General features: G+C 38.0%; 1 pseudogene; it reads right to left on the bottom strand.

Moving 5' to 3' along the window:
- Positions 1-25,154: 25,154 nt before the first annotated feature.
- Positions 25,155-53,312, bottom strand: LOC149232774 (ACT domain-containing protein ACR4-like; annotated as a pseudogene).
- Between the last annotated feature and the right edge of the window lie 18,777 nt (positions 53,313-72,089).

Below are 72,089 nucleotides of genomic sequence, written 5' to 3'. Positions count from 1 at the left end.
AAGAAGAGGTCTGAGTCTATTGGCCACAACCTTGGATATTATCTTGTAAACCACATTGCACAATGCTATGGGTCGAAACTTATCTGGAGTTAGGGCATTGTCCTGTTTAGGGATCAGAGAGATGAAGGAGGTGTTGAGTGCCTTCATAATAGTTCTATTCCTCCTGGAGTCTCCTACTAAATTCAAAATATCCTGTTTAACAATATTCTAGCAAGCTTTAAAGAAATCGACATTGAAACCATCAGGGCCTGGTGCTTTACCATTCTGCATTTCCTTGAGGACCTCATTGATTTCCTCTTCAGTTACTGGCCTATTGAGGTTGAAATTGTCCTCTCTGGACACTAGTCTTGGTATATGTCTTGTTAAATCCTTGATAAAAGGCTCTCTGTCTGAAATGGTTTCCTTTGCTATCCCACGAAAGTGTTGAACTAACACAGCTTCTATTTCTTCGTGGGAGCTAAGAAGTTGCCCTCCCTCATCCTTGATCGAAGAGATTCTATTATGAGCTTTGTTTGCCAAGGTGGATCTGTGGAAAAATCTGGTATTCCGTTCTCCTTCTTTTAGCCATTGCACTCTAGATTTTTGTCTCCAAAATATTTCTTCTTGTTTACATAAGTTCTCCCAATCTTGTTGGAATTTGGTGGCTTTATCATTTCTGACTTTGTCAAAGCCATCCTTGATAAGGGATTGGTTGAGTTCCTGCAATTTGTTTTCAACAGCTTTTTTTTCCTTCAAAAATATTACCAAATTCATTCTTGTTCCAATCTTTTAGCTTGAGCTTGATATGTTTTAGTCTTTTGTGAAGAAGAAACATACTTGTACCCTGAATATGCAAATCTTCAGCCCACCAACTTGAAATGTTGCTGGTGAAATCTGGATGGGTGAGCCAGATATTCTCAAATCTAAAAGGTCTATTCCTGGGGGTACCAATGCCCTTGACCTCCAGTTGAACCGGCCAGTGATCTGATCCTCCAAAGGGGAGAATTCTCGCTCCCATTTCCTTATCATTGAGCATAAGGTCCTCTGAGATGATGAATCTGTCTAACTTTGAGGCAACTAGAGACTCTCCTCCTCTTCTATTGTTCCAAGTAAAGAGACCATTACTTGAATCAATGTCAACTAGCTTCATAGTATCCATAAAAGTTTGAAAAGCTAAGGAATCTTTGTTTAGAGTTCTGGTGCCCCCCTTTTTCTCCGATAGTGACTTGATCATGTTGAAGTCCCCACCCATAATCCATGGTATCTCTACATATCTCTCTCTGAGATCCATAAGAGAGTCTAGAAACCTGAGTTTGTCATCCATTCTCTGAGGGCCATAAACATTCGTGACCAGATAGGTCTCCCTATCCCCCACAGGTTGAATAACCACTGATAAATAATTTCTAGAAGCCTCAACATCTATTATACCAATCTTTAGGGGGTTCCAAAGAGTAAGAATGCCTCCTGCTGTGTTTTCTGCCTTGACTTCTAGAAACTCAAATCGATTGAGCCATTTGCTATATATTTCTTTGATCTTGTTATCACTCAGGTTGTCCCTAAAGCTCCTTAAAGGGATACGACTGAGGTAACCACAAACCAATCTTTGGACTGCAGGTCCTAGCCTAACTGCAGGCAGAGAGGGCTCTCTCTTTATGATTTAGCTTTGTTGAAGATGACATTAGGCTAGTTATTGAGTTCAAGGGGTTTTGTTTATGTTTGGTGGGAAGGAGGATGTTTTCAAGTAGAGAGGTAATGCATAGTGTGGTAAGTTTCAAACCATTGGGCATGGAGTCATGGAGTAGGACTGCTGGTGCGTTTTCTTGGTCACAAGAGGAATGAGGAGCAAGGTAGCTGCTCGTGAAACAACACTTAAGTTTAAAAGGATGGAATGAGGGCTAAGGAATGAGAGGCAACAAAGAATCTCTCACTCAGCTTAACAGAGGGAAGATGAATGAGCTCTATCTAGGAGCAGCTAAGAATTCTTAAACAACAGTCATTCATATGTGAAATAGATCAAACATGAGCCATAAAGGAATTCATATTTATGCCTAAATCAAGAGGAAAACATTAAGAAACCACAGAAACTGAGCATAGAGAGCAGTTGAGCAAATTCTAAACCAATCTTTTGTTCTGTGACTTGAGCATGTATGAAATTGAAATAACAGAGGTGAGAAACACTTATTGATCCATATAGCAGCACATGAATTCCATCATTCACTCTTCAACCATTAAAAACACTTCAAACAGTCCATCCTCCAAGCTTTTAGCAGTCTTTGATTAAAGAAATCATATCAGATACAGAGCGAGTCTCTAGAGGAGTCATACAACCAACCCACCTCTTCAAACAGTCCAGAGGGTGGTATATAAAGAAAAATAGCTACAGACTTCCCTTGAACAGGTGTCAAGGGGGAAAATATCCAAAAAATATCTCTGAAACCAGATCAAAAGAGATCTCTGCAATCACTGTTTTTGAACCTAATCTATGCTGGAAATAAATGCATAAAATATCTGAAACAGCTGCGCTGGGGCAGCTGGCATCTCAAGTCATGTAAACAAGGGTTGCGCATGAGGCAGCAGCCTCAAAAATGAGTGGAGAGAGGTCTTTGAGTAGTGTGCTGGCCTCATGGCCATAACTGTAAGTTGGGGAGCCATAACGGCTTGATGATGCTTTGCCGAATCTGCTGGGGCCCTTCTGTTTTCATCTGCTTCGGAAGATCTTGACTGATACTCTCTGCCGCTTCCCTGATACTCTTTGCCGCTTCCTGATCTTTCTTGGCTTTAAAAATGCTCTAAACTGTCACATCATCTCATTAGGGGCCATTATTTGGCCCAAGTATCTGCTGCGAGGCGCTTTGTTGCTTCTGGGTGTTTGTCGGCCCTTGGCCGACTCAAAATGCTTTAGCAACACTTAACATCATGAACTGGATGGGTAAAGGGTCACTGAAGGCCTGCCGAGATGAAAGGCTGCTATTTGGGGCAATTTGGGCTTGGAGCGATCCAAGAATGGCCTGAAAAAACCATTATTTCTTTAAACCTGGGCGGGCGCGGGTGCCGCATACAAAACCTTTGAAAACGGCCCATTTCCGAATAACATAGAAATGTGTCACAAACATGAAATTTTAATGGAAAATTGGCTTTTGGCGGGCACTGTAGCAGCCTTTAAATCCTGGCCGTTGGATCCGGCGCGGGCCGATCCAACGGCCAGCGCTAAATCGCATCGGGGCGGACCATTGGTCCCAAAACATAGTGCTTCCGAAATGCTGCGGACCCGAAATGCTTATAGGCCCTTTCTTTATTGAGATCGGGTCCGGCCCATCGGCGAACTCTTATTGGTGGATTTAAATGAAAATGGGCATCGGACCCGAAATCCCTTTCAACTGCTCTTTATAAATTATCGGATCCGGATATGGGGCGCACAGTACCAATCTTTGCGGACCCGATATGCCTTTATGCTGCGCTTTATTACTTTTCGGGTCCGGCCCATCGGCACTGTTACACAGTAATTTGTCACCATTGGTCACCGTCCCTGTTACCCCTGTTTCCGCACGTTGGAGGACGCATTCCGGGACCTGTGAGCAGTGACATAACCTAAAAACACTTGCATTATGTTCCCCTGAGTATGTAATTCATGTTCCCTGAAGACACTTTCTGCAAAATATCCCTGAAAAGTGCCCTTTTTCCATTAGCGCGGGTCCACAATGTCTTACCCGCGCCAATAAATGAGATCCTCAAAAGAGGGTGCGACCATTGGCGCTCTGTCTTAGAACAACACTCGCGCCAACCAAATTTGGGAAAGATTTTTGACAAACGCGCGCCGGATGTTTTTTTCCTTTTATTGTCATCAGTCTTTTTGGAATAAAGCTGGCTTTAAAGATGTCGAGACTCATCATCTATCCTCATCATCTATCCACAACAGCTTTTTGGGGATAATGTCAATCCACAATGAGTGTCTGGATGCATTGTATCTTCTTCCCTTCTCCATCTATAAAAGCCCATCCTCATGCACTTGATAAGCTAGTTCCAAAGTGATGGAGTTCTTGAGTTCTGATATATTGGTGCTAGTATTGATTATAGTGAGGTTATGCTGCCGGAAGTCTGAACTATGTATCCACAAGTAAAGAGAGAGAGAAGGATCTATTGCAAGGCATATGTAGCTGCTTGCCCAACCAGAGGAGAGATTCAACGTCAGAACATTGGTTGTAATTTTCTCTGTTTGTTCATTAATAAACGACTATTATTATGGTTCCAATCTTACTGTTCATGATGATGATGTTTGATTTATGTCCTTTCTGACTGATATATAGTTGTATATCGTGGATTTTATGCTTGTATTCGCTTCGTTCTTTGCATGTGCAGGTGTCCATACGTAGAGATCGCTAGGATTGTGACCTGCCGGAGCTGGAGAACGGAGATATCGACTCATCTACGACAATAGCGTTGGATTCCAGGTTGGTTCTTCTTATCCACTTTCGATTTACAACTAGGAACTTGCATAATAGCGTGATTGATTGTTGCTAGACCCATTTTGGGCTAGTGGGATCGCCTTTGTCCGCAGAGGGGATTTACCTCTCCAACAGGCACTATGCCCCATGCCTTGAGACTTAGCCATTTTCGCTCATATATGCCACTGCCCCCTCCCGATAGCGATATCGCATCGGGGGGGGGGGGGGGGGGGGCGCAAATGAAACTTTATTATATCGGACCCATGTTTTTGTGAACTTGCCAAGCCTTTTGGGAAATCGGAAGGGTTCCTTTATAGTTTGGCATGGATTCTAAGGCATCGGAAGGGGTCCGATAGCCCAAAAAGGGAGGATTTTATCCTTTTTTGAAGGTTTTTCATGGTTTTTGCATGATTTTTGTATTCTTATGCCTTGGAAGGAGTCCAAAGGCATTTAGGAGGAAAGTGATGTGGTTTTGAGAGGGGTTTAGTGGCCAAAGAGGGTTTCATGCCTTATAAAGGCAAACCAAGGTAAAAGGGGTGATTTTTAAACATGTGAAGGAGAATTATGCAAAGGAATGAGTCCTTATGCATTTGGAAGATAGTTAGGGGGGTGATGAAGGGTTCTATGCATCGGAAAGGGTCCAAAATGCATGAGAAGATGGTTTGAGGGGGGCAGTGTGGGTTCTTGTTGAGTTTCTGATAAACTTAGCAATTCCCAAGGATGTATATGGTTATTTTTCAACCAGGGGGAGGGATAAGTATATAGGGGAGCTATTAACATAGTTTTAGTAGGGGGAAGGGAAATAGATAGGGAATTACATAATAGAGTTAGTAGTTAATATGATAATGATGAGAAAAGCGCTAAGAATGATGTCTTAGGCTATCAATGGGGGAAAATGACTGATAGAAGAGAGGTGAACATTCCTTGAGTGAAGTAGATCTCCACCAAGGCAAATGATATGGAGAATGATGAATCTAAGAGGTATCAAGTAGATCTTGACCTCTTTAGGGGAAGTTAGTGAGTGATTTGGGGAAAAAGGAAGAAGGGGAAGTTAGTCATGCCTCGCTTGAAGTCCTCCAACTGTAAAACTGCCTCACACTTGTGATATGAATAGATATAACACTTGACAAGATGAAATGGATCACAAGCCATGATTCTGCAACCAAAAAGCTACCTACCCGACCTACTTGCCTAGCATTTTCTCTTCTTTTTGGTTTGGGTGCACTTGAACTAGCATACCCAGCTTTTTGTTCTTTTCTTCTTGCTGTCCTCCTATCTACAACTACACTTATTTCAGCCAGGGGCTCAGATTAAGCTGTTGAGCACCCTTGTTTCTCTACCTAACTACAAATCTGCCAAGATTAAGCTATTTGGACAGATGTTCATTCTCTATATTCTACAACATGAAATTGAAACCTAGGGAGGCCAAGATTAAGCTGTTTGGCCTACCCTTAACTGAAAACTGATCAAAATGGATTACTTATCAAAACTGGAACAAAGCAGTAGCATTAAAACTGGCACACCTTCATGGATACTTCTCTGGTCATCTGTAGCAAATATGGAGCATTGCAACAAGCAAAGTATGACATATTTGGCATGTAAAAATGTCGATCATGCAAGATGATTAACCTGCCGCAACAGGAGGCTAACAGATCTTCTAAATGGAACATTTAGTTTCCTGGATAAAAATCATATCCGGAGCTTCTTGTTTCATTATGTTACTAAGTAATCTTTGTTTCCTTTTACTACCTAGACCCCTGATATTCCAAGAAGTAAACTTCATCATTAAAGATTTGTGAAGGAGTAACTAGTAAGGTCTTTCATCTTACCTGAATCTATCATTATCTTTCCACATTCCATCAACAGCTCATTCTACTTTTTTCCGCGTCTTTTCTTTCCTGGGCATCTAGGTGCTAATCCTGGTGTATTTTTTATAGTTTTCACACCTTCGCTACCCTGTCTTGCAGTGTTACTTTTCTTGCCCATCCCTTTAGCCTAGGTTTTCCATAAGTATAGCTGATGTACTCTAGTGAACTCTTCTTGAGGTAATGAGTCTAACCCTCCCATGGTTCCCTATTTCAAGAACACTTCCAAATCTAGGTGTTCTCTATCAAGAATCTCCTGTAGTTCATGGTCCTCCATTTCCATCTTGCTCTGGGTCATTTCCTGGTCCATATCCAGTTCTACTTCACTCATCATAGTCTCCTTTTGTTTATTATTATCCTTTGTTAGATCTTTGTCTTCCTCTTTCTCCTTCTCCTCTGGACTTCCCTCCATACCCTGATCTACTTTTGTTATCTCTTCTTCTTCCTCGAGAACTTGGTACTTGTTCAGATTGGCTAGAGGTCCTTCTGCTTGATGTTGCTTAAGTCCCCTTTTCCCCCTTTTCCTCTATGGCTCACTTTATGAAAGCTTTCAACATCTTTCATTGTGGAAGCTTTGCTCTTGTTCTCTATTTTACTGAGAGGGCAATCCCTGAAAAGGTGTCCATGCTCATGGCATCTGCGACACTTAAAGGGAATATGTTCATAATCTATTGTTTGTACCCATTTTTCATCAAAAACTTCCAAGATCACCTCATCCGATAGAGCTCCAGAGAGATCCATTTCCACACAAATTTGTGCAAAGGAAGTGTATTTTCCTCTTCTGGTGGCTTCAGAAGCTTTGACAAAACATCCTAATTTATTTCCTATGGCTGTTAATGATTCTGTTTGCCAATAATCAAGAGGAAGGGAGTAAAGTCTTACCCATACCAGAACTAAAGTGAAAGTCTCCTGCTCTGGGACAAAGTTCATCATCCACGGCCTCATGTAGAGGCCAGCAGATGTGTAGAAGTAGGGCCCTCCTTCAAACACTCTGTCTTTATCCTCAATATTTGTGAAGACTACAATAAAGAATCCCTTTGACCCCCAGATGTAGGTCAATGCTCCCTTTTGGTTTCCAGTGGTATTTAATTCATGTCTATAACACTTTTTCGGTGGGCCATACTCCCATAAATTTACAAATGATAGCATATGTCCACATGTGGTCCCTGTGTGCCTACAGAGCAGGATCATTCAGAACTACTCTGGGTGTAACTTTAGTTTTGGGTTTACATGGTCCCTTCTATGCCTTGGTTTTTGCTCCTTGTTCCTTGTCGTCTTCCTCCTTTTCTTTTGTGCTTTTATTCTCCCTTGCTTTGAATCCTTCTTGCTCTTCTTCCATGCTCTCTTTCCCTTCTTTAGCAAGACCTCTTACCTCTTCTATTGGCTTCTTACCTCAATTGGCTACAGCCTGCTTGTAGGAGGGAATAGAGCTCCCTCCTTTGCGCCCTTCCATGGAGTTCAACACCTGCTAGAGACTGTAAACCCTAGTTGTTCGTCCTCAATCGCTCAAAAAATTGACCTCTCTCCAACTATATCCATTAGCTCAAATTTCTCTTCTACCATAAGAATCGTAATCACAAATTTATCATTTACAATAGTCATTTATATATTTTTTCGTAGTTTTATATTTATTATATAAATGAATGATTTAGTAGTTTATATTCATTTCATTTACTTTCATAAATAATAATTATAAATGACTAATTTAGTTGTTGTATATTCATTTTATTTGTGTTCATCCTTAATCAATATAAACTAATAATTTAGTAGTTTTAAATTGACTTTATGTGTTTATTATTAATCAACATAAATTAATTAGTATGATTTTGCGACTAAATTGAAAAAAATGTTATACAATATGCATGTTCATCTAATATGAAAAGACAAAGTTACATATGTTAATTATAATGCTAAAAAAGATCAAATACAACTATAAATAATTTCAACCACAAATTATATTATATGAAATGTCAAATATTACAATATGAGTTTCCAACTTAATATTGATTGGACTACAATTTACACATGAAACCTTGTTTCATCACTTCAAATTAACATTATCGTTGTGTTGCCAAGGCATTGCAAGTGAATTCACCAACTCTAAAAACTTGACCATCAGTTTGTATGTGTGTGTCTCATGTAGGATATTGGCTTTATGAGTATCACTAGAACGGTTCTCTTCTCTCTCTTTGCATTTGTCGCTCCAGTGTTATTGTTCTCCTCTTTCTTCAATTCTTGCTTCCTACCATCAATATTGAGTTCCTCTTCTGAAAATGAAAGAAGATACAATGCAGATTATAAGACATGAAAGACGATGAACACTAGAATATAAACAAAAATAGACTATAAAGGATTTATACAACATATACCTCAACATTAACAATGTCAATGCCATTTTTCGCCAAAAAAGTAAGAAACTTGAACAAGTTTTCTTCAGTTGGACAATGGTGGTTGCTATGTGTCTAGATGACTTGTATAAATAAAGCAAATAAAACGTCACAATAGAAAAGAAAACTTAAATAACTTAGTATTCAACCTTCAAGAAAAGCTTAGGCACAATCTTGCCAACTAAGTTACATGCTAAAAAGTTCAGGCTATAGATAACTTGTGAAAACAAATGGAAATAAAAGGACAACATATAATAAATAATGTATGTTAACTGGTTGCAAATTACATCATAAAAGAAACAATTTCTCTTCTCTTATGGCTACTCATACATTTGGGTGGGTAACATGCCCCAATATGCCATGATCCTTAGGGTCCATAGGAAATAAACCTCCTACTAACATAATGATTGATTGGTTGCATCTTGGCCTTGCCTCTCCTTTGTGAGTCCAAAAAGTAAAAATAAGTCCATCCTGAACTAATTGTACTACATAGTATCATTTTCACATGCTATCTCCACATACCCACCAAATTTTTTAGATATGCCAAACAAATGGCATTTTGGAATTGTTTCTATAACTATGTCATTTACTTCCAATGTATCTGACTTAGAACTCAAACATATAGTTCCCAATTTCCCAATTCACTTGCCATGAAATTCACCATTTTCCGTCGTGTTAATTCAATGAGGTATCCTTTGGGTCAAGTAGATGGTTAGGTTATTGGTCAACTTCTAACTTATTAGGTCACGTGAAATCAATATTATGTACTTGAGTGCAACAATTAGACAACTAACAATTAGACTAGTAGCCTAGGCACTAGGTCCTAAAGATGGTTAGATTATGGTGTAAGTTTTAACTTAGTAGGGGATGTGAACACAATTAGACAATTATGTAGAAATTCTGATTGTAGATTAACTTGATAATGCAAAATACTAAAGAAAAATACTTAATCTACTTCTACAATCAAACTTGCGGACGCTTAATCGATTTGAGCAAGATCAAACAGAACACATATAACAGAGAAGAATCAATACACATGAAACACAGAAGAATACTCTGGGGAAAGCCTCAATTAAAAACCCCACTATCTGTATTGTCATACAAGTGGAAATATCTCAGGATTACACAAAGCTTTAGCTTTCACAACTATCCAAATCTCAGTACAATCCCTCATTGCTGCTCATAGACAGAATAGACAGCTCACATGCCTTTCCTCTGCCCTCCAAGTCTCCTATTTCCTTGCGCAGTTTTCCCTGAGTGTTCCTGTTGTAACCTTGTGTGACACTAATCTCACACACTGCTCCAACACACTGTAAAACTGCACAAATCTCAAGGAATGAATTCCTTCTACATGCAAGAGATTTTCTTATAGGAAAATTATTGCAATTGATAGTACACTGTCCCTGCCTTTAATCATAACTGGGTCTTTGTCTGAACTGACTTGCATGAGTTATTTATGAGAGAATATTCAGTTATCCTAAGTACACTAGTTTCATGCATGCATGCATTAATTGGCTGAACTCACAATTAGTTTCTCCAACAATTTGGAACTAATTTAACTGGACTTAACTCAGTTAACTGAGCTAACTAATTACAACTCAAATAAAAATCATCCTTATCTCCTTAATTAAGGGATAATCTCCTTAATCAAAGGGATAACTGTTGAATGACTTCAAAAAGACTTCATGTTTGAATTTCTCCAACTAATTAACTCAAGATGAATTAATTAATTATTTTTCAAACAACTGGTGAGACTAAATTCGAATTTTAATTCTCAATTTTAATTCAAAGACAAATTAAAATTGGAATATTCTTGTTGCCACATTTCAACACTCCCTATCAACAAGAAAGAGATTATCTGCCACCCCGATCCTGTCTCTATGGAACTCAAATTTACACTTTGACAATGCCTTAGTCAAAATGTCAACATCTTGCTCCTCGGTCGAAATATACTACAACAACATGATCCTCCTCGCCACACAGTCCTTGAGATGATGATACCAAATGTCGATATGCTTGGACCTGTCATGAAATACTGGATTCTCAGAGAGTTTAATACAACTCTGATTATCACAATAGATCACAGTTGGATCCATCCTATGATCAAACAAACCAACTAGAATTTTCTGCATCTAGATGGTCTCACATGCTTCCTGACTTGTATCCATGTATTCAGCCTTAGTCGAGCTGAGTGCAACTGACGTTTATTTTCTGATGTACCAAGAAACTGCTGTTGACCCAAGGTTGAAAATTCCTCCTGATGCGCTCTTCCGATCTGATGGACTCCCTGCCCAATCTGCATTAGTGAAGCCCTATAGCTTCACTCCCTCTGTCCGTTTGTACCATAATCCATATTGAGATGTGCCTCTGAGGAATCTCAAAACATGCTTTGCCCCCTTCCAAAACAGCTTGGTAGGCCGAACCATAGCTTGACTCTGCTAGTTCACTGCATAGCACAAATCTGGTCGTGTGTTCACTAAGTACATCAGTGAACCCACAAGCTACTTGTACACAGTAGCTTCTACTACTTCTCCTGAAGTAGCATCCTCCTTCCTCCAGTTATCTGCTAGAGGAGTCTGCATGGGCTTGCACTTATCCATGATGAATTTCCTGACTATCTCATTGACATACTTGCCCTGAGACACAAACAACTACCCATCCTTCTGCCACACTTCCATGCCAAGGAAGTAGTGCATAAGACCCATGTCTTTCATCTCGAATTCTCTTGCAAGGTCCTCCTTACCATACATGATCAACTGATCATCACTTGTCAATATAAGATCATCAACATAAAGAACAATGATCAAATGCTTACCTTCCACCATGATGTGGTATAAGTTTGCATCTTCTTCACTCTTTATGAAGCCCAACCCGGTGAAGTAGTTGTCGATCCTGGTGTACTAAGCACAAGGTGCTTGCTTCATCCCGTACAAAGCTCTCTTGAGTCGGCGCACATGCGACTCACGATCGAAGGTCTCAAATCCTTCTGGCTGCTCTATGTACACCTCCTCCTCAATCTTGCCATTGAGGAATGTAGTCTTCACATCCATCTGATGGATCTTCCAACCCATTTGTCCTGATAGTGCCAACATCAATCTGATAGATGAGTACCTTGTGCCAGGAGCAAAAGTCTCATCATAATCAATCCCCTCGACCTATGAGAAACCACGGGCAACAAACCCTGCGTTATGTTTCTCCACACTACCATCAACAACTTTCTTTACCTTGTAAAGCCAACGGGAACTCACAACTGACATGTTCTCTGGTCTTGTAACCACATCCCAAACACTATTCCAAACTATGGAGTCATACTCCCCCACCATAGCATCAACCCAAATCAGCTGCTGCATTGCTTCCTCAAAGGAAGATGGCTCAGTCTCAATACATTCCCCAACAAGGGCCATGTATCCAGTGTACCTATCAGGTGACCTCCTTTGTCTGCGTTGAGAAGATGATTCTCCCACATTCTCTCTCGCATCCGACAACAATCTGTCAGCTTCTCTTGAGCGCTTCCGTCCATCTCTAGAAAAATTTGCTTGAGTTGATGCCTCCACTTCTGGAACCTCTACACGTGGCTGCTCCACATTAGTATGAAGCTCCTCCTCCTTAGGAACCAAAATTTCCTCCACAACTTGTAGTTGGAGCTCCCTCTCAAGGGAAACTCGCATGGCCCTCTGCTCATCAAAATTTAGATCTCTGCATACCAATGTCCTCCAATTAGTAGGCAAGTACAATCGATAGTTGTGAGGTGTATGAGTGTACCCCACAAGTATTCCCAACTCAGCTGTCGGCTCAAGTTTCTTCCGGGCATCTTTGGTCACATGACAAAATACCGATGAGCCAAAGAGCCTGAAGTGACTCACATCTGCTCTTCATCCCAAGTATGCGACGTGGGATTCTATTTTGCAAATAGACCGCTGTGTTGCATGCCTCAACCCACAAATGAAGTGGTAGGCCTTGGTCATGCAGCATCGCCCGAGCTGCCCCCACAATCGTTTTGTTCTTCCTCTCGGCCACCCCATTCTACTGTGGGTTATGAGGTGCCGTCAATTCCCGTTTAATTCCTTACGTTGCACAAAAGGCTTTAAACTCTTGAGAGACATACTCTCCACCATTGTTGCTCCTCAAGGCCTTGATCTTCTTCCCTGATTCTTTCTCAACCAAAGCTTTGAACTCACAAAACTTTGAGAAGGTTTGATCCTTCTTCTGCATGAAATAGATCCAACATTTACGAGAAAAATCATCAATGAAAATCACATAATACTTTTGTTTCGCGGTGGATGCTATCGAGAATGGCCCACACACATCCGTATGAACTCGCTCTAAGATCACCTCAGCTCGACTGTCTCGATCATGAAAGGAAGACTTGGCGTAATTTCCCAAGGTACAACTTTTGCATGTGTCGACTTGCTCGAGTTTACCTTTGGGAAGTCCGATAGAGATCTACTGCATTATCTTCAAGGCCCTATGATGCAAGTGGCCTAATTGTCTATGCCATAACTCACCAATGTCTTAGCTTTGCACCAATTATGCTTTCAAACTCAATGCAACACAATCATCTACCTCTAGTTTGTAGAGATTCTTCACTCGAATCCCAATCCTCTTGGTTTGACCCGTGGCTATGTGTCTCAGGAACGCCTTTCCTTTACTAAAGACAACATCGTAGCCTTTGTCTTCCAACATCGCGACCGATACCAAGTTCTTCTTCAGTCCAAGCACATACTTCACATCTGTCAAGGTGAGAGGAGCTCCATATTTCCTCTGAAAAGTAGCCGTGCCCACTCCTAAAACACTCTACTTCCCATCGCCACCCATCTCTATGCACATCTTGAGGTCTTTCTCCTCCAAGGTACTGAACAAACTCTTATTGCCGATCATGTGGAATGAGGCTCCACTATCAAGGTACCAAACACAACCCACCATCGATGAAACCATACATGCGATGAGGGTAAAATCCAATTCGAACTGAGAGGCCAGTGCCTCACCTTCTGATCCTTTCGAGGATCCCTTCTTGGATTTCTTCAATGGACAATTAGTTGCATAATGGCCCACCTCATGACAATTAAAGAATCTCACTTTAGATTTGTCAATCTTCTTCCCACCATGAGAAGAACTAGATTTGGAATGGGAAGCCTTCCCTTTCCCTTTCCCTTTCCTTGTCTTATTGGCTAAGGCTAGATTTTCTTCATCATCATGCTTAGATGAAGAACCATCTTTGGTGCTTCTCCTGATCTCCTCCTGCATCAGATCCGACCACAGTCGTTCCCAATCCGACAGTTTATCTCTTCCATTCACAAAGTCTTGGTAGCTATGCCAACTTTTAGGAAGACCGAGGAGAGCAAGACTCACCATATCATCGTCGGTTGTAGTTATTCCTACACTACCAAGCTCATCTCTGCAGGTGGTGAGCTTGTTCAGATATGTAGAAATAGTGTTCCCCTTTTCACACTTGATTTTCCGAAGCTTGTCCTTGAGCGCCAGTTTCCTTTGGTCGCTGTTGTTCTGATAGAGATCCTTCATTGTCTTCCACATTGAAAATAGAGTCTCCTTCCCATGGAGACTCGAGACAATATGGTCTCGAACTCCCTCTAGATGAATCCGCCTCGCCTTCGCCACACACTTCTTCCATTCAACCAATTCTTGGGCATTAGCTGCAGCTGGCTTGGGGATTTCTTAATCAATGAAATCCGCAAACCATTGTCTTCTAATACCGCTTCCATGCAATCCTTCCATGCTATATAATTTGCGCTGCCATCCAGTGGATACTCGAGTCTCAAGCCATTGAACACCATTGGTGAACTTAGAGGTATGATAAGAATTCGATTTAACTTATCCAACCAAGAACTTCAAACTTCGAATTTTCCCTACTTCAGTATACTGTTTACTGCTTCGATCACCTTTGCTCTGATACCCTATAGAAATTCTAACTCTAGATTAACCTGATAATGCAATATACCAATGCCTGGGAAGAATCGGACCTCCTCAACACAACAGTCATCCCTCGTCCAAATTACCTACTGCCCGACGGGCAAAATAAAACTGATCTGACGGAGAACAAAGCAAAGTCGACTGAGGCCAGAGATCTGCAGACATTTTTTGTCCTGGGGCCCAGAATCTATCCAAGGGACTGGAAATAGTTAGAGATCGGCCTGTTTTTCAAGAGATCGGCCAGTCTATTGTGCGTCAGGCGAATATCTATTCAGGCGCTTACTGCATGCAAACACAGGGGATGGCATAAGGCAGATTCGCCTCTTCACTCATTGGCATGGCCCCATCCCCGCAGATCCAGGCCGGATCTACATGATACGAGCAGAGGACATGCGCATCGTTTTAACAGAGGGTCCGCAGACTACGTCGTGCAAATAAGAGATCGCCTCAACAGGAGCCCTGATCTGGGAAACGGCTCATCAGATCGGGCCAAACATTGTAGATCCGGGGTGGATCTATCAGATCTGGCCAGATCCAGGCAGAAGATAGATGGAAGTCCGCCAGATCCAGAACTCAAATCCGTAAAACGGGACTTGATCAAGGCAGACACAGCGGATCTGAAGCAAATCTTTATCAGATCAACAGAAGGCAGACACGTTTGTGTGCAGATCTGGGAACGGATGAGTGTATTGGAGTTAAAAAAAGAGATCCAGGACAAACTGGGAATTCCAGTTGCATTACAAAATCTATTATTTTCAGGGCTCTGCTTGCAGGATCAACACACACTCCAGCATTACAGGGTTGCAAAGGACTCAACTATTATCCTCAATCACCGATTGCGAGGTGGATCTAAGGGAGCTACCTCAAAACCTACAGGTACCTATCGCGATGCAGCCAAAGGGAAAGAACCTCCAAAGGGGAAAGAATCTACAGCTGCTAATGTACCTCCAGGGCAGTATATCGTGGATCAATCGCCAGAGAGTCCCTCCATCTCTCTGGATTTACCAGAGGTAAAGTACATATTCTCAGATCTACAAAAAAATGCTGTTATTTGTAGATTTAACGGCTTTTGGCCTAGAACCGATGCATTATACCAATGGATCCACACGGTCTGGACAAAAAACTGCCAAATTCACCTATGCTCTAAGGGTTTCTTCATAGTAACTTTCCTCGTAGAAGAAGAAAAGGAAAAAATTCTCAATGAAGGGCCATGGTTCTGGGGCAGTGCGGGACTTTTTGTTACCCCATGGTTCCCGGAGTTTGATGCCAATACTATGGTGGTATCAAGGATGCCAGTATGGGTAAGGCTGCATAATCTCCCGATACATTTTTGGCACTCCAAGGCCTTATTAGTTATAGGGAATACCCTTGGAAGAACGTTAAAGATTGATACAGAGAGACACATAAAGGGAATCTTTACTTTTGCTAGAATATGTGTCGAGGTAGATCTTAGCCAAGGATTACCTGAAAGCATCATTCTGAACTTCAACAATTCACAGTGGAAACAATCTTTGGACTATGAGAATACAACTTTCAGATGCAGGGGATGTCAACAAACAGGTCATCTGTACAATGCATGCAAAAGCCTCAACAAGAGCAAGCCACAACAAAGGAAGCCCAAAGGATGGCAGAATATAGATGATGTCGTAAAGAAGAGAGTCTCGGAAAAGAAAGCCTCTTCGATATCAGAAGACGAAGAATCAGAAGCAGAAGAGGATGATACCATCATAGAGGAAGCTGAAACAGGGAATCAGAAGGAAAACATATCAGACAACAAGGCTCCACAGTTTCATCCAAATCAGGCAAAGAAGATAAACGATGACCAGAATATGGGAGGGATAAAACGGCACCACCATTCAGACACATCAGATTCAGACAAGGAATCAGGCTTGCAGAAAGCTGAAACACAGTTAGTCATAGCCTCGATTGAGCCCACCCAAGGAGAGTGGCGCAAGGTCGAAAAGAAAAAAGGAAGAAAAACCTGAAGCGTCCTTAAGTATATTCAGTTTTTCTTGCTTTCATTTCTCTTCCTCTCTCTCTCTCTAATTTCTTCTCATCATTCTTTGCACGTTAGTCATATAACGTGGCGTCGGGTGCCATGGCACTGGAGCCCATTGGGTAGCTTATGGAAATGCATCATGCATATGCAATTGTAACTTTTCATTCTTTAATAAAAAGTTACAGATTTTTCCACTGGAAAAAAAGATAATGCAATATACTAAAGCAAAATACTTAATCTACTTCTACAACCAAACTTGCGGAAGCTTAATCGATTTGAGAAAGATCAAACAGAATACATATAACAGAGAAGAAGAATCAATACACATGAAACACAGAAGAATAATCTGGGGAAAGCCTTAGCTAAAAACCCCACTATCTATATTATCATACAAGTGGAAATATCTCAGGATTACACAAAGCTTTAGCTCTCAGTACAATCCCTCACTGTTGCCCATAGACATAATAGATAGCTCATATGCCTTTCCTCTGCCCTCCAAGCCTCCTATTTCCTTGCGCAGTTTTCCCTAGGTGTTCCTGCTGTAACCTTGTGTGACACTGATCTCACACACTGCTCCAATACACAATAAAACTACACAAATCTCAAGGAATGAATTCCTTTTGCATGCAAGAGATTTTCTTATAGGAAAGGTCTTGCAGCTGATAGTACATTGTCCCTGCCTTTAATCTCAACTGGGTCTTTGTATGAACTGACATGCATGAGTTATTTATGAGAGAATATTTAGTTATCTGGAGTACACTAGTTTCATGCATGCATGCATTAACTGACTGAACTCACAATTGGTTCCTCCAACAGTTTGGAACTAATTTAACTAAAATTAATTCAGTTAACTGAGCTAACTAATTACAACTCAAATACAACTCACCCTTATCTCCTTAATTAAGGGATAATCTCTTTAATCAAAGGGATAACTGTTGCATGACTTCACAAAGACTTCATGTTTGAATTTCTCCAACTAATTAACTCAAGATGAATTAATTAATTATTTTCAGACAACTGGTGAGACTAAATTCGAATTTTAATTTTCAATTTTAATTCAAGGACAAATTAAAATTGGAATATTAGTGTTGCCACATTTCAATAGATGGTTAGGTTATTGGTAAACTTCTAACTTATTAGGTCACATCAAATCAATATTATGTACCCGAGTGCAACAATTAGACAACTAACAATTAGACTAGTAACCTAGGCACTAGGCCCTAAAGATGGTTAGATTATGGTCTAAGTTTTAACTTAGTAGGGGATGTGAACTCAATTATTATGTACCGAAGTGCAACAATTAGACAAATAAGGAACTCTAGCTGCATCTTACACCCTAGGCCCTAAAGAGATATAAGAAATGAGAATTCTCTCAACTTGAAGTCTGATATTTTGTTCCTTGCATTATATTTTGGCACTTGCATATTCATTAAATTGAACATAAAATCTATATGTATTGGATATTGGCTTTAGTTTGGCACCTTTAAGGGAAGTTGATCGCCCCTTAGGCATTCCAACACAATAATAATGTTAATGTTTTCCTATGGTTCTCCACCAAACTTGCACATACCTGCAATATCTATTTGTTTCCTGGCTCCACGTTGTTGGGTGTTGAGCCTGATTATCTTATTTATTCAAAGGTATCGCTGCATTGGACCCTAGTTCATAATGTGGCGGCAATGCCATCCGTAAAATGTTCGCCGCTAGGGGGTCCAGGGGGGCGACGACGATTATTTGGAGCCTCCCTTGGCGGGAGATCGGGGGCAGCACCCTCGAAGCTAAAAATAGATGCAAAATTGCCTTGTAAAATGTTGTAATTTCGTAGTCAATCTGGGCTGTTCATTAGGCAGAGATATGATGGTAGAAGTTATGTTTAATTTAGGGTTTTTTGCCCTAGAAGGCAATCCCTTGCTATATATGAGGGAATTGTATTGTGTCTATGTAGATCTGTATTCTGAGTGAGAAAGAGAAAGGATATTATGTGAGAGCGAAGAGTGAAGTACAACGGATCTGCTATTGGTTGTATCTCTTCATTTTGCTGGATAATATAAAAGGAAGGACTGACTGTTTCTCCGTGGACATAGCCCAAATTGGGTGAACCACGTATATCTGTGTCTCTCTTGTTTTATGTGTTTTCTATGTTTATATTTCTGCAATATATTTTATGTGTTCCATTGCTCTGTAATATATAATTTTCTAACAAATGGTATGAGAGCCGAAGGTCTATTTGGCTGATAAACTCATAGGAGAAGGGTTTCTGGTTCGAGTGGGAGCAATGGCAGAAGATGGTAGGTTTAGGGTCGAAAAATTTAACGGCCAAAACTACCAGCCGTGGAAGATGCAGATGGAAGATTATCTATATCAGAAAGATCTGTACCTACCATTGAGTGAAAAGACAAAGAAGCCGATGAGTATGACAGACACAGAATGAGATATTCTCGACAAAAAGACACTTGGAACAATACGGCTGTGCCTAGCAACGTCAGTAGCCTTTAATATTTCAAAGGAAATGGCAACAGAGGGTTTAATGTTGGCATTGGCGAAACTATATGAAAAACTCTCTACCTCAAATAAGGTATTTCTTATGAAGTGTTTATTTAACATGAAGATGTTAGAAGGTGGATATGTTGCTGATCATTTAAATGAATTTAATATAGTTACCAGTCAGTTAAGTTCTGTAGGGGTAACTTTTGATGATGAAGTTAGGGCTTTGTTATTTCTATGCTTATTGCCAGAAAGTTGAAATGGTTTATTTATGGCCATTAGTAACTCTGTCTCTGGATCTAGTACTTTAAAGTTTGATGATGTTGTCAGTGCAATCCTTAGTGAGGAAATGTGACGGAAAAGCTTCGATGCGACATCAGGTAATGCTTTGACTGCAGAGACTAGGGGAAGAAAAATGGAAAGAGGAAAGAGCCCAAGATATCGAAGTAAGTCAAGAAAATGTAGATCCAAATCTAGATTGGGGATAGTGCGCAAGAAGAAATGACACCTGAAGAAAGATTGCAAGTCTTGGAAGGGAAAAGAAGGAGATGCACAACAAGAAAACAATCATGAAGCGAATGTGAGAGGTGATATGTTGTAAGATGCTTTGATTCTTTCATTAGAAAATATTATTGATGCCTAGGTGGTAGATTCAGGGGCCTCATTCCATGCCACACCTGATAGGAAACATTTTCATGATTATGTTCAAGGAGATTTTGGACAGGTTCAATTGGGTGATGATAAACCCTGTAAAATCATTGGAACGAGTACAGTTTTCATAAAACAACAGAATGGAAATCAATGGTTGTTGAAAGAGGTAAGGCATGTTCTAGATCTAAAGAAAAAATTGATTTCAACAGGGAAGTTGGGAGGTGAAGGTTGTGTAACTAATTTTACAGATAAAACTTGAAAGGTCACTAAAGGAGCCCTGGTAATAGCAAAAGGAGAAAAGGTTGGTACATTGTATTTATGCAATGGTATTTCTAATTCTGTTAATGCTTTAACCTCTACAGGAGAAGATACATCATTGTGACATCATAGGCTTGGGCACATGAGTGAGAAGGGGATGTAGATTCTTCACTCAAGAAATTTGTTGCTAGGTTTGAAGCATGTTGATTTAAAATTCTGTGAGAATTGTGTTTATGGAAAACAGAAGAGAGTCAGATTCCTCAGAGTTGGGAAAGAAAAGACAAGCGAAAAATTGAGCTTGTGCATACAGATGTATGGGGACCTTCTTAGGGATCATCTCTCGGTGGCTCTCGTTATTATGTTACTTTTATTGATGATGCAACCAGAAAAACCTGGATTTATTGTATTCCAAATAAATCTGATGTATTTGATACTTTCAAGAAATGGAAAGCTTTGGTTGAAAATGAGACAGGAAAAAAGTTGAAGTATCTCAGATCAGACAATGGAGGTGAATATTGTAGCAAAGAGTTTGATAGGTACTGTTTAGAGAATGGAATTCGCAAAGGGAAGATAGTTCTAGGAACACCACAAGAAAATGGTTTGTTATAAAGGATGAAAAGGAAAATCATGGAGCGTGCAAGGTGCATGAGATTGCATGCAGGATTGCCTTTACAATTTTGGGAAGATGCTATAGATACTGCTGTTTATCTAATAAACAGAGGGTCTTCAAGTTCCTTGGATGGTGGTATTCCAGAGGAGGCATGGATAGGTAAAAGGGTAAACAACTCATTTTTAAATACTTTTGGTTGTGAAGCCTTTGTCCACATTAATAAAGAAAATAAAACAAAGCTTCAGGAAAAATCAAAGAAATACCTTTATTGGATATGGTGTTAATGATTTTAGTTATCGCTTTTATGATTATGAAAAACACAAAATCATTAGGAGTAGAGATGTCATATTCAGTGAAAATGTTTGTATAAGGATCTGCAGGAAAAGAAATAGAAAAAAGAAAAGAGAGAATACACAATGCTTGATGAGATCACAGAAAAAGTGAAGGTTCTTGAAAATCATAATGATCAACAGCCAGAACAACAACAACAACAACCACAACAGTAAAAAGCACTTCAAACACCTGAAAGTGGTGTTAGAAGATCTACCAGGATAAATAGACCCCTTGAACAATACTCTCCTCATTATATTATGTACTGCTGACTGACGCTGGTGAACCAGAATGTTATCATGAAGCAATGCAGGTAGAAACTAGGAATAAGTGGGAGCAAGCCATGAAAGAAGAGATGGACTCCTTAGCACATAACTAGACTTGGGACTTAGTTAGGTTTCTTGCAGGTAAAACAAAATTGCAAAATAAATGGGTTTACAGATTGAAGGAAGAATATGGAGGTAGAAAAAGGTATAAAGCTAGACTTGTGGTGAAGGGGTTTGCATAGAAAAAGGGTATAGACTTTGATGAGATATTTTCTCCTATTGTTAAATTGACTTCAATTAGAACTATTTTAAGTCTTGTAGTAGCTGAAGATTTGCATCTTGAGCAGTTAGATGTAAAGACAACCTTTCTCCATGGGGATTTGAAGGAAGAAATATATATGCAATAGCCACAAGGATATGAGGTAAAAGAGAAGGAGAAACTAGTGTGTAGGTTGAAGAAGAGCTTGTATGGCTTAAAACATGGTCCAATGCAGTGGTATCTAAAATTTGACAAGTTTATGTCTGAACAAGGTTATACTAGATGTCAATCTGATCATTGTGTTTATCTCAAGAGGCAAAATGATGACAACTATATTATATTGTTATTGTATGTAGATGACATGCTTGTTGCAGGTTCTAACATGCAAGAAATAAATGTGCTTAAAAGAAAATTGGCGAACTCATTTGCAATGAAGGATTTGGGTGCTACAAAACAAATCCTTGGTATGAGAATAACTAGAGATAGGAAGAATCGAAAATTAACATTGTCTCAGAGTGAGTACATAGAAAAGGTGTTGAAAAGATTTAATATGCAGAATGAAAATCCAATTAGCATACCTTTAGTTATTCATTTCAAACTAAATAAGGAGGTGTGACCCAAGACTTAGGAAGAAATGGCTTATATGTCTAAAGTTCCATATGCATCAACAGTTGGAAGCTTAATGTATGCAATGATTTGCACAAGGCCTAATATTGTACATGCAATGGGAGTTGTAAGTAGGTACATAAAAAATCCAGGAAAAGAACATTGGATGGCGGTGAGGTGGATTCTCAGGTATTTGAGAGGTACCACAAATCAAGCATTATGCTTTGGTGGTTCAAACATTGCTCTACAGGGATATGTTGATGTAGATATGGCGGGTGATAGAGATAACATAGGGAGTACAACAAGGTATATGTTTACTGTAGTTGGAACAACTATCAGTTGGGTTTCAAAACTGCAAAGTGTTGTTATACTCTCAACAACGGAAGCAGAGTATGTTGCTACTACAGAGGCTAGTAAAGAAATGATTTGGTTACAAAGGTTTTTGGATGAATTGGGTAAGAAGCAGGAGTTGGGCAAGTTATATAGTAACAATGCCATACATCTTACAAAGAACTCTGCATTTCATTCCAAGACTAAACATATACAACTCAAATACCATTTCATACGGTCAGTGTTGGAAGATGGGCAGTTGAAGCTGGAAAAGATACACACTAGCTTGAATCCTACAGATATGTTAACAAAAGTTGTAACCAAGGAGAGATTGAGATTCTGCTAAGTTTCAATTGGTTTTCAAGTATGATGAAGAAGATGCGAAACAACCAGGTCCAAATTGGACTCATTGTCCAACAAATGAAGCAACGATGGAGTTGCTATAATTAGCCTCCAAGTGGGAGATTGTTGGGTGTGGAGCCTGATTATCTTCTTTATTTAGAGGTATCACCACATTGGACCCTAGTTCGTAATGTGGTGGCAACGCCGCTTGTAAAATATTCGCCGCCATGGGGGGGGGGGGGGGGGGGGGGGGGTGATGACAATTATTTGGAGCCCCGCCTTGGCGAGGGATTGGGGTAGTGCCCCCGAAGCTAAAAATAGATGTAAAATTGCCTTGTAAAATGTCGTAATTTCGTAGTCAATCTGGGACATTCATTAGGAAAAGATCTGACGGTAGAAGTTATGTTTAATTTAGGGTTTTCTGCCCTCGAAGGCAACCCCTTGCTATATATGAGGGAATTGTATTGTGTCTATGTAGATCTGTATTCTGAGCGAGAAAGAGAGAGGAGATTGTGTGAGAGAAAAGAGTGAAGTACATCAGATCTGTTGTACATTGTATCTCTTCATTTTGCTGGATAATATAAAAGGAAGGATTGGTCGTTTCTTCGTGGACGCAGCCCAAATTGGGTGAACCACGTATATCTGTGTCTCTCTTGTTTTATGTGTTTTATGTGTTTATATTTTTGCAATATATTTTATGTGTTCCATTGCTCTGTAATATATAATTTTCCAACACATGCTTTGAAGCTGTATAATTCAGGCTTTTTATATAATAAACTAGTTTTGTTTATATCATGTTTTCCTAGAAGTGGCATTTGTGCTCTAACTTTGTATCACATTGACCTATTTATGAGCTTGTATAATTTAGGGTTTTTTTACAATATAAACTAGTTTTGATTATGTTATGTTTTTCTAGAAGTGGCCTTTGTGCTCTAAATTTGTATCACATTGACCTATATATGGTCACTTGTTGGACATTGATAAAATTATATTATCTTTAGTATGTATTTCCATATACATTTGAAATTTGGTCATTGTTTCAAGTCATTTTGTAAAGAACCAAACTAAATCATATACTGAATGTTATCAACTAGAAATTCCCACCCTGTAAAATTTGGGGGAGTCCAGATAACACTAGGAAATAAGGCACTCTAACCTTGCTTACCTCCTCTCGATTCAAAGCTAGTTCTTGTTAACTTTTGGGAGGTTTTCCAAAGTGTTATGAGGCATTAAATTCAAGTCAATGAATGATTAGAACTTAGAGGTACCTTAAATCCAACAAAATATTATTGTTTTGTTCATAATATGCAATTAAATAGCAAAAACATCAAGTTGGAATTGCCTAAAAACTAAAATAATGTATGGAAAACAATGCAAAATTTCACAATGTTTTGGACATGCAACCCAATGCTACTCCAAACTAAAAAATCCCTAAATACAGTTTAGAACATAACAAGTATAGTAGGGCTAATTAAATAATATTTTAATGTATCCTTTTGTATTTTTCATGCTTCTTAATGCACATAGGTCAAGAAAAACAATTTTGTTCTCTTTTTGAAATAGAAAACAAGAAAATTGAAAGAAAATATCATTGTTTTATGATAGAAAATTAACTAACCATAAACAAAATCTGCATATTTTATATCCCCTATATGCCCAGGGTGCACAAAATCGAGGAAGTAAATAATCTTTGTTTTGTGAATGATTACATAGCTTGAGTAAATTAACCAGTGCATTGTGGAAATGAAAAATGAAAAGCAAATAAGGTGAACAAAACAATTCAAATCCCACTGCTTAGAGTGTAGGAAAATGTAGAACTTCTTACACACAAATCACATGAAATAGTCACGAAAAACAAGTTGATAAGTGATTTTTATCAAGGGTTGTAGGAATAAATTTATTTTGACAAGTAATAAAACACCAAAAGTCTCCTAGATCTTGGGGAAGTCAAGATTCTTCAACTCCACAGATGGGTCACATACAAATCACAATGTTGATAGTAGAAGAATCCAACCACACATGCTCTACAATAGCTCTTTTTAACACACTCAAAAAAGAAAGGAAGCAATGAGAAAATATAACAACACTACTTAGACACTCTTACTAATCATCAACCCCTTTGATTGCTTCTAATATGTTTTATAGAGGAAGAAGAATAGTTTGAGAGAGACATATAAGAATAGAATGCATGTTTTCCAAAGATAGTCCAAGATGCCTCTAGATGGAGCACTCCTCCAAATATAATATGTTGTAAATATAAGAATTAAATCTACCTTAATCCTTCTCTTCAAGAGTGCTCCTTTCTTCACATAGTTGATTTAATAAAAAAATTTACTACAAAAAAACAGAATTAACATTGACTTAAAGAGGCTAAAATACCTTTTCTACTCCAAGTATTGATCTTTTCAATGTAGAGTTTTAAACACTTGTCAAATGAAAAACATTAACACTAACATCACCAACCTCTACACTCTCAATAGTGACCAACAAAACATTGTTGGCGATATCCCTATCATTCTTGTTGTTGACAATTTCTGGACCGTTGGAGTATTGAAGGTAGACAATTTTACCCTGTACCCGAGCTTGCTTAGATGATGAAGCATAACATGAAACCATTGAAATTGATTTATTTAAATATGCCTATAAGGAATCACAACAATAATCAAAACTAAGATAATTCATTATTTCTCGAGAAAATATTCCTATATGTCATGAGGAAATGCAATTTGTAAGAAAAAATATTAAGGTCAGATATTGCACCTATTTTCCATCTAAAATGTTTAAGGCATGGTTTCCAAATCTTGACAAATTTAATCAATGCCTCAAGCCCATAGTGAAAAAGACAATTAGAAAAAGAGAAAGAGAACCTAGTCACAAGAAACACTTACAAATTCAAGTCCATTTTCACAAAATATCTGCGTGACATTAGAGAGAAGACCAACATGATCACCACTACACAATTCAAGTCTCAGCCCCTGCAGATTGGATCAGATCAGACACTTCTCATCACCAACCAACCATATGCTTAGTTTGTCAAACAATTCAAGGGAACTCACCTAAAAAAACCACAATTTATGTATTTGTATATATATTTGTGAGTCTGTGTATATCCCTGTCTATTTTTGTGTGTATACCTATCTATCTATCAATCTTTCTATCTGTCTGTGAGTATATATCTGTAAAATCTTAGAATATATCCAAATTATTTCAAAATTCTTATATGAATAATATGACATACCTCAGGGACCCTTCTTTCTATGGATGCCTCCAAACAATGGATTACTGACTGCCGTTCTACTTCTGAGTTCACTAGGAAACCATCTATATGTCTGATATAATACTCCTTCACATTGAAAAAAATAGAGGCATAAAATCCAATCAGTACACGAAAAGACAAATATGAATAAAAAAGTTAAATACTTGATAAAAACATATTCAAAGTGGTGTGTTAAAATCTATTCTTGATAAGCATAAGGTCCTTCGGCATCAATGGTGCCATGAAAAAATACATATTGCATGTCAGTTAAAGTGCATACAATGTCAAACAAAACCTTTGGCCGATCTTTGCACTTGACATTAATAACTGAATAACCTTTCTTGACCCAGTTCTGCAGAGTCACAACAGGCCTAGCTTGATCACTCCTGGACCCTGCACTACTAGTATGTGATCTCTCATAGTCACGATTGGTGAACATCATTTGATGCAGATGCCTCTCTATATGAATAATAACCATAGAAACAACAGTCTTGGCACCTCGCTTATCATTATCCCCCTTCAGAACACTGCAAAGTTGAAGCTTGATCTTTGAAAGACTTTCAAAGTCATCAGTTGGAGCCCTAATAAGTTCATCAGTAACATACACCACAGTTGCAACCCTTCTGTTGTGATTCCAGACCTCAGTCGCAACAACATTATAGTTAAGGTCTGTGAGAACCACAAATATTTTAGAAAGCAAGTCTGGCCTATCTCTTTCTATTAATTCGATTAGTGTGTGTTCAACAACAAATGTTATTCCAATGGATCTCCTCATTAAAGGCAAGAGGCAAGCATTAGTTCCCAAGGACTACAATCAGAATAGGTAGAATTAGAAAGGGATTCCTGAATGGAAATGGGCACTCTCTGAAACTGTTTGTGGCAAGAAAGAGATCTAAAAATACCTGTTGTATATACTCAATCACCTGTTCATCTCTAACTTTGTTTCCAACAAACAAAGTAGACCTATGAAGGGTTGTGGTCAGCTGGACTGTACAAACCTTCTAGAATAGTTTCTAAACTAAATATTGAAAATCCATAAACTGGGGGTTCTTTATGGAGCATGTCAAGGAAGCCCATGAGTTTGTAGGGCGTGAGGTCTCTTATTTAATTTGGTAAAACATAAGGTCAGGTTTAAGGCTGCACTGGGAGAAGCCATTAATGGGTAGAGATGAACTCACTCTTGTTATTGATAAGGACTGTTATTGTGAGAGGGGTCACCCAGTTGCAAACCTATTGAGATTCTAAACTTGTTATATATTGGTTAACTGGGTAAAATGAACTTCATAATTTGTTGCGTTCACCTGTATATGCTAGAATTAAGGACCTGGAAAGAAGTTTCAACAAAATTTCTACTCTCATGTTTACAGGGAGTTGAATCTCCAATCTGACGAGCTTTCAAAACAAGCATTAGAGGGGAACACAAGTACATTTATCTCAGTGGATATTGGATTCTTCCAAACAAACCTTTTTGTGTGTCACTTTTTGTATGCCCCGATGAGGCAAGTAGCTAGTGGAGGCTTAGCTATGAATGTGTTAGCTCTATGTAGATGCTCAGTAGCATGAAAACTTGATCATGTAGCACAATATGGTATAATTTATAAAGGACTAGGAAGACATTTTCACTTGAAATATGTGGACCAGGTTTATGATTCCATACAGAACATCCTTTTTTGAAGTGCATCAAAGCACAATCCAAATGTATTTCTTCATTTATGCTTGAAATAGAAAAATATGATTTTTGTTTCCTTGGATAAGGAAAGATTGGGAATTACTCCCCCTAAACACAATTGCTTATACTTTGATTGGGGGTGGTACTTGTTGGAGTGGGTATGGATCCTTGGATTGGCCTGAGCCAAGATTTCAAGATATCTTTGGACCTAGTCAAAAACCTTCAAAGTTGAAAATATTTATTATAAACAAGGGTTACAATGATACTCCAACTGTAAAAAATGGGACATACGGTGGTTATATGGGGAGGAGTTAGGCTTGGGTAGAAAAAAACAACAAGGGTACAAAATCCATCTATCTAAACCTGTTATCAAGCTTAGCAGTAGGAATATTTATTAAGTTGGGGAGAAAATGTCAATTCAAGCAATATATCATCAATATGGGTTTTCATGTCTCCTTAATTCCCAATGCTGATAAAGAAAATATGCGGGAATGGCTAGGTCAGGGTCTAAAAGAGAATAAGTCCATGGATGTTTGGTTTAAAGGTGTTGCATCAACAGAACACATAACAGGTTTAAAGAGGCCTTCTTCAATCATACATGCTAGAAATTGATGTTGGCTTAATGTGAATGAGTCTTACCTCTCTATTGAGAAGAAACATAATGATAGAAGCTTCCTATTCCCTTTTGATTTTAGTAGAACACTTCACTTATAATTTTTTGTTAAGCCATTTTATTTTGGCTTTTAAACCAAGCCATTTGAGGAATGTGATATGGACTGTTGTACTGTTTTTTTTACTATTGGTGAAATCCTTCACACAACCAAAAATAATAACAAATAGTTTAGGAAGACATAAGGAGTGAAAATAATTGTCAACTGAGTAGAAATATGTTTAGAATCATTACCAAACAAAACTATGAGAGGTTTCATGGAATAAATGGGAAAGTTGGCATGAGATTCCTTGCAAAGTTCATACCAGTCTAACTAAGGAAATAAAATCCCTTGCCATAATTTCCTTTCAAAGTCCATGTTTTTTTCCTTTTCATTCACTTCTAACAAAACCCCAAGCCCTAACAACAACAATGTCTAGGAATACCCAATTGACAAGGAACTACAGGACATCCCCATTTGCAGGGGGTGTCAATAACTGGAATGAGAACACACCCAACTGCTTCCCTGATCTATCTAGCATACACGGTACTTCTAGAATGCACCCAAGATGTCCCCAACATTTTCAATATGGAATTTATGCATAAAGCACATCCCCTCTATGTGGGGACACATCCATGTGTATCACTGGATATGACACTACTTATCATTGACAATGTAACAATTGGTATCTACCATCTTGTAGCCACTTTTAACTTAGTTTATTGTGTGTCAAATCCAAATAGGAATATGCATCTAAATAATGTCAATATAACATTTCCCAATCTACATCATTTACATTAGTAATGTACTGTATGCTCATTGCTACAATACCAATTCCTATTATCCTAACACAACCTATATGTAACCAATCTCCATAAGCCCTGCTTCATCCTTCACTATCTAAAAGGTATCATAACTAACTTTTCCAAATAAATGAAGATAAATTGAAAATTAATTGACCCCCCCTCTAAATCAAAATAAAGGTGCAATGCATTAATGTGCACTGCAAACCCATAGCGATAACTATAGTTCAATAGGCATGCAAATGTGCACTGTTGATTGTGGTTTTTCAATGGGAGGTATAAGTGGTATGGCACTCTTTGAAGCAGGATCTGAACCTGTGGCACAAACCCCTAGAATTGGAGGTCATGGAAGGGTCATCACACCCATGGTTCCTGGTGGATGTGGAGGAAAAGTGGGACAAACCATAAGAGGGTAGGGAGCTGAATATCGAGGCATCCCTGTAGGTGCAACACCAAGAACCAAACACATTTCCGATAATCAAGTAAACACATCATACTGAAGAACACTTATCCAGAAACAAATATTATAGGCAGGAGGTAAGGCACCTCCATAATCACTGTAGAATTAATTGCTACAGAGCAACAAAGGAATGAGAATGTTTTCTAACAAAATCCATGGTAATTCCAAAAAATATGAGATAATTCAAAATATGGTGCACTTTAGTGGTGCACATGTGATGACTAGCTAGATGCTCAGATCAATGAATAAATGTGCTAGCCTTATATGCATCCACCCCCTCCACATATCCAGATGCAACTAATGCTAGGAAATTAAAATATATCCAACCTAGATATGTGATTGATCCAAGAAGCATATGAACCTAGATACAAGTAGAGACTTTCTACCAAATGTAAGGAGAGAAACTTCAAGGATTTAAGTAGACTTTCAAATTAGTAGAATTTAATCTAATTCTTAATAATTATGGCATCAAGGACTAGAATGATATTCAACTTCATCCACTATCAATAATTAGACTTCCAAATTGCTTTCAAATATCTCGGATTTGGTCTAATTCCTAACTACTATGACATTGAGGCCTAGTTTTGGTTGACAAATAAAATTCATTAGATGATGACTTACAAAGCCAAAAATCGCTTTGTTTAGGTGGAAACCAATTTTGGTCAAGAGTGTACTAGAGTTCATTATAGTATTTGATGGCTCTCACTTTAATTCCCAAAAAAATCTTCCACAAGGTCAAGAAGTTGTCATTCAATTTCCTTTGAAAGGGTTCTAGGGAGGATGATACCCTTTGGTCAAACGTATGAGACTTGCAATGGATACTAAATCTATATGGAGGTTGATCTATGGAAGGAGTTTATAAAAAATATAATTATATAGAAATACATTTCCCAAGCAGTAATTTAAATTGGATTAGAAGCCTAGAGAAACCCTATGTGGGAGGTTCATTTTTTTGAGAGCCATGGTCTAAACCAACCTTGTAGGGGATTGTCTTACCTACAATATTGGGGGTGGTACTTGTTGGAGTGGGTATGGATCCTTGGATTGACCTGAGCTAAGATTTCAAGATATCTTTGAACCTAGTCAAAAACCTTCAAAGTTGAAAATATTTATTATAAACAAGGGTTACAATTATACTCTAGTGGTAAAAAATGGGACATAAGGTGGTTATATGGGGATAAGTTAGGTTTGGGTAGAAAACAATAAAAAGGGTAATAAATCTACATAATCCATCTATCTAAAGCTGCTATCAATCTTAGGAGCATGAAGATTTATTAAGTTGGGGAGAAAATGTCAATTCAAGTAATATATCATCAATCTGGGTTTTCATGTCTCCTTAATTCCCAATACTAATAAAGAAAATATGTGGGAATGGATAGGTCAAGGTCCAAAAGAGAATAAGTCCATGGTTGTTTGTTTCAAAGGTGATGCATCAACAAAACACATAATATGTTTGAAGAGGCCTTCTTCAATCGTACATGCTGGAAATGGATGAAAGTTTTCTGGCATAATGTGAACAAGTCTTACTTCTCCCTTCAGAAGAAACAAAATGATATAAGATTCCTATGTCCTTTTGCTTTTAGTAGAACACATCACTTATAATTTGTTGTTAAGCCATTTTATTTTGTCTTTTAAACCAAGCCATTTGAGGAATGTGATATGGACTGCTCTACTATTTTTTTTACTATTGGTGAAATCCTTCACACAACCAACAATAATAAAAAATAGTTTAGGAAGACATAAGGAGTGACAATAATTTTCAACTGAGTATAAACATGTTTGGAATCATTACCAAAAAAAATTATGAGAGGTTTCATGGAATAAATGGCAAATATGGCATGAGATTCCTTGCAAAGTTCATGCTACTATAACGAAGGAAATAAAATCCCTTGCCATAATTTCCTTTCGAAGTCCATGCTTTTTTCCTTTTCATTCAATTCCAAGAAATCCCCAAGCCCCAACAACAACAATGTCCAGGACTACCCAACTGATAAGGAGCTATAGGACATCCCCATTTGTAGGGGGCATCAATAACTAGAATGAGAACACGCCCAACTGCTTCCTGTTAGAAAAATATTATATATGACAGAGAAATGACAGACATATAATATGTGGAAAAACACAAACACATAAAACCAGAGAGACACAGATATACGTGGTTCACCTAGTTTGGGCTATGTCCACCTCGAATAGCCAGTCCTTCCTTTCTATTATCTAGCAAAATGAAGAGACACAACCTACAACAGATTTGCTGTAATATCCTTTGTTTTCTCTCACAATCTCACCTCTTTGTTTCTTTCTTGGAGAATACACATCTATAATATAGCCTTAATACAATGCCCTCATTCAAAGAGAGGGGTTGCCTTCTAGGGAAAAAAACCATAAACTAAACATAAGTTCTACTGTCAGATCATCCACCTAATGAACGGCCTAGATTGATTAGAAATTACTATACTTTTACAAGGCAATTTTACATCTATTTTTAGCTTTGGGGGCGCTGCCCCGAAACCCCTGCCGCTGGACCGTTGGCCCCCAGACCCCCCAGCCAAGGGGGGATCGCCCCCCTGAACCCCCACGGGGGGGACAAGTCCCCCTCGCACCGTCCCGCGTGGAGGGGTGTACAAACTTCCTGGGGTATACATCCATTTGAAACAAAGACCTTTAAATAATCATGCTCCACACCCGACACTTCCCTGATCTATCCATCATACACAGTACTTCTAGAATGCACCCAAGGTATCCCCAACATTTTCAATATGGATTTTTTGCATAAAACACATCCCCTCAGTGTGGGGACACATCCATGTGTATCATTAGATATGACACTACTTATCATTGACAATGTAACAATTGGTATCTTCCATCTTGTGGCCACTTTTAACTTAGTTTATTGTGTGTCAAATCCAAATCTGAATATGCATCTGAATAATGTCAATATAGAATTTCCTAATCCAGTTAACATCAATGACATTAGTTATGTACCGTATGCTCATTACTGCAATACCAATTCCTAGTATACTGACACAACATATATGTAACCAATCTCCATAAGACATGCTTCATCCTTCCACTATCTAGAAAACTATCATAACCAACTTTTCCAAATAAATGTAGATAAATTGAAAATAAATTGACCTCCCCTCTAATTCAAAACAAAGGTGCAATTCTCTAATGGGAACTGCAAGTCCATGGCGATAACTGTATTTCAATAGGCATGCAAATGTGCACTGTTGTTTGTGGTTTTTCAGTGGGAGGTATAAGTGCCATGGCACTTTTTGAAGCAAGATCTGGACTTGTGGCTGTAGGAAACTTCAGAACTGGGGGAGGGGGCATCACAACCATGGTTCTTGGTGGATGTGGAGGAAAAGTGGGACACACCATAAGAGGGTAGGGAGCCAAATACTAGGGCATACCTGTAGGTGTAGCACCAAGAACTGGACAATTTTTTATGTCAGTGCATAACACATTTCCAATAATCAAACAGACACATCATACTGAACCACATTTATCCAGAAACATATATTATAGGAAGGAGGGAAGGCACCTCCATGATCACTACAGACTTCATTTCTACAGAGCAACAAAGGAATGAGAATGTTTGCTAACATAATCCATAGTCCATAATGAAAAGGAACAAATTACTCAATTCACAAGAAAATATCAGGCCATTTCACTTACCTTCTTTATTTCGCTTGAGCTAAAACCATCTGAACACCAATTTCTAAACCGCATATTTAAAACTCCATAGATAGGTAGGATCTCATAAAACAAAAATGAACAGGAAGCCTTCTTTAACTATTAGCTTACCTAAAAGTTCAGAAAATCATTTCCTAAATATAACAATGAAACAAATGAAATACTAACAACACCAATACCTTGGTATTTTCTCGTTAAAGGTGATCCATTATTGTTCAAATGAAGGAACCCCTTGCGTGTCATAGTGTTCTTAATATCTAGAAGAAAGGAACCTACTATGTGGGCTTGTTTTCAAATAATGCAAGCAAGAGGATACTGCTAGTGACGCTGGCACAATCTTTCATTCGTCCTTTGAAATTTGACAAATCTTGAACCAAGAGGAAATTCAAATGCCCAAAGAATTTGAATTATGTGTATCCACTCTAAAGAATATTGTTGTAGAAAGTATTGTAGGAAACGTACTAAAACAATAGACAAAGTGTTGTTTTATGACTACAAAAACTATATGTGGGGAAATTATGCATACCACAAGAGATGATGTGGAGGGATCTTTAACTAGTTGCAATGCTGTGCTTTCCAAGCTCTCACCACAAAATTCAGATACTGTAGGAGAAAAAACTGGTCATCGGTTTGCATTGTACTCGTGCATCCATCCCATGCTAACCTACAGGTCTCTTGTTCTTTCTACCATTCAAGGCATATTGTACCCTTCATCTATATATTAACTCACCTTATTTCCACTCTTTCCTTTAAATATATTGCTTTAATAAAATAAGTTAATTTTTGATTATTTTGCTCAACTTATACTCTGGAAAGTTTAGAAGTTTCACTGTTGTTTGTAGTTTGGATATTCTTAACTTGTCCAACAAATAATATGGGGACAATATAGTGTTAAAATAAGAATCCTCTGTTGGCCTGCTTTCAAAGCATATAAGATAGAGATTGGCATGATTTTATCAGGATATTGCCAAGGAACGAGTCAAAGAATTCGAATTCTGAATATTTATGGGCCTTACATTAACTTAAAAGAATTATGGGATAGAATTGATGGGAGTGATATCTTAGACCTGCAATATCTTATAGTAGCTGGGGATTTTAACCTTACTCTTGAGGACCATGAATTCTGGGGGAAGAAATCTAGGGTGGATCCCTGGGTTGGATATTTGAAGGACCTATTTTATTAGAAACTGCACTTGGACATTGTTCCACAACCCCCGCACCCGTCTTGGGGGAAAGGTGATCTGGAGATAATGGTATAGCCAAAAGGCTTGACCGGTTCCTAGTGCATTCTTCCTTGACAATGGGGCTAGTCAATATGGAGGCCTAATCTTTTTTTCTTTTCTGAAACCTTTGATCACCATGCAATTATGATCCAATGGAAGGGTGCTGAGAAGCAGGGAGAACTTCCTTTTAAATTTAACCACCATTGAAATGATGAGCCAAATTTCAAGGAATTGGTTGTTTAGTCATGGTCTCAACCTCTTTGTCATGCCTTCAATTCAAAAATGGATACCTTTAGCTATAAACTGAAGAGACTCAAAGGCATTGTCAAGGCCTAGATCCACAAGTGTAAGGAGGAGAAAACGTTGGAACTTAGGTAAATTGAGGTTGATATCGCCGCTTGTATGGACCCATCACTCATTGTTGTTGTTGTTGTTTTTTTTGTTTTTGTTTTTGTTTTTTTTTGTTTTGTTTTGTTTTGTTTTTGTTTTGTTTTTTTTTTTTTGTTTTTTGTTTTTTGTTTTTTGTTTTTTGTTTTTGTTGTTGTTGTTGTTGTTGTTGTTGTTTTTTTTTTTTTGCTTTTGTTTTGTTTTGTTTTTTGTTTTTGTTTTTGTTTTTTGTTTTTTTGTTTTCGTTTTTTTGTTTGTTTGTTTGTTTGTTTGTTTGTTTGTTTTTGTTTTTGTTTTTGTTTTTGGTTGTTGTTGTTGTTTTTTTGCTTTGTTTTGTTGTTGTTTGTTTGTTTTTGTTTTTTTGTTTTGTTTTTTTTGAATCCCATTTAAATCTAGTTAAGGATCTAGTTCAAAGGAAGAATAAAATTCTTTTGGCCCAGGAGGAGGAGTGGCATCTTAAGAGCAGGGTTGCTTGGATCAAAGGAGGGGATACAAATTCTAAATTCTTCCACAGAGTTGCCAAAGAGAAGCTCTCCTAATACTATTTGGAATATTAGGAACTCTGAGGGTAGATTGATGCATTATCTCAAGGTTATTATGGAAGAAGCACATAGGGTTTTCAGTAGCCATTTCACCGAATAGGAGGAGGATAACTTTACAGATAAAGTAGATTTGGTAAGCCTCTTTCCCATTTTTGTTAATGAGGATGACATTAGGCACATGGATTGTCTGGTTTTTGAAAAGGAGCTCCTCCATACGCTCAAAGATATGGCCAAAGACAAAAATACAGGCCCCGATGGTTGGTCAGTTGAGCTCTACTTATCCTATTTTGACCTCATGGGAGATGAATTGTTGTAGGTGGTTGAAGAATATCGGGTATTTGGTCACATATCAGGAGCCATCAATGCAACTTTCCTTGCATTGATTCCTAAGAAATCAAAATCTACTTGTTTCTCTGACTTTAGACCCATTTCCCTTTGTAACTCTGTTTATAAATTGATTTCTAAAATTGTAGCTAACAAAGTTAAAAAGATTCTTGCTCGTCATATATTCCCGGAGCAATTTGGATTTCTTCTTGACAGGAGAATACGAGATGTAGTTGCAATTTCATTAGAAAGCATACATTCGATCAAATCAAACAAACAAAAAACCTGCCTCATGAAAATAAATATATTGAGGGCATATGATTGGGTAAACTGGGATTTTCTTTGTCTGATCCTTCACAAGATTGGCTTTCCACATCGTTAGGTTAGATGGATAATGGCATGTGTGACTTCAGCATCTACGATAGTCCTAGTTAATGCGTACCCCTATTATTTCTTCAAAATTTCTAGGGGCCTCAGGCAAGGATGTTCTCTCTCCCCGCTCCTTTTTATTTTAGTCATGGATTCACTCGTTAGAAGCTTGAGGATAGAAAAATCAACTAGGGACATTACTGGTTGTAGGGTCTCTTCCACAACCACCTCAACGCATCTTTTCTTCGTAGACGATGTCCTTTGTTTTGGTGCAGCCAAATTTTCAGAATGGGAATTTATATATCAGATTCTTTCTAAATTTGGTAGAGCCTTGGGGCTCATTATCAATAAGGAAAAATCTGAGTTGATATCGAATGAGATGGATGTATCGACTGGCCAACAAATAGAAGCTCTATTTGGGATTAAGTCGATCCCTTTGTCTTCGGGCTTTAAATACTTGGGATGCTTTCTCAAATATCGCTATTGCAGATTGCTGGACTGGGAATGGCTGATAAAAAAAATCCATAAAAATATTTCTATTTGGGAACATCAATGGCTGACCCTCGCAGGTAGGGTGATCTTGATAAAATCAGTGCTTCAAGGAATTTATGTGTATTGGATGCACTTATTTCTTCTCCCATCAACGATCATTCACAAAATCAATACTATCATTGCCAAGTTCTTGTGGGTGGGATCTGCCCTAGGGAAAAAATATCACCTCATCAAGCTTAGAATGATTTCTTGCCCTCAAGATTCAGGTGGCTAAGGATTAAGGGATACAAAGTAGTTTAATCTTTCCCTCCTCTGTTGTAATTTTTGGAGGCATTTTAATGCTTAGGGCTTATGGAGAGATATAATATTAGGGAAATATCTTTAGCAACAAAGTATGGAAGAGTAGGTTGATGTGGGATCTCCCTCGAAATGTAAAAAATATGTTATATGGGGCAGCTTGATGGCTAATGTTAGGGTCCTATAATTTATAGGATCAAATGATAATTGAGTAATTGTTTTCATAATTTCAAATGTAAATAATATTGCTTACTACAAATGGTTTCCAAAAACAAAGATAGAAAAATGAAAATGAAAAATGAAAAGAGGGTATAAATACAAAAAATAGAAAAAGGAAAAAGGAAAGAAATGATAAAAGAACCCCACAAAAAAATGAATAAATGTGAAAGTGATGCTAGTTTAAGTACCACTACTAGTCTCTTGGTGTTGTAAAGAATAAATTCATGAAATTGTGCACAACTTGTCTAAATGCCACAATACCTTTCTGCTTGAAACATACAGTTTAATCATGTTCAAGCAAGTTTCAATTTATGTTAATTAGATTAGAGTAAATAACTTAGCCAAACAGTGTAATCTTGGCTAAGATTAGATAGGTAGAATAGGTGAATAAGTTAATCCAATAGTTTAATATGGATTAATGCAGTTGATTAGATTAGTTTAGTGGTTTGAAATAAATATTCTTAGTCTTCTAAGAATGAAAAAATAGCGAGGGTTTTCACGTTTAAATACACCCCTATTCCATTAAAAATTGCATTAGCATAGGGAAAAGTGAATTTTTAATGTAATTGGCTAAGTGGTTCATTTGTCCAAAATTTGGACTTTGGTGTAAAATCATATGCTCGAAATATTCAGTGGGACTGACCAGCGTTAACTCCCACACAGTTCATTTTCCCTAATCATCCTCCCACTCCGATCTAACGGCCCATAAGTGTTTTCGGACCCCCTCGTAGCGATTCTCTTTAATGGCAGGGGGGCCCGAAAAGCTGTTTTCTACCCCCTACGTGTCCCCTCCTGGTGGTTTTGGACCCCCCCCGACACTGATGCCACATACCGCCTACCCCCCCTCCGAAACTGGTTTTCGCCTCCAGCCACAACCTGCCTTACCGCCAACCATCACCTCCACGTCCCTCCTTAACCTCGAGTCTAATGATGCCACATGTCCCTCCTTCCATCACTCTCGCCAAGGTTCTGCGCCCTTCACCCACCTATCCTGATCTTCCACATCAGTGACCCTTACACCCACCCATTATTGTTCTTCTCATTTATCTGCTCCATTAACGAAGTTAATGCAACCTATGATTGTTGATCCAATGGTTACGCTCGGTCTGTGGCCTATTAAAACTAAATTTTCACCTGCGATTACATCCTTTTCTATTTGCCTAATGAACATCACTCCCGCCTTTTGTTTCGCGTTGATCTCCTAGTAGCCATTAGCATCCATTTCTCGTCTCTGGTCAATTTACAGAGGTACTAGCACCCCAAATTTCCTGACAATTCTTGAAGCCTTCTATAGATTTCTTCTTTCAAGATCTCCCCCATTCATCCTGCTACCACAATGGTCCCCAAAGTTCCCACTGCAGTGAATCCCATGCTTACACCCCTGTGGACTTAGATCACATCCCACTTGCTGACAGAGACTATAAGATAGCCGAGACACAGTGTGAATTTGACCTCTTTGAATTACGTTGTTGGTTTCGTGATAACTACCTCGACCAATCTGATGAAATCAACCTTTGGCAGTCTAGACTTTCCCTGTTCTTTTTCCCCCAATCTTATTACTTTTCCGAATTCTTCTTAAAATGTCATGCCTCTTACCTTTCAAGTAAGAAGGCTATTATTTCCCCCAGTGGTGAAATCCTTTTCACCATTACATCTGAGAGCATAAACCAAATGTTGTAGGTCCCCTACAGTGATTCCCTCACCCCTTATTTCCTTGAATCTCTCGGAGAAATCTATCAGAAGCTCACATTCCCCGAAAAAGCTAGGATTTTTGAAGTTTTCCTCCCAAAAGACTCTCAAATCCATAAGAAAAGTCCCCCTTATCCCTCTTCTATGTTCCCTCAAAGGACCATATAGATTATCTTTGTCTTGCCATCCATCCTTGGTTACTATTCAGATGAATGGGTAGATGAGCCTATTTTAGTGTTTCTATCCACCCTTTCTACAAAAAAATGACTATTAGTCTCCTTTGACTATGGTCACTTCTTAGCAAATGTAATTCATGAACAATTCCTTCAGTTCTTAACTGAAGGAATGTTCCAATATTCTTCTATTCTTATGTATGTGTTCATTTTCTTTCAGATAGATAGGTTTCCCTTTGTAGTGTAGAAGATTGATCAACAATGAGAGCCACAATCTATTGTCTCTTGGACCTCCTTAATTAGAATACAATCACATGAATTCAACTCTACAAACTTCATTGATCAATTTGTGTATCCAACAACTTGTTTGCTGAGTGGCCAATAGATTCCAAGGATCAATGAAGATATTCAGAAAGTTTTATAGCTCAGTGAACAGGTGAAAACAGGAGACTGGTACCTTTACTAGTCATTCATAGAAATCAGAGTTTATGGTTCATAGATGCCACCATATAAGCTGCCCAAGTACCTTCCAATGAGAATATTTTCCTTGGAGTATGTTATGAAACCAGCTCAAGAAAAGATAGAAAAGATAGGTCAACACCTTAGAATTCAGCCTCTTCGAGGGGGCAACCTCCTTTATATTACATAAATGAACAATTCTTTGATGTTACAAATGAAAAGACCTCCTTTCTATATATAGGAGTCTAAGGGATCATAACATAATCAGAGCCGACATAAAAATAATAATATAAGGGCACAATAATAACCATAGTGGGCTTCTATGGGGAACAATAGTAACAATATGGGCACTACATGGGTACATCAATATAATAAGTGGGTTATACTAATAACAATAAGGGGTTACACTAGTAGTATAGGGGCCTAACATGCCCCTCTCCTTCAAAAAGCGTTGTCCTCAACGCTTGAGTAGTTCTTGATGCTTCTGTATAAAATTCTTGTCCTCCCATGAGGAATCTTCAACAGGTAAGTTCTTCCACTTGATGAGATACTCTGAAATTGATCGATTTCGTAGCTGTCGGGTTCTTGTTTCTGTGATTGCTCCAGGTTCCAAAATGATTTTTCCTTCATCTTCAATTTCTGGCAATATTGTTTGAATTGGGATCTTTTGCAACTTTTGAATAAGTGGCCATACTTCTTCGTCCTTCTTCCATTCATCCCTTGCTTCGTTTATCCAATCTGGTTGGATAATATAAATAGCACAAAATAATGCTTCCACATCCTCATCCTTGAAGAGTCTTCCCATTCGGTAAGGTCGCCATTTTTTAAGTTCATGTAGTATTGCCAACATTTCCTTCTCATAAATAGCTTGCTTGAGATGTAGTAGTAAAAATACCCAATCACCTACATCAAAACATTTTTCACTACAATGTTTATCTACCTGTTGTTTCGTTTGATTTTGCATCGAAGTGGCGTTATCCTTTAAAAGTTGGAGAACTTGTTGTTGATGCTCGATGTGATCTTTCACTGCTTGAACCTTTTTCTTCTTTATATGTCCTTCTATCTTTAGAGTTTGAGGAGTGGTAATTTCTTCCAATCCTTTACAAGATATGGTCGGATTCATTTCTTGATGCTTGATGTGATCTTTCACTTCTTGAACATTTTTCTTCTTGATATGTCCTTCTATCGTGATAGTTTGAGGAGTGGTAATTCTTGCCAATGCTTTACAAGATATGGTCTGATTCATTTCTCCTTTCTCTGGAGTGGGGTCCTTGTGTATATCTTCTTCTTTTGATGTTTCTTGATCATTTTCTTCCCCCTCTTCATATTCTATGTAAAATAACTTCTTCTCAGCACACTTATGACCTTTAGTGCATTTGCTATCACAATTGTAACAAAGCCCTTTTTCTCTTTTTTCTTCCAATTGTTGTGGTGTAACCCTTGTAGGTTGTGGAAGGCTAGGAGAAACAACACTTCCATCTTTATAGTTCTGAGGGGTATGCTTCCTGGTTTCCATAATTTTGCTTTCCACTATGTCACGAAGCCCTTTTACTCTTTCCAATTATTGTGGTGTTTCTCTAAAGAAGGTGTTGCTCTTTGTATCCTCATAATGTGCTATCATTTCCTCCGTGAAAATTGACCATGTAACAAGTTTTTTACGAGAACAAAGCCCTTTGTACCATAAAAATTGATCTGGTTCTAAATATGAAGAGGCAATACATACCTTTTGTAACAGTTGTACACCATGTAGATCAAAATATTGCTCCATCTGAAGTATCCAATTTACCGGATCCTTGCCATCAAACTTCCTCATCTTGCTTTTTCTTGATTTTAGGAGCTCGACCTTGAAATGACTATAACTCTGTACTTTCGGATCTTTAAGTTCTGAAATTGCTACCTATAGTAGTCCTCTATGTCCTTTTTCCAATGCCACTAGTCTGATCCAAATTGGATTCTCCAAAAAAGAGTAATGAGAAATCTCCCACAGTGACTTGCTTTTAGAATAGTTCAGTAGACCGAACTTGTACGACGTACCACGAGTCACTGTTTCAACCTTTGAATTTGAAACACACATACAAGAAACTACAGTCCATCCTCTTTCTGTACCTTCTTACGAAATTTCAATCCGATCCCCAGAGAGAAAGTTATGATGATTTTCCCCAGGTCACCTGTTTTGAATGTAATTCAGGAGTCTGCAAAAAGACCAACTTCCTCAGATCATATCTCCGCAAATATCGCGCTAAAAGCTCTGAAATTTGGACCCAAGGTTCAGCGCGATTTCTTCTCAAATGGGTTTTTTTTGTGACTTCTGAAACGTCACAGAAAAAAAAAGTTATAGCGAAAATGCCACGATGACCTGTTTGGAGCAGCGAAACCCTAGAATCCAAAGCTCTGATACCAAATGTTATGAAACCAGCTCAAGAAAAGATAGAAAAGATAGATAAACGCCTTAGAATTCAGCCTCTTCGAGGGGGCAACCTCCTTTACATTACATAAATGAACAATTCTTTGATGTTACAAATGAAAAGACCTCCTTTCTATATATAGGAGTCTAAGGGATCATAACATAATCAGAGCCGACATAACAATAATAATATAAGGGCACAATAATAACCATAGTGGGCTTCTATGGGGCACAATAGTAACAATATGGGCACTACATGGGTACATCAATATAATAAGTGGGTTATACTAATAACAATAAGGGGTTACACTAGTAATATAGGGGCCTAACAGAGTACATCAGGCAAATAATTCACTTAGACAACATCCATTTCGTGGCAGCCAAGAAGAAGTCTCAGTTCCGGATCAAAACACAGATAGGACCTTTCATCTGCAACAGTAGAGAAGAAGGAGAGGAAGTAGACCTCCTGCTGAAACAAATGAATTTCCAAGTACCTTCCAATGAGAATATTTTCCTTGGAGTACATCAAGCAAATAATTCACTCAGACAACATCCATTTTGGGGCAGCCAAGAAGAAGTCTCAATTCCGGATCAAAACACAGATAGGACCTTTCATTTGCAACAGTAGAGAAGTAGGAGAGGAAGCAGACCTCCTGCAGAAACAAATGAATTTCCCTCTTAGTTTCCCTTGCTCCTATGACCCCTTTGGGGTAATTTCTAAGTTAAGAGTGGAACAAAAAGCAACTCCCTATGTGCATACCCAAAGACCAGAAATAGAGAAGTACATGAACCAACACACTTGGGTAGAAAACACATTGCAAGAGGCCAAAGAGCATGTACTTTCTAGAACAACTTCAGAGACTTCGATACCCAGAGAAAAGACAGTTAAGAGATCGAGAGAGGATGAGTCTCCCTTAGTTATAGAAGTCTCAGCCAAAGAGTTCAATATATATACAAAGAAGATTAAAACATGATCTAAAATATACTTCCCACCATTGGAGGAAACACAGTGTACTATTGTACTCTCAAGATTTCAAAGTTTTAAGTTGGATAGCGGTACCACAGAGTCTCCATCATCCTCAGCTACTAAATATATTCCAGCTACAATACCTCACACACCAGAGCCATCTACAGAAAAAAGGAAACCGGATACTTTCTAGAGATATAAAGAGATTAAATAAAGGAATGAAGCCATTCATGACAATATCTCTGCTCAATTCAAGAAGCAGTCTTCCTCCATCTAGCACAGGCTTATTTCCGCATATGACATAGAGAAGGGGAGAATGCATATGGAATTCTTGCAGGCCCAGGTCCCATAGCCAAAGTCAGCAACATATTTCAAACAAACTACCTTTGAGTTTGAGGCAAATGATGTTCATCCTTTGGATCAAATAGATATGCACATGCAGACTAGAGAAATGGTCTACTCTACCTTCACACAGACTGTTATCACTGCTTCTAAACTACAACTCTCTTAAACAATGTGCAATCTCAACTTAAACTGGAGAAAGTGTCCTCTCTTGCTAAAGACAACAAATTCAAATACTTGGAGGAAATGGTGATCAAAGTAGGATTTGATCCCGATAATTCAAAATCCATGGAGGAGATAATCAAGAAGAAAAATGCCAACATAGTAGCCTTAAAGAAGAAACTGAAGCTACCTGCAATAAAAGATCCCCAGGCCAAGGAGTTTGGAGAGACAAAACTACAAAAAGAAGAGATGTTGAAGCTTCTCGTGGAACAAAGTGCATAGATAAAAGAAATGGAAGAAGAGATGGACAGGTTGATGAAAGAAAAGGAACATAGTTCACAACTAGTAGTGGTTCCTCTTGGTGCAGTTCCCATTGCATCTATACTTCAAACAAGTATCCCTACAACAACCACAATAGCAGGAATGTCCTCTTCAACCGTACTTCCCACATCAGTTGCAGATGATTCAGTTAAGTTGGCTGAATCCATGGAAAACATGTCTATACAGGGAGAAGAGATAAAGAAACTAAGACAAGAGGTGAAAGTCCTACAGGAACTGAAAACAATATTTGAGAATGCTCTCCTGACGGAAACACAAAAATTCTAAACATTTTCCCAGAGATAGTAGAAAATGGAAGTAGACTATGCCATGGGTAATACATTGGCACATGTAAAAGAGAATATCTAGAAACGAATCAATGAAGACATGATAGACATTTGGCCTTCAATACAAATTATTTTTGAGCAACAGGAGCTGATTGAATGGTCCAATGAAGCCATCGAACAAGTCAGAAAGTAGTTGGGAGATAAGCCCAGTGAGGCCACTAAGCTCGTCAAATTCCTTAACTCCAAAAACAGACAGGAATTAGAAGAGTTGGAGATTGAAGATAGAATATAAACAATATTGGAAGTTAGGAAGGTGTTGAGTAAGAGATATCTAATGAGACATCTTGAAGAAAAATTTCAGGTTATGGACACTAGTTTATAGAAATTCTTCACCAAGCTGGAACCCCTCTACAAGAAAGGACTTCCAAATTTATTAGTTATTAATGATAAGCTCAACACGTGGTATGATTACAGTGAGAAAATATTGACCAAGGCAAGAGACACTTCGAAGGTTCTAACAGGAATATTCAGTATGAAAGGTAAATCGTTCTTGGGAGCATTGGCATATGACTTGGGCATTCAATATGCAATTATAAGTCTATTCATCACCAAGATGAAATTTGCTAAATATACTGAAGTTGACGAAGTGTATGGAAAGTTACTGAAGATGAATATGCTGAGTGAACAACACTGGGATAAGCTATGTGAATTACTGGAGTAAAAAGTAGATTTAGCTGCCCAGCTTGGTGTCAACATCACATGCAGAATTCAAAGGCCAGATAGCCAGTTGTTCCACCAATTCAGTGCCACCACTTCAGACAGATCGAATTTCCCTGATATCTTTGTAATAGTCAGATCGATTCAGTTTGATTATTTTTAGATACATCCTAGTCATTTTGATACAATATTTTTGTAAATTAATTATAAATACTTCATCTTCAAAAGTATCAAGGGTTGGTTTTTGAATAAAATAACACTATTGTATATTTTTGAACCATCAACGTATTTACAGTAATACATAAAGCTCTTTCATAGGATTCTTGTGTCAAGTTGTTGGTGAAGTGCCTCTATCGTCTTATGTGTTTATATTTCTTTGTTTATAGCACATATTTATTTCCTAATTTGAATTATTCAATAGATAAGTAAAGGGCATAATTTTTTTAAATTTACACTCTGCACCCGACTACGAATAATTTCAACTTTTGATATTTAAATATAGAATTCACATAACAATGCTCTATATCTAAAATGAATCTTAATATGTTCTTCCTCCCCCATTTCACAAACTTTAAAGAATCCATTCTATTTGGCTACCCTACCTTGTGATATCTATCTGTGGACACTATAGTTGATCTGTACTTTATGTAACAAAATCCATATCCCAGTGGTAATCTAATAATCAACCAACCTTTCAAATGCAAATCAAACCTTAAACTTCATAACTAGCCTAATATTCAATACAACAAAGTTAAATCTTATAGAGAGAGCCCTCTCAGAAGATGGTAGGGTGCAAAGTTGGTTTTTTGTTACCTTCATGATTTTCTTATACAACCTCAGAAAATTACAGAGTGCTAACATTCTGGTGACCATACTGGGGACTTAAAAATAATCCTTCATTTCATTTTCATAATATTATTTCCCTAGTTTATACATATTTATTTCAAGAAGTCTAATGATCAAAATATTGGAAATAAAGGATTAGAGGTTGTTTTTCATTTTTAAAGATTTGGCTCCAAAAAGAATTCATACCCGAGCCAATCCTGATCCAGACCCACCTGAAATTTTAGACAATCCTGAAAGAATACTAAGAAGAAGAAGTTTAGTTGAAATCCAAGGAAGCAATAACCCCCTTTCAAGGGCCAATTCTCTTCCTGAAAACCTCGACACCATTCAAGATATTCAATTCGAATTACCTTTCGAACATAATGTTTTTAGGACTAAGTCTGAAACTTTTGTTGATCAGACAGTGGTTGATGAATCCATTCTTCAACCCTACAAACCAATAAGACCATCTGTTGAACCTGATTTGGATCAACAAGTCCTTCAGAACTTCGACAAATTGCAGGATCTTGTGTCAGCACTTGATCAGGCTGTACATCAAGCTTACATTCAACAATCTGTTGAACTTTATGCTCTTACCATTGTAACATCAACTTCATCTTCCCAATCAGTTCATCCAACATCAGTTGGCCCTACCTCTTTTGTAATTTCTACTACTCATCTAGTAGTATCACAAGTAGTAACTCAATCAATTCCCACAAATCCTATATCTTCTCCTCCCTTAAGACCAAATATCATGGTTGCTCGTTATGCTCCCTTGGTTTTACCTGCCCAATTGCATGATATGCCCTAAGACTATCAGACTAGGATTCCCCAATTTGATGGCACTATTGCTATCAATGCACAACAACACATAGATAGAATGAATGAATTTTTTGATCTTCATGAAGTAGATGAGAATGATGTAAAACTGAGGTTGTTCACCCAAAGCTTAGGTGGAGAAGTCAAAAAGTGGTTCAAAAACTTAGCAGCAGGTAGTATAACTGACCTTGCTGTTTTTCACCAATCTTTCCTAACTAGGTGGGAAATTAAAAAGAGTCCTCTGTAGATCCTTAACGATTACAAAAACTTAAGAGAGGACCTAATGAAAATGTAGAAGAGTACTGTGACAGGTTTAATAAGGTTTACAATGCAATCCCCACTGCCATTAAACCACCCCCAGGCTTGGCCCTGATACATTTCCTAGAAGGATTCGATGTTGATATGGCATATAAATTGAGAGAAAGAGATACCACAACCTTAGAGGAAATGCAAGCAAATGCGCTTAAAGTAGAGGCTAATTTATTAGCCAAAAAAGCTAAATTGAAAGTTGAAAAAAGAGTAACAATAAAAGAGGAACCTTCATCTTCTGCTTCCACTGATTATAAAATAGACAGTCTACTGAGAACTGTGGAGAAAATTATGGATATGATCAGTATAGTTGATAGGGATCCTCTGAGAGAAAATCAAACTGGGCAAATAAGGAATCCAAACTATAGAAGAAATCAACCCCAGATAAAACAAAGGGACCCAAAAGGTCCAACCAGCAGGTAATACCTCCTTTCCAAGAAAATTATACATATGAGGAGGCTGAGGTAGCTGATACTACAAAGAAAATCTTAAATAAAGATAGTGAGAGTAATGATAATGACTATATTTTTCTTACTGAGGAAGAACAAGACCTTTTCCTGTTATCCCAGAATGAAATAGAACCTGAAGAATCAGAGGATTACAAGAAAGGTTTTGAGAATGCCATTATGGAAGTCCATAAGCAATACAACCTTAGGAGTAGGAAAACACCTGATACTCCGACTAAAAAACCAGCTGAAACACCTGCCAAGAAGAACGTTGAGATTCTTACTAGAAAGAATCCTGATGTTCTAATCTAGAAAAAACCTGATACTGCATCCAAATCAATTCAAACTAATGATCCCTCTACCAGCCAACCAAGAGACATATCCCAAAAGGATTTGGCTGATAAACAAGAGGCTTCCAATTTAAATAAAGCTCAGACATCATTTAATATAGAAAATGAATTGGCAAAACTCAAAATCCCCATTCCTTTGACGGAATTAATGAATAAAACTACCTATAGATCCTAAGTAATGAAAGCGCTGAGCATAGGAGAAAACACTGATACAGTCAATGTATCAGATGATCAACCTGAAATACTATTTGGCCCAGAACTTGATGGTAAACTTCAAGAGGGAGATGTACCTCCATTTTATGTTAGTTTAACCATTCATGATAAAATATTGCACAACGCTAAGCTTGACTCTGGGGCCTCCCACAATCTTATGCCTAAGGTAATCACGAAGAAATTGGGATTAGATATAACCAGAAGGTAATATGATCTATACTCATTTGATTCCATTCAAGTAAAGTGCCTTGGACCTATAAAGGATTTATGTGTTAACTTAGTCCACATACCAGCCAAATGTGTACTTATGGACATAGTGGATGCTGATATACCTCCCAAATATGGCATGTTGCTTTCCCGTTCATGGGGAGCCAAACTCTAGGGAACCTTACAGATGGATATGTCCTATGCAACAATCCCAGTCTTTGGTCAGAACAAAAGACTCTATAGAGAAAAACCTATAAAATTCATGGTTACAACTCAGGAAAGACCAAACAATTATCCCATATATTTTGTTCATTCAGACCTTGACTCATTTATTTTGTATAATGATGTAAGTGCACAAGAACAAGTTCCTAATAAAAACACTATTCTTTGCCTCACTGAAGAATGCCAAACATTAATCAATGAACAAGATAATTTAGATGAGGTTTATGGAATTTGAGTTTTGATGGACCAATGAGTAAAGAAGGAGGGGGTGTTGGTGTATAGGTTTCTAATTCATATACTCGTCGCTCAGAGGGTCATTCCTACAAATTGAATTTCCAGTTTTCTAATAATGTTGTAGAGTGCGAAGCCTTAATCTTAGGTTTACAAATTTTAAAGAAACTGGGTGCTAAACGAATTTCCATCCATGGAGATTCTGAATTGGTAATAAAAGAAAAATCAAAGGAGAATACTCTGCAAAACATCCTAGGATGAGAGCATATAGGAATGCTATGTTGGATCTTTAGATTCTTTTACTGAATATAATTTGTTTGCGGTTTCAAGAGATTAAAAAATTCTGCTTGATGGTCTTGCTACTTCAAAAAGTACTTGTAAATTTCCATTTCTTCCTACTCGCCCATATACTGTCGAAGTGAAAAATAGACTTAATGTACCTGATAACATTAGATACTTGAAGGTCTTTGGAGATGATGCCCAGATTGAGAATTTTTTGCAGTCTAAAGACAAATTTGAAGATGCTAATATAGATATAGAATTTTATGTAGAATATACTGTACATAATAGTGTGAATAAGTTATAATTCCATGAAATAGATGAAGAAAAACAAGAAACAAATATTTACAACTGAAACACAATATCTTACCTAGAGGGCTTGTTCCATTAGAAGATTTATTCGCTTTCAATGATGTAGCAAAGAAGCCCAAAATTGAACCCACTGGAGTTGGTGTTGAGGAACATAATATTGGGATTGAACTAGAACACAAAATGATCAAACTGTCCAAAGCCTTTCCCCCGGCTGAAAAGATGAAGTACATTAAATTGTTCAAAGAATTCATTGATTTTTTCACCTGGAGTTATGAGGACCTAAAATCCTATGACACCAGTATCATACAACAAAAAATTTCCTTGAAAGAAGATCATAAACCCTTTAAACAAAAATTAAGGAGGACTAATCCAATGCTTATGCCTTTGGTTGAAAAAGAGGTAAAAAGAATGTATGATGTAAAAATCATAGTACCCTTGAGATATTCCAAATGGGTATCCAATTTGGTTCCCACTTGGAAAAAGATTGGTGAGATCAGGCTCTGCATTGATTTCTAGAATTTGAATAAAGCCTCTTTAAAAGACAATTATCCTTTGCCCACAATGGATCACATTCTACAAAAGGTGGTTGGATCTAGCAGTATTTCCCTGTTAGATGAATTTTCTGGCTATAACCAAGTCTTAGTACACCCAGACGATCAAGAGAAGACAACATTTACTACACCTTGGGGCACTTTCATGTATGTGAAAATGCCTTTTGGTCTAATGAATGTTGGAGCTACTTTTCAGAGAGCCATGGATTTTACTTTTGCTAATGAAATGGGTCACTTCATAGTTATATATCTGGATGACATCACTATTTTTTTGAAAACAAATGAGGAACACTTAAATCACCTGAGAAGAGTTTTTGAAAAGTGTCAGAAATTTGGCATTTCCCTCAACCCCAAGAAAACATTATTTGGTTTGCAAGAAGGAAAACTGTTGGGACACATAATTTTGAAAGAAGGAATCAAGATAGATCCCAACAGAATCGAAGCTATACTCAAAATTAATCCCCCTAGGAATATAAAGGAAGTTCAATCTTTTATTGGACAGATAAATTTTCTGAGGAGATTCATTTCAAATTTAGCTGAGATTTTAAAGAATATAACCAACATGCTAAAGAAAGATATTGAGGTGAAATGGAACATGGAAGCTAGACAATCATTTAATAATGTAAAACAGGCTTTAACTCAGGCTCCTGTATTAATTAGTCCAAATTTTACTAAATATTTCCTAATTTTTTCATTTGCTTCTGAGCACACCATTGTTGCAGTTCTCCTACAAAAGAATAATGAAGGCCATGAACAACCTATTGCTTTCTTTAGCAAATCTTTGAGAGATGCAGCATTGAAATATGACATTATGGAAAAACAAGCTTTTTCCCTAGTAAAAGCCATAAAATATTTTAGATTGTATATTCTTCATTCACATATTATTTCTTTTGTTCCAAATGCAGTAGTAAAAGATATACTGACCCAAAATGATCCTGATGGGAAAAGGGGTAAGTGGATTGTTGTTATATTAGAATATGATATTGAAATCCGACCCACTAAACTCATCAAAGGTCAAGGGTTAGAAAAATTAATGGTAGAATCTAACTTACATGCTTTAAATATAATTTTTCTAGCAATATTTAATGAACTAGATGAGTCGACGACTCCATAGGTGGCATAAGTTTTTGTCACCTCTCCTTGGTATGCAGACATTATTTATGTTCTACATAATTTACAAGCTCCTCCTGGTTTAACTAAAACAAAAGCTAGATTTATTAAACTTAAAGCTATTAAGTTTTGTATTTTGGATGAAAATCTGTATTGGAAAGATGTTGGTGGTGTTTTACTAAACTGTTTGGTGAAAAATGAAGTAGATAAAGTCATGCAAGAGTTCCATGAAGGAGACTGCGGTGGACACATGTATTGGAAGACTACTGCCAATAAGATTATGAGGGTAGGTTTTTACTGGCCCACCTTATTTTCTGATATCCAAAAGAAAGTTACTTCATGCCACAAATGCCAAATATTCGAAGGCAAAAAGAAACTTTTTCCTTTACCCTTAAGGCCTATATCTACTGAAACTCCTTTCCAACAATGGGGCCTTGAATTTATAGGAGAAATCCACCCTGCCTCTTCTGCCCAACACAAGTGGATTCTAACAACCACTGATTACTTTACAAAATGGATAGAAGCCATACCTACCAGACAAGCTTCTAATGCAGTCATCATAAAATTCCTAGAGAACAATATCCTTGCAAGATTTGGATGCCCTAGGAAAATTATTACTGATAATGCTGCAACTTTCAGGTAAAAAAGGATGGTAGATTTTTGCAACAAATATCAGATAACATTGGGACATTCTACAACCTATTACCCTCAGGGAAATGGATTGGTATAATCTTCCAATAAAATCTTAGTTAATATTATTAAAAAGTTGTTGCAGGACAATAAAAAATCATGGCACAACAAGCTGGTTAATGCATTGTGGGAAGACATGCTTACTACCAAAAAGTCAATAGGCATGTCTCCATACCAGCTAGTTTATGGGATTGATGTTGTTTTTCCAACTTCGTTGGGAATTCCTATTTTAAAGATGCTGCAAGAATTGGAGGTAGAACCAAATGATTTACAGAGGAGAATAAACCAAACAATTCATTTGCATCAGACAAGAGAAGCAGTTCATAACAGAACTCAGTTGATCCAAGATAACATCAAGAAGACATTTGATCAAAGGACTAAAGTTGATGACTTTCAGATCAACAATCATGTTCTGAAATGGGATTCCAGAAGGGAAGAGAAAGGAAAGCATGGTAAGTTCGACAACTTGTGCATGGGACCTTACATTATCGATGCCTACCGAGTTAACAATGTATTTTTTCTAAAGAACACAGATGGAACAAAATTACTTGGAGGACCTATCAATGGCAGGATGCTAAAGAATTATGTTTTTCAGGACTAAACAATAGTTTTTATCACACCCATTATAGATACCATTTACCTTGTACTGTCATGAGTGGGTAGCTTATGTCTGAAAGTTGAAGCCCGTGGAGAAGGCCCTAAGCTTTTAGTCATTTTTCCACCATAACTACAACAAAAAAAATTCAAATGCGTCAACGCTAAAGATAAGGATTCAAGGCTACTAGTCTACAATGTTCTTGACACTTCACTAGAAAGTGCCATCCCCAATTGGAGCCACTGTTAGGGTCCTATAATTTATAGGATCAAATGATGATTGAATAATTTCTTTCAATATTTCAGATTGTAAATAATATTGCTTACTGCAAATGATTTCCCAAAAAAAAGATAGAAAAATGAAAATAAAAAATGAAAAGAGGGTATAAATACAAAAAATAGAAAAAGGAAAAAGAAAAGAAATGATAAAAGAACCCCACAAAAAATGAATAAATGTGAAAGTGATGCTAGTTTAAGTGCCACTACTAGTCTATTGGTTTTGTAAAGAATAAATTCATGAAATTGTGTGCAACTTGTCTAAATGCCACAATACCTTTCTGCTTGAAACATATAGTTTAATCATGTTCAAGAAAGTTTCAATTTATGTTAATTAGATTAGAGTAAATAACTTAGACAAACAGTGTAATCTTGGCTAAGATTAGATAGATAGAATAGGTAAATAAGTTAATCCAACAGTTTAATCTGGATTAGTGTAGTTGATTATATTAGTTTAGTGGTTTGAAATAAATATTCTTAGTCTTATAAGAATGAAAAAATAGATAGGGTTTTCACGTTTAAATGCACCCTTATTGCTTTAAAAATTACATTAGCATATGAAAAATTGAATTTTCTATGTAATTGGCTAAGTGGTTCATTTTTCCAAAGTTTGGACTTTGGTGTAAAATCATATGCCCGAAATATTCTGTGGGACCGACCAGCATTAAATTCCGCACAATTAATTTTCCCCGACCATCCTCCCACTCCTATCTGACGGCCCATAAGTGTTTTCATAACTCCCGTAGAGATTCTCTTTAACGGTGCGAAGGGGGGGTTCCTAAAAGATATTTTCCACCCCGCTACATGTCCCCTCCTGGTGATTTCGGACCCTCCCACCCCACTGATACCACATACCACCTACCCCCCATCCAAAACCAGTTTTCGCCTCCCTCTGCAACCTAATTTCCCACCTACCATCACCTCCACGTCCCTCCTTAACCTCCATTCGAATGATGCCACATGTCCCTCTTTCCATCACTTCCGCCAACGGTCCCGCACCCTTCACCCGCCTATCCTTATCTGCCATGTTGTGCAGCCACCCATTACTGTTCTTCTCGTTTATCCGCTCCATTAATGAAGTCATGCAGACTATGACTATTAATCCAACGATTACACTCGGTTTGTGGCCTATTAAAACTAAATTTTCACCTACACTTACATCCTTTTCCCTTTGCCTAATGAACATCACTCCCACCTTCTGTTTCGCGTTGATCTCCCAGTAGCCATTAGTATCCATTGCCCGTCTCTGGTCAAATTACAGAGGTACTCTCACCCAAAATTTATCAACAATTCCTGAAGCCTTCTAAAGATTCCTTCTATCAAGATCTCCCACATTCATACTGCTACCACAATGGCTCCCAAAGTTCCCATTACAGTGAATCCCATTCTTACACCCCCTGTGAACTTAGATCACATCCCACTTGTTGATAGAGACTATAAGATAGTCGAGATACAGTGTGAATTCAACCTCTTCAAATTATGCTGTTGGTTTCGTGATAACTACCTCAACCAATTCGATGAAATCAACCTCTGGCAGTGTAGCCTTCCCCTGTTCATTTTCCCCCAATATTATTACTTTCCTAAATTCTTCTTAAAATGTCATGCCTCTTACCTTTCAAGTAAGAGGGCTATTATTTCCCCTAATTGTAAAATCCTTTTGACCATTACATCTGAGAGCATAAACCAAATGTTGCAGGTCCCCTACAGTGATTCCCTCACCCCTTTTTCCCTTAAATCTCTCGAAGAAATCTATGAGAAGCTCACCTTCCCTGAGAGAGCTAGGATTTTTGAAGTTTTCCTCCTAGAAGACTCTCAACTCCCTAAGAAAAATCCCCCTTATCCCTCTTCTATGTTCCCTCAAAGGACCAGATAGATTATCTTTGTCTTGTCATCCATCCTTGGTTACTATTCAGATGAATGTGTAGATGAGCCTATTTTAGGCTTTCTATCCACCCTTTCTATAGAAGAAGGACTATTAGTCTCCTTTGACTATGGTCACTTCTTAGAAAATGTAATTCATGAACAATTCCTTCAGTTTTTAACTGAAGGAATGTTATGATATTCTTCTATTCTTATGTATATGTTCATTTTCTTTCAGACAGATAGGTTTCCCTTTGTAGTGGAGAAGCTTGATCAACAAGGGGAGATGCAGTCTATTGTCTTCTGGACCTCCTTAACAAGAAGACAACCACATAATTCAGATTTACAGACTTCATTGATCAATTTGTTTATCCAACAACTTATTTTCTGAGTGGCTAGCAGATTCCAAGGAATAATTAAGATATTCAGAAAATTTTACAGCTAGGTGAAGAGGTGAAAACAGGAGACTGGTACCTTTACCTGTCATTCACAGAAATCAGAGTTTATGGTTAATAGTTGCCACCATATAAGCTTCCAAAGTACCTTCCAATGAGAATATTTTCCTTGGATTACATCATGGAAATGATTCACTCAGACTTAATCCATTTCATGGTAGCTAAGAAGAAGTCTTAGTTCCATATAGGGCCTTTCATATGCAACAATAGAGCAACAGGAGAGGAAGCAAACCTCCTGCTGAAACAAATGAATTTCACTCTTAGTTTCACTTTCTCCTATGATCCCTTTGGGGTAATTTCTAAGTTAAGAGTGGAACAAAAAGAAATTTCATATGTGCATACCTAAAGGCCAGAAATAGAGAAGTACATGAACTAACACACTTGTGTAGAAAACACATTGCAGGAGGCCGAAGAGCGGGTTCTTTCTAGAACAACTTTAGAGACTCCCATACCCAGAGAAAAAACATATAAGAGACTGATAGAGGATGAATCTCCCTTAGTTACAGAAGTCTCAACCAAAGAGTTCAAGATATATACAAAGAATATTAAAACAAACTCTAAAATAGACTTCCCACCACTGTAGGAAACACAGGGTACTATTGTACTCTCGGGATTTCAAACTTTTAAGTTGGATAATAGTACCACAAAGTCTACATCATCCTCAGCTACTAAAGAGATTCCAGCTACGATACCTCACACTCCAGAGTCATCTACAGAACAGAGTTAGCTGGATATTTTCTAGAGATATAAAGAGATTAAAGAGAGATATTTTCTATGCTCAATTCTGGAAGTAGTATTCCTCCATCTAGCATAGGCTTATTTTAGCATATGACAAAGAGAAGGGAAGAATGCATATGGAATTCTTGCAGGCCCAGGTCCCACAACCAAAGTTAGCAGTAAATTTCAAACAAACTACCTTTGAGTTTGAGGCAAAGGATGTTCATCCTTTGGATCAAATAGATATGCACAGGAAGACTACAGAAATGGTCTACTCTACCTTCACACAGACTTCTAACACTGCTTATAAACTACAACTCTCTTTAAACAATGTGCAATCTCAGCTTAAAATGGAGAAAGTGTCCTCTCTGGATAAAGATAGCAGAATCAAATACTTGGAGGAAATGGTGATCAAAGCAGGCTTTGATCTTGATAATTCAAAATCCATGGAGGAGATAATTAAGAAGAAAAATGCTGACATAGCAGCCCTAAATAAGCAATTGAAGTTGCTTGCAACAAAAGATCCCCACGTAAAGGAGCTAGGAGAGACAGAACTACAAAAAGAAGAGATGTTGAAGCTTCTTGTGGAACATAATGCACAAATCAAAGAAATTGAAGCAGAGATGGACAAGTTGATAAAAGAAAAGGAACATAGTTCACAAATAGTAGCTGTTCCTCTTGATGCAGTTCCCATTGCATCTCTACTTCAAACAAGTATCCCTACAACAACCACGACAACAGGAACATCCTCTTCTACAATACTTCCCACATCAGTTGTAGATGATTCGGTTAAGTTGGCTGAATCCATGGAAAACATGTCTATATAGGGAGAAGAGATAAAGAAACTAAGACAAGAAGTGAAAGTACTACAGGAACAAAAAACAAGATTTGAGAATGATCTCCTGACAAAAACACATAAATCCCAAACATTGTCCCAAAGATTGTAGAAAATGGAAGTAGATTGTGCCATGAGTAATACATTGGCACAGGTAAAAGAGAATATTTGGAAATGAATCAATGAAGACATGATAGACATTTGGCCTTCAATACAAATTATTTTTTAGCAATAGGAGCTGATTGAACGGTCCAATGAAGCCATCGAACAAATCAGAAAGCAGTTGGGAGATAAGCCTAGTGAGGCCATTGAGCTCATCAAATTCCTTAAATCCAAAAACAGACATGAATTAAAAGAGTTGGAGATTGAAGACATAACATAAACAATATTGGAAGTCAGGAAGGTGTTGACTAAGAGAAATCTAATGAGACAACTTAAAGAAAAATGTCAGATTATGGACACTAGTTTACAAAAATTCTTCACCAAGTTGGAACCCCTCTACAATAAAGGACTTCCAAATTTATTAGTTATTAATGATAAGCTCAGCATGTGGTCTAATTACAGTGAGAAAATAATGACCAAGGCAAGAGATAGTTCAAAGGTTGCAACCAGAAGATTTAGTATGACAGGTAAAGCATTCTTGGAAGAATTTCCATATGACCTGGACATTCAGTATGCAATTAAAATCCTATTCATCACCAAGCCGACATCTAAATATATAGAAGTTGACGAAGTGTATAGAAAGTTACTGAAGATGACTATCCCGAGTGAACAATGTTGGATAATCTATGTGAATTACTATAGTAAAAAGTAGATTTGGCTGCACAACTTGACGTCAACAACACATGCATAATTCGAAGGCCAGCCAACTAGTTGTTCCACTAATTTAGTGTCACAACTTCAGACAAATCGAATTTCCCTGATATCTTTGTAATAAGTTAGATTGATTCAGTTTGATTATTTTTAGATACATCCTAGTCATTTTGACAAGATATTTTTGTAAATTAATTATAAATGCTTCATCTTCAGAAGTATCAAGGGTTGGTTTTTGAACAAAAGAACACTATTGTATATTTCTGAATCATCAGCGGATTTACCAGTAATACAGAAATCTCTTTCACAAGATTCTTGTGTCAAGTTGTTGGTGAAGTGCCTCTATCATCTTATGTGTTTATATTTCTTTGTTTATAGCACATATTTGTTTCCTAATCTAAATTATTCAATAGATAAGTAAAGGGCATAATTTTTTTAAATCTACACTCTACACCTGGCTACGAATAATTTCAACTTCTGTTCTTTAAATATAGAATTCATGTAACAATGGTCCATATCTAAAGTGAATCTTAATCTGTTCTTCCTCCCCGATTTCACAAACTTTAAAGAATCCATTCAGTTTGGCTACCCTTCCCTATGAGATCTATCTATAGACACTATAGTCGATCCATACTTTATGTAACAGACTCGATAGCCCAATGGTAATCTAATTATCAACCAACCTTTCAAATACAAATCAAACCTTAAACTTCATAACTAGCCTAATATTCAATACAACAAAGTTAAATCTTATAGAGAGGGCCCTCTCTAAATCCGGCAGGGATAGATCCCAGCTTCCAAAGTTGGTTTGTGGTTACCTTTGTGATTTTCTTCTACAACCTCAGAAAATTACAGAGTGCTAAAAACTGCTAAGATTTTTCTTTGTGCAAATCTGAAATGGTAGGCAGGAAATGGGGCTAAGATCTAGATTGTGTTGGATGCGATGAAGGGCATGAATGGGGATCATTCATTATCACCACAAATTATCTTAGCATTACACTAATTGGGGTTTAGACTTCTTGTTGACTTAATGAAGAAGACTTCCCTAGACCTCCCCTTTCATACATGGCCACATTCTTGGGAGTTGGGAATGAATGCAGAATTGGATCTTGAATGGGAGTATTATAGACTCAAGCTTATTGAGGTAGGGATAACATTAAATGATAGGATCAATTTTCTTTCATGGGGTGGCTGAGCTGCTGGAGGCAACATAGAAGTCAAATAAATTTATGCATTCATTTCTAGTTCTCCATCCCCTAATTCCTTTGATGAATGGACTGTGCCCATGTGGAAATGGGATGCACCCTTGAAGATCAAATGTTTCTCCTGGTTGACCCTTTTTAACTGCACCTTGACCTGGGACAATTTGATGAAAATGGGCCTTCAGGGTCTAGGTAGATGCCATTTTTTCCATTCTGCCATGGAAGATATTGTTCACTTATTTCTGGAGTGTCCCTTTGCCAAGGCCATATGGGGCAATGTGGCAGGATTACTGAAGCTTAGGGTTGGTTTGAATTGGTCTTCCATTATTGAGTGTCTTATGTTTTTGTCCTTGAATCTAAGACCATACAGAGCGCTCCCCATGTATGTTCTTTGGGGGATATGGCGGTCTAGAAATGCTACAATCTTCGAGGACAGGCACCCTGACTACTATTCTACCAGTGTTAATATTGTTGGTTACTTTCTTGAGATAGGCCCTTGGGTTCCTAGGTCTCCTTAGAGAGCTATTTGACTTTTGGATTTGGGGACACTCTGCCCTACTGGATTTTTTGATGGGGCAGTTGTTGGGGGATGATGTGGTTCAATATCTCTCATTGAGCTTTGTCCCATCAGGGTTTTTCAATTCTATTGGAATGGGGGTGATGGAACTAACCACATGGACAAGATTGTGGCACTGTGGGGCTTACTTCATGGTGTTGTTTAGCTGGCCATTGAATCCATTAGAATTGTTGGAGATGCCAAAACTTTCATTGACTGGTTGTAGGGGAGAATCGCTCTAGATGTTCCTTTGCTACATCACTGGACGGATAATATTGATGCTCTCCATTCTTCTTTCTTTGATTTATCTTTCTTCCATGTGTAAAAAGAACAAAATATGGACGCTGATGGCATGTCTAGGTAGGGGCTGGATAGAATCTATGGCTTTATTTTTATGAGCTATGGATTGATATTGGAACCATTCATTCTTCTACGTTCTTTGAGATATGAAAGTTTTTCTACGATCTGTTTGGTTTCCCTGATATTGTTGTGGCTCTATTTGGGTTTTGGCTAGGTGTTTGTTTTTTTATCCATCGATTTGCTTAGGGAAATTCATTGTTTTGTTCCTATGTTTAATTTTGTAGGCTCTGTCCCCTTCACTTGGGAGACTTTTGATTTTGATTCTATGCTGAGGAAGTATGTAAGAACTCATTTTATCAATGAAAATTCTCTGTTTTTTCATCTGAAAAAATAGAACCCCTTCTTACAATAGAATTAATATATGGAGGTATATATACCCTACCCTTGTGTTGAAGCCTCGAAAATCGCTGCAACAACATCGGGGATAACCACCCGGTCCGGACCTTAGTACAGCTCCTTTTCCGTTTGGAATAGTGGCTCCGACTGGGGATAATGGGACCAGTTTCCCAGAAATAGATAAACGGGATGGATGGATGATTATAAACTACGCTAGCGATGAGCGAATAACTAAAACTATTGACAAGAATATAATAACTATGATCTACCCCGGGGACTTATTGAGCTTTTAAAGTGCAACGCTTGATGATCCGTATCTATAAACGGGCATATAGATGACTCCATTTGACAGACATGGATGTTATTCTGTTCATGATTGCTATGCCTAAATAGTTAAGCAAAGCGATTAAGGTGATATTACCACACTTTATCATTTATATCATTGTCACATGCATGATTAAAAGAAAAGGCACATCGTAAAACATCCAATAGTGGAATGAATAAAGATCTGCTGTTACAGCGCATGCATATAATCAACAATAGCAAGAATAATCACATAACAATTCATATAAAAGGAATGAATTCAGACATAGATAGAAATACCATATGAGCTGCTTGACACTCCCAAATATCAATCGCTATTTGTAGTTCTTCCTTCAACGCAAAAACATTCTCAACAACGACAATAGTGCACAATTGCATAAAGAAGCTTCCTTGTTAAATTAAGAACAATTGGCCCAGTTTCATAAAAGAATATTGACTGAAGCATAATAGTGCAAACTTCAGTCTTTTAAGTCTGTTACAAAACTTTACGACCCTTTCCAAAACAATGAAAGGGTCTATAAATACTAAACTAATCTAAATATCTAATAAACATAAATCCTACATAATTGGCATCAATAAATATTGATCCTATTTCCTGGAGCGATCTGGCAATCGGCGGTATGATTCATCAGGTAGGCTGCTTGCCTTTAAACCTGAGCTGACTTGTTGCAAGCATTGGCTCTACTTCAGGTGGTTTGTTGAGACGCGAACTGAGCTGGGCAGCATAGGTGGCATCCTGAATGTCAGGAATTATACACCCGATTGCATCTGTTAAACACTTAAGGGCGGCTCGCTATGTGTGCGGCTTAATCAGAAAAAGCCAATATGCATCCATAGTTAAACTATTAATCCCAGCGATTAATCTCCCTTTCTCCTCTAAATCAGGATAGCATGATTGTTCCAATGTATTTGTTGTTGTCATCTTTCCTGGTGTACATTGGGAAATCATATTTGCTAAGTAGAGAGTGTTGTTAACTAGATCAACCAGATTGTTGGAAGTTGATTTACACCTTGAAGCTGCCCTTTCTGCTTTCATCACCTGAGTGTGCCATTCTGTGAAAAGTATGTCTTTATATGTTTCTGAAATCTTGGGCAAATTTGCTTCTCTCCCTTGATCAGAATCTTGCCAGTCAAGATATCCAGTTATGATCTCTTCGGCCTGGTCTAACTCATTTATGACCTTCTCTACCTGCTGATTTATGGATGTCGTTAGCTCACACAATGGATCTGCCTGAGCGATTTGTTGACACAGGAGCCTAATCTGGGATATTAATGCACTGTTGATTAGTGATGCTTCCTTTCTGAATTCTGCCACTTGTGAAGTGCCCTTTGCTTTTTCGAGCTGCGATGATAATTGAGCGATTTGCTCATCTTTCGTTTTCATCATTTGCTCATTTGTTGCTCTCAATTGTGCCAATGCCTCCGACAATTCCTCTTGTTTCTGGATTGCGTTTTGGTTGATCCTTTGCCTTTCTTCCTGCAATTGCTGGGTTAATTGATTGTTCATTTGCTGTTTTGCCAGCAACTGCTCCTCTGCTTGCGCTGCCTTCTGCTTTGTCTCGGCCAATTCTGCCTGTAGTGCAGAAATTTCTTGGTCCTTAGTCTTCAGTAGAAGACTTACCTCCGATGCCTTGTCGATTGTTGCTGCGGAATAGGCTCCTGCATACTGTGACAGCTTTGTTAGGTCATCGGAGGGGTCCAATTCCTCCTTCCATACTACATTACCCGTGACTGTTTGCTCTGGAAAGATAGAAGGTTGATCAGTCCTTCGTCTTTTCCTTGATCGCTTTACAACTGCTCTATGCCTCGGGCTGTAGAAAACATCCAGGGGAGGAATATCTTTTACCTGGAGAATGATTTGATCAGAGGGGTCCTTTGGAATTATCTCAACATCCTTAGAAATGGGTGGGCCGCTGGTTCCACCTAGAACCTGAGGTGAAGTGATGTCCTGTGTGTCATTTGTCTTGGAAGTGTCCCCATCTTTTGAACATTCCAATCCACTGATGATGGAATGAAACTGCTGCCATTCCTGGAGTAGTTTGGGGTCTATAGTAGTGTCCACATTGATATCGGTGGTGGTCTGTTTCTCCTTTTCGGCTTGGGACTCCTCCCGTTCTTTTTCCTGCTCTCTTTTCAGCTATTCCTCTTGTTCTTTCTTTTGCCTTTCCTCTTGCTCTTTTCTCTGTTGTTCCTCTTTATCTTTCCTCTGCCTCTCCTCGTGTGTTCTCTTCTGCTATTCTTCTTTTTCTTTTCTCTGCCTTTCCTCCTGTTCCTTTTTATGATCCTTTGTTACCACCAGAGGTTCTTTTGATTGTTGCCGAACAGGCTCGCTTGATGATGTCGCCGGGGTTGTTGCTAGTAATTCTAGAGGCAGAGTTTGCAACCTCTGTTCTCTAAGCTTATTAAACTCAGTGAGCCTTTCATCATTATATTTCAATCGAGCGAGTTCTTTAGCTTGACCTATTGTTTCGGCTGCAACGAATAGGTCGTCAAACCAATCTTCTTTGTGCTCAAATTTTGTTAATTTGGCCTGTTCCAGTGCATTGTAGGCAACTTTGCTTGGATCATATGGCCTGTTTGGGATAGTTGCCAGAGTTAAAGATTGAAGCTTTGTGGCTTCCTTTTCTGCATGTTTGAGATCATGCAGAGTATAGACACCACACCTGAAGGGAAAAGAGGGCCAGCCCCTCTTCTTTTCTTTCTTGAGAGTTTGTGTAACACTCTCAGCCATAATCTGATAGGCGATTTCTCTTGCTAGCAGCTTGTCTGGTATATACAAAGGGAGAACATGTGGGTCGGCTTGGCTGCAGAAAACTCTTATGTAGGTAAATCTCTCCTCCCCAAACCAACTCGCTACCGCCGTTATATCAAACGAAGCTTGATAGGAAATCTTGGGAATGGGTTTGTCAAAAATAGAATAGTGAATAGGCACCATAAAGCCATTGCAGATTTGGTACAGATGGTGTTTATAAGAGGACTTCCATAGTTTCTGATGGTATATGTGGATGGCCGTGGGATCTTGTGGCATCCACCTCCAGCCGAGCACGGGGAATTCAGAATTGAAACATAGTGTATCTAAGATATATGCACTGTAATAGAATGGGGGAATTTTCCTTTCTGTGACGATAGTCTGATGTCTAAAGTCACACACAGCTTGTGCTAATTTGTCAGAAAGGATGGTGGCCCAATCCATAATTATACCGTTTACAACTGCCTCCATTAGAGGAACCATCTCTATGGTAAAATTAGCAGAGTCATGCAATCCCCATAATCTACACATCATTATTCCCGCATAGCAATAAGGAGAAGCAAGAGAATCGACTGAGTACTTACCGGAAGATTCGTGTTTGTGTTTGGCTAGATTTTGTCTCCAATCCCGGATGGGTTCGGATTCAACTTCATTTTCGCTTGAAAACTTCTCCAGGAATGCTTTATTATATATCTTCTCCGGCTCGGGAAAATGATACATTTGTCTTAGATCATCCGGCCTGAACGATCTGAAGATTCTCCCATCTCTAGTGTTGAAAGTTCTATCCAAGATTGGGATTTCTTGAATCGCCCACCGCACTACATCTGTGTATGGGAGAATTTTCTCCCTAGCCGCTATTATGTGAAGGAAAGAGTCGGCTAAATCTTTGAGAGTATAATCAGACTTGCGAGTAGGATCCGCAGTAGCTTCGGTTACTGTCTTTTCTGGTTCTTCGGCTTCAATTAGGTTGTAAGTGCCTTGCCAAGTAACTCTAGTGAGACCCGTGCATGTAGTATCGGATATTAAGCCCTTCTTCTTGTCCACAAGAGCTTGTCCTGCTGCTAATGTAGTGGAGGCGCCTGTGGTCTTCTTAGATTTTTTCCCCATCTTATTTAAGCTTCCTTCTATGGATGAATTCTGCACAGCGGCGCAAATATACGTGATACAGAGAAATATCAATGAAAACTTGCAAGTGATGAGAAAATATGGACAGAAACGTAATAAGGGATTAGCCTTTAAAAATGGGCGCAGACACAATCCATGGAAAGATTTTAAGAATTATGATCTCATTAATTGGCCGTTTAAAACCTGTCATCCCTTAAATGCCCATTATATCGTTATTTGGCTGAATGATTCACTTAAGCGTGCAGTGGGAGTTTTGGCGGTTGAGTGCAGGTAAATGGCTGCTTAACTGATCAAGCTTTAAATATGAATGAATTGTGATATCCCATCACTTAACGGCTTTTTATTGAAAACTGCGCTTTATCGCATCGTGTCGGGAGAATGAGGATTATAAAGTGCACATATAGTGTATCGCCGATCGCCGATAGCGATATCGGATCGCATCGGGGGTATGACCTGTGCCCCTTAATGATGTGCATGGGATATTGCCGATTGCGACTGCCGATTGCATCGCATCGGGGGAAAAGCTTTGAGCACATTAAGACTTAAGTAAAGATTACCGCCGATATCCGATCGCCGATTTCGCATCGCATCGGGGCTAATGGCATGGGGTGCTTTAAAATGTGCATGAAGTATTGCCGATCGCCAATTGCGATATCGCATCGGTGGAAATCAATGTGCCGTTTATTTATATTTCTTATGTCATTGCGATATGCGATCTTGCGATCGCTTTATCGCAATGACAAAGATTTGCCTTATTTCTTTAAATGGGTTTTTCAAAAGGGTTTTATAAAATGAGTTCATTTAATTATCGGACCTTTTTGAACAATAAAAGTATTGATACCAATTAATCTTTAAAGGGACCCATTTCATATGTTAATATTTATAAATAAAAATGATATGAAATGGGGGGTTGTTGTAGAGCACAACAATTGGCGATTCGCTGGAAGAACCAGTTATCTCTGGAAATGATAGAAATACTTAAGCTTTTTCAAAAATAGAGTTTCAATCGAAAGGGGAAAATTCTAATATAACCAGATATATATACATTTTGAATAAAATGAAACTATTTTGTTAACTTCCTCCCCTTTCTAAGAGAACAAATACATTCTAAGCTTTAAAATAGGCCTTTATTAGTTTATAATGATAAAACAGAAAATCTTTCCAAATCAGCTTTTAAAATGAACTCCTCTGTCATAGGTAGAGCCTCTACTGCCAGCAAACATCTATAGTTTCGACAGGGATACCTTTTAACCATGTGATTGTCCATTGTCCCATCCAATTAAGAGTGTGATTAACAGAAAATATGTTTTCATATTTTATACTTCATTTCCTTTTCTGTTGTTGATAAGATAAAAAGCCATTGTCCTGGTTTGGTGGCCAGCTAATGACAATGCCATTCACTGGTAGTAGTCTAACTGAACAAGCTGGCTCGTGATGAGACCCCTTGTCTTGTAATTTCAAGTCATTACCCTGTTTTGGTTTGCAGTATTGGTAATGTCAGATAAACTATTTCCCTATGAACATGGTAAGCAGGCTTGTAATAAGACCTCTTATCTTTAATATCTTATATTTTAGAATTACACTCTGAATAATCCTAAACTTTAGTGAATGGGATGAACAATCTTCTCCTTAAGAGTAAATGGACGACAGGGTAAGAGTTGAAGATGCTGAAATTGGATTGACTTCTATCTTGATATTGATAACCTTTTGAGACCAATTTGAAAACAGAAAATGATTTACAATACTTCTATGCTTTGAGAGGAGTTGACAAAACTTGAACTGTGGTTTCAGAATACAATGATATCTAGTTTCCTAGAAATTATCCTTTTTGGTTAAAAGTTCTATTATTTAAAAGCAAATGTTCATATTAGTTCTGTGGGACAACTTTTCAAACACAGCAAAAGGTCAATGGAAGATATCTCACAACCTTATTTTCTAAAAATCCTACAAACTATAAAATCCTACTGAAATGAAAGGAGGAGGGGTTACCTCCTCAGTTAAAGAATTTCTTCAAGATAAGGCCATTAACAGGGAGAGAATCTCTCAAACCTGATAAATCTTGCAATATAAAGGTTGAATGGCCTATCTTTTCACAGATCTGAAATGGTCCAAGCCACAATTTCTGGAACTTGGAGTGTTTGCCCTTGTCCTCGTGGGCTTTGTCCCATTTCAGAACTAAATCACCGACTTGGAATTGTTTTGAACCGGATGAGACTGAATCAAAAGCTGCTTTGATGACTTGCTGATGTTTGGCATGGATAACCTTGGCTTTTTCTCTTTCCTCTTCTAATTTTAGAATTTGGTCATGTCTAAACTGAATAGAAGAGGAAGGTCTTTCCTCAATAAACTGTACTAGGGCTAAAGAAGGAATAACAAGATTCGTGGGTAGTATTGCTTCTTTTCCATATACAAGATTAAACGGAGAAGTTCCAATAGAAGCTTTCTGTGTTATCCTATCAGCCCATAATGCAAACACTAAGGATTTGTGCCAATTTCTCTGATTTTGTTCGATAGTTCGCTTAATGATTTTAATCAGATTCTTATTAGTAGACTCTGTTAAACCATTACCTTGGGGATAGTAATTAGCAGAATATTTTAACTTAAATCCTCTTTTAATAGCGAAATCAAACATAGCATTGCCTAAAAAGTAAGATGCATTATCAAAAACAAGAGCATTTGGGACACCAAACCTGGTAATAATGAATTGATCTATGAATTCAATGATTGCTTCAGAATTTGCTGTCTTTAAAGGGATTGCCTCAACCCACTTAGTAAAATAATCGGTAGCAGTAAGGATATACTTATGTTGTTTTGAAGACGATGGAGTGATTTCCCCAATGATGTCCAATCCCCATTGCTCAAATGGTTGTTCAATGTTGACTGGTTGTAGAGGGAAAGCTGATTTTCGTTGTCTTCCACTAGATGTTTGACAATTGAGGCATTTCCTTACATACTCATGGGTATCTTTAAACAAAGTGGGCCAATAGTAACCAGCATGAATAATTTTGTGAGTTGTTGTATCAGCTCCAAAATGTCCTCCCGCTGGTCCATCATGTAACTCCTGCAAAACCTTTTGGGCTTCAGGTTTCTCAAGGCATCTTAACAAGATAGAATCATAATTCTGCCTAAAAAGCACGTCATCAATAATTGTAAAATTCTTCGCTTTTAACCTAATGGCCCTTTTGTTTTTGTAAGACAAATTTGGAGGTGCATAACCATTCTTTAAATAAAATATTAAATCTGCATATTGGGATTCAGAATCAGTAACACTTATCTGATTGATTTCTTCAGTTTGACCTGTATCACTTGATTCTGGAATGTTTGATGCTCCCGCCAATATCCTGCAAAAACCTTGACCCCTAACAATCTTTGCTGGTTTAATTTCTAAGTCATATTCTTGAAGCGCTGTGACCCAATTTGCCCTTTTTTCACCCAGTTCTTTTTGGATTAATAGTTGCCTAACTGCTGGGAAAGGAACTATAACTTTTGTGTGGGTTTTCAAAAGGAAGGGTCTATAATGTTTGACTGCTTTAAAAACAGCAAAGGCTTGTTTTTCTACATCGGAGTAATTCAATTCGGCACCCTGAAGATTTGAGCTGAAGAACGAAATGGGTGCTTCCAAATTGTGTTCATTTAGTTGCGTGAGTACTGCAGCATAAGACACGTCGGATGCAATGGTATACAATGTAAAATGATTAGAAAAATTTGGAGTATTCAAGGCTGGGGCATTGATTATTGATTGCTTGATTATATCGAAAGCTTGTTTTTCTGCTGATCCCCACTTAAAGACTGAATTCTTCTTGATCATTGTTTGAAGTGGCAAAATAATTTGAGAAAAATCTGGAACAAATCTTTTAACAAAATTGATCTGGCCTAAAAATGACTACATCGACTTTTTATTGTGTGGGAAAGGGATTTCAGAGATTTCTTTGACCCGATCAGGGTCGATATAAATGCCATCTTTGGACACAATAAAGCCCAAGAGTTTTCCTTGATCAAGAGCAAAGAAAGACTTTTTAGGATTAAGAGAAATACCATATCTTTTGCAGCGCTGAAAGATTTGATTTAGATCATGCAAATGATTATACCTCTTCTTAGAGAATACAGTAATATCGTCTAGATAGACGACTACTGTTCTATTAATCAACCCTCTAAAAGCTATATCCATAGCTCTTTGGAATGTTGCTCCTGCATTTATAAGTCCGAAAGGCATTTTCTGATACGCATATGTTCCCCATTAAGTTGGTCATCAGGATGAACCAGAACTTGGTTATATCCTGAGAATCCATCAAGAAAAGACATCAATTCAGAGCCTGCTACTGATTGGAGTATTTGCTCCATAGTAGGTAATGGGAAATTGTCTTTCAAGCTTGCTTTGTTTAAATTTCTGAAATCAATACAAATTCGAATGTCGCCATTTTTCTTTCTGACTGGCACCATATTAGAGACCCAATTTGAGTGTCGGACAGGAAAAATAATCTTGGCTTTCAAGAGTTTGTTAAGTTCCGACTTTATCTAGCTCTTTAAATTTGGGTGTATTTTTCTTAACTTCTGCTGAATCGGTTTCTGATCAGGAAGCATAGGAATGGTATGCTGGATAATGGATGTATCATATGTCTTCAAATCATCATACTTCCAAGCAAAGACCTGTTTGTTTTTTCTTAACAGTTTAATGAATGCCTCCTTCTCTTCCAAGGAAAGTCCTAATCCTAAATTAATGTTTTGAGGAGCATGGTCAGTACCTAGATTTATCAATTCAAACCTAAGGGTAGAACTTTGGAGCTTTGCATTAATTACAGGTTTAAACCTGTCTTTGATATCATAAAGATCTTCGAGCTTTACCACTGGTTTAGGAATTGAATTTTCCTGAGGTGTTTCTCTCATTTGTAGATCATAGTCATTTTCCTCAATAATTTGATCGTCATAGGACTTTTCAGAAGTTAGAAATTGTAAAATATCTTGATCATGGTTAAAATACTCTCCAATTAGTGACATTGTCGGGAATTGAAGGCCTAAAAAGTAATTCTACGGAAAATCTATCAAGGCTGTAGCCTTCAGAAGGTAGAAGCTTGGAAGCTACATTGGCTAGTAGGTCGGCTGCCGAGTTTTGCGACCTAGGAATGGAGGAAATGTTAAATGCTGAAAAGTGTGAGGTAAGATCTTGTACTAGCGATTGATAATGCTTGAGGTGATTTGAAAGACAATGAATTGCATTCCTCACCTGTTTAACAATAATTTCAGAATCGCCGAATACTTTTAGATATTGCACTTTAAGGCCGATTGCTTTATATAATCCCTGGACTAAAGCTTCATATTCGGCTGTGTTGTTAGTGCATTCAAATTCTAACCTACAAGACAGCATTGTCTTTTCTCCTTGTGGACTAACCAAAATGCAACCTGCTCCTGAGCCCTCGCTGGACTTAGAGCCATCAAAATATAAAGACCAAAATAAAGAGGTATTAACAAAAGTATTTACATTTTTCTCAGCATCATTGAAACATCTAGAGCTATCAGTTTGTGAAAAATTTTCAATCTGAGATGTAAAATGATTGACTGAAAAAGGAGATGGTTGGGCAACAAAGTTGCCAAAGAATGACTCTGACGAATAATTTCCCAAAATGTTGTTGTTGAACGCTACAGGTTGGTTTTCTTGCTCAAATTCAATAACTGTGTGGGTCATGTGTTTCTCTCGATCGATCCTTATTTGATTTGGCTTGCCCTTGTAGGGAAGCCACATATGTGACCAATCTGTGGAAATATACCCATGCAATTTTTCGGACCAATCTCTACTCAGAATTAAACCGTAAAATTCAGGTATATCGGCTATTAGGATGTCAATCCTTTGTACTACTCTGGGATCAACAAACAACCTGATAGCTACGGAATTAATTTCTCCCACAACCTGTACTTTAGTCCTGTCCAACTGTACAATATGAATAGCAGACTTCTGGGGTTCAATGTTCAGTTTAGAGCAAACTGAAGCTGGCATTAGGTTAGATGATGCCCCTGAGTCAATTAAACAGTTGTGCAGGTTTCTGTTATAAATCTCATAGGTCAGCAGGAAGGGTGGAGTATGAGAATTCGATCTATCTCCTATTAGAACTGAATCGGTAGCTTCAACCATACCTGGAGGAGGTTGGCATGAATTATTAGCAGCTTTTGCACTGGGAAGGGGTGTAGAGGGAACATCATTCAATTCTTTAAGAAGTAATTTTTGCTGATGCTTTAATTTACTAAGTTCAAACATAGTTATGTTTTCTTTAGTTTTCTTCATGTCATCAACAATGTTATATTCCATTGAATCGGATACCAATAATGTTTTAGATGTTGAAGGAGAATTAGAAGTTGAAGGTTGGTTTTGGGGAACTACTACAGGTGATTTCTTTGGAGGAACCTTTTCCTTTGTTGTGGTAGCACCTGCACTCCTTTTCTTTGAAGTTGCCTGGGCAGGTTCAGAAGTACTTTTACTTCTAGTAGTAACCGGGAAGGCTTCTTCTTCATTATCGGTATCAGAGTTGGGGAGTATAAAATCCCACATTCCGTGGCATTCAGCTACTTCTTCTTCATCATCAGTTTGTGAGGTTGTTTCCTCTTCCTCTTCTTCTTGCTCTGAATCTGCGTTAGATATGACATTCGGTGGCTTTGGTTCAGTTTTCTTATAAGTCCTAAATGGTCTTTTGTTTGAGGTTTCGGCCACCTGCTTCTTTATTTCAACCATTTCGTTAGACAAAGTTTTCAGGACCTTTTGCAAACCCTCCATGTCATATGGGTCTTTTGGGGTTTTCTTCTTGGAATCCTCTTTAAATGAGACTTTTTTGGCTTTCGTGTCTTCCAAAGCAGCTTTCTTCTCTAGAGCATTGATGCGCTTTTCCACAGCAAGTGCTTCTCTCATGTTTTCAGCTAAGGTAGGTTTCCCAGCCCTGTCTACAAAAATGGCCATATTGGCAGGTAGGGCGGTAATATACCATTCGCTTCGAATTTGTTCACTTGGTTTGGAAGCTGTAGGGATTTTATTCAAGAGTTTATTAAATCTAGCATTAAATTCCTTTATTGGTTCCCTATGCTCTATTCTCAGATTGGAGAGGTCATTTATTAAAGTAGCTAAGGACCTATCATCTCCATATTTGGTAAGAAACTGCTCTTGGCAAGTGTTCCAACTGGTAATGGAACCAGAGGGTAAAGAAAAATACCAGGATCCTGCTGATCCTTGCAAGGTGTAAGGGAAGAGTCTAACAACAACATCTTGTTCTGTTACTCCTTTCAAGTTGACTGCTAACATAAAATTATTAATGTGTTCTTCAGCCTGGGTCCCATCATCTGGGTTAAATTTAGGTAGCCATTTTTCAGGAGCATCTGGTAAAGGATGCAATGGTGCAGGCATGTTGACTGCACCTGGCCTGGTCCATGGGTCTGCCATTATAATAGCAACAGTGGTTGATACTACTGTTGGAATTCCAGATGTATGGGAAGAAAATAATGCTGAGGAGTGAGTAGGTTGGGATGTTGAGGCTTCTAATCCCTGGTGAACAACAATATGTAATGGGGTAGTGGATGGTTGACTTTGCAGAGGGGAAGATGCAATGGAGGATGTGGATGAAAGCTCTTCACTATCAGATCCTTCAGTAATTTTCTTCGCCTTTTTCCTTTTGGGTAAAGGGAACTCAGTGGGTTCAATACCGAGTTTTTCGCTCTGAAGTCTGGTGAGAGGATGAGTTAAATTGAACTGCGAAGTCGCACTGCTTTGTGATACCTCAGATTTCTGTGGTGAAATCGAGAAGCTCTGAAGTTTGTGGATAAGAGACTGGACTTCAGGTGATTCAAGACTTAGTTGTTCTGGAGTATGATGGGTTTGAGCAGTGGTAGTTGATTTCCCTTCTTCTTGTTTAGATACCGGCGAACCAGTATGCAAATGAGAAGATCGAGGGGATTCGGAGGGAGAATTACTCTTAGAATGGCTTATAGGTTTGGACTTATGTGCCATTCACAGTTGATGGCCCTCCTTCTAGCGCCAAAAATGTTGAAGCCTCGAAAATTGTTGCAACAACATCGGGGATAACCACCTGGTCCAGACCTTAGTACAGCTCCTTTTCCGTTTGGAATAGTGGCTCCGACTGGGGATAATGGGACCAGTTTCCCAGAAATAGATAAACGGGATGGATGGATGATTATAAACTATGCTAGCGATGAGCGAATAACTAAAACTATTGACAAGAATATAATAACTATGATCTACCCCGGGGACTTATTGAGCTTTTAAAGTGCAGCGCTTGATGATCCGTATCTATAAACGGGCATATAGATGACTCCATTTGACAGACATGGATGTTATTCTGTTCATGATTGCTATGCCTAAATAGTTAAGCAAAGCGATTAAGGCGATATTACCACACTTTATCATTTATATCATTGTCACATGCATGATTAAAAGAAAAGGCACATCGTAAAACATCCAATAGTGGAATGAATAAAGATCTGCTGTTACAGCGCATGCATATAATCAACAATAGCAAGAATAATCACATAACAATTCATATAAAAGGAATGAATTCAGACATAGATAGAAATACCATATGAGCTGCTTGACACTCCCAAATATCAATCGCTATTTGTAGTTCTTCCTTCAACGCAAAAACATTCTCAACAACGACAATAGTGCACAATTGCATAAAGAAGCTTCCTTGT

The sequence above is a fragment of the Pinus tabuliformis genome, chromosome J (genome assembly GCF_031772625.1).
Source record: "Pinus tabuliformis cultivar Carrire ecotype Pingquan chromosome J, CPIR1, whole genome shotgun sequence".
NCBI classification, from domain to species: Eukaryota; Viridiplantae; Streptophyta; class Pinopsida; order Pinales; family Pinaceae; genus Pinus; species Pinus tabuliformis.
Note: the sequence above shows the minus strand (reverse complement) of the source record. Positions and strands in the feature narration are given on the sequence as shown.